This window comes from Amphiprion ocellaris, chromosome 8 (assembly GCF_022539595.1).
Source record: "Amphiprion ocellaris isolate individual 3 ecotype Okinawa chromosome 8, ASM2253959v1, whole genome shotgun sequence".
Lineage (NCBI taxonomy): Eukaryota > Metazoa > Chordata > Actinopteri > Pomacentridae > Amphiprion > Amphiprion ocellaris.
Window position 1 is genome coordinate 8,033,485 of NC_072773.1, and position 72,089 is coordinate 8,105,573.

Below are 72,089 nucleotides of genomic sequence, written 5' to 3' on the forward strand. Positions count from 1 at the left end.
CACAACAGAATCACATAACAGAACAAAATAAGAAAAAGTACTCAGAATCAGTTTTATTATTTGGTCTGATTAACCATCATGCCCAGAGTTGTTTCTGATCGTCATATTAAAATACTTTTATCCAAGTACAAATGAAATTTTGCTGCAATAGTAACCACTATATATTTGATTTAAACACAGGTCTAAACTTTTCTGTCCTGTCTAAAGCCTGACCCTAAATTTATTACCAAGCAGAAACCAGAGACCAAACAAATCGTAGTCTAGACAAGAATCAAATGGAGTAAAGCGACCTTCCTGGCTTTTGTCTCTAGTTATCAAAAGTCAAGGTATCTCATTTCTTTACCACAAAGGTAAGTCCTTGGCAACTTTCAGCTGAGTTGTAAGAAGATCGATGTCCTTCTGTTTCACTGGAAAGCTTGCGAGCTGTTCAATCTTGTGCACATTTTTTGGGATGAACTCAATCAGGTCCCTGAAGCCTTTGAGGAATGCATCACCAGCTGCAAGGAAGTCTTTCATGTCTTCTCCATTTGGGATATTATAGGAAACGTTTCCATCAATCTTGTCCTTTAGTTTGTTTGCAATATTGAAGGCTGCATCAACAGCCTAAAACATCAAAACAGAAAACATCATTGATCAGATGAGCCAAGAATCGATTACTACACTGTTTCTCTTTTCAGTAGTGGGTTAAATGCCACAAAGAGAATCCAAAGGAAAGTTTGGATTTGTTGTTGCTTTATAATTTTGTAAGATCTACACCTTAGCTCATAATATAAAGATGTGCATGAACCTTAATTTCAGTGTATCAGCCGAATTTGGAAAGCTAAGATACGAGGTCTTTTCCACTCCTGGGTGAGTCTGAACCTCCAAGTGATGGACACCACATATCAACCTCTGTACGCACTTTATGTTAGTCTGTGTCAAGCATCAACAACACTTAGGTCGAATGAAGATACAATTTCCCCCTACATATACCGCCTTTTTGTCATCTTGCAAATTTTCTCATGGACTGGCATTTAGTTTGTGACATCATTTTGCCAAGTCAAGCTTCAGTGAAATTTTCAATGTGCAAGAGATTTTAAATGAGATGAAACTTTATCACATGAGATAGAGTCTAAAGTGTGACTGTCACACAAGGAGGACAATATGAATATGTAAAACAATTCACACAACAATTTAAACTCTCGACCATGTGCATTGCATCTTTATCGTGTGAAATTACCTGACTAGGTTTTGAGGACTAAAACCTTACAAAATATTTTTGAAAATACAACTTTATCTGTCTATAATGAATGACAAGGCTAAGACCCCTACAGTATTATTAACTATAGAGATCAATCTGACTCATTTAAGTTTTGACCCAACAAAAATATGCATGAAAACCCATTGCTGAGGAGGACTTCCGGGTCACAAAGGGATGGCAGCTTAGCGCGTGGTCTCCAGACCAAAAGAAAGAAATTGCCCCCAAAAGTCAAGTAATATCGACAGAAATCTCAACTAACACAACTAACTGAAGAAAGAGGATGCCTCCTAAGAAGAAAAATATACAAACGGACTTTACAATTAAAGAAACGGACGTGCCAGCGGATGGCGATGCTATTGCTAACTTAGCCGCTGCTAACCGGAGGGAAAATGAAGAGAGTGAGCCCGAAATGGATGTGACGAACAACGAAATACTCAAAGAATTACGTGAGTACAGGCTGGAAATTAAGACGGAGTTTGCAAAGACTAATTCCAGACTGGACGAAGCTGAGAAAAGAATCGGAGGAAATGAGGAAAAGATACAAGACATTGAAGAAGTTATGGTGGAAATGCTAAAAACACAAGAGCAACTGCAGGAGAAGCTAACGGATCAAGAGTGCAGATTGAGGAGAGAAAACATCAGGATATACGGGATACCGGAACAGAATGAACAAAGCCCAAAAACAATGATTACATTTATAGAGAAAGTGCTCAGAGAAAATCTTCCCATTCCTGCTACGCTCGACCTACAGATACAGAGAGCTCATCGTGCCCTCGGCCCCCGACCCCCGCCGGGAGCCACACCAAGATCTATCGTCGTGAAATTTCAGAGTTATATAGTGAAAGAAGAAGTGATCCGCCTGGCATGGCTCAAGAAAGGCTTTACTCTTGACGGCCACAAGATAAGCTTGGACCATGATTATGCTCCTGCTATCTTGCATAAACGGAAAGCCTATGCGGAGGCGCGAAGAGTCCTGAAGGAAAACAAGTTACGTTTCCAGACACTGTATCCAGCGCGTTTAAGAGTTCACTACGAGGAAGGGCAAGTAACATACGGCACAGTGGAGGAGGCGACCGCTGACATGGCAAGCCGAGGTCTGCAGGTGAAGGTTATCGAGCAACCAGCAACGTTGTTGGAGAGGATTCAGCGAGGAGCATGGCAGCCTGTGCGGACCAAACGGAGCACCGCGGCAAGGAAGACCGAGTACTTTAGACAGAAGCTGCAAGCATTCAGGCGCACTCAAGCGGAGGATTTGGGGTAAAGTTCAATTTCAAACGAGTAATACATTGGGACAATGGCATATTGGGACAAAATGTTGAAACTTTTGGTCGGAAGATAGAGATACACAAAGATAATACTAAACTGTCTATATGACTGACATCACATTGGAGGGCCCTCTACCACACTGGGGGAGCAGAGGCTATCCCTCAAATAGGCAACTGGTCAGTAAATGGACCTTAGGGTTGGAAGTAATGATTGACATTTGTTCATTGTTCATATTGTTGTTTCTTACTGTTGGTTTTATGTTGTTTGAATGGGAGTGCTTACAGAGAACTAATACAAACTGTTTATATGCAGGGAGAGCCAGTTGAAATTGTTTCATTTAATGTAAATGGAGTTTTGAATCCTATAAAGAGGAGTAAAATTTTAACAAAATTGAAACGAGAAAAAGCACAGATAGCCTTTCTTCAAGAAACTCATTTGAGTCAATCTGAGCATGCTAAACTAAAAAGACAGGGTTTTAAATCTATATTCTCCTCCTCCTACAAAAAAGGGTCTCAGAGAGGGGTAGCAATTTTAATTTCCAATACTTTAAATTATGAACATATATCAGAAATACAAGATGAAGAAGGAAGATATGTTAAAATCACAGGAAAAATAGAAGGACGGGAAATAACACTTATAAATACATATATCCCCCCAGGTAGTGACTGGACCTTTTACAGAAGTATATTTGACCTTATGGTAAACTCGCAAGGAGTGGTCATTTGCGGAGGAGACTTTAATATTCGACTAAATCCTAAACTTGATGTATCCAGCCTTTTCAACCAAGAAAATACACTGATTAAAAGAGTAAATGCATTGATGAAGGAATTGGGCATAATTGACGTTTGGCGAGAACTACACCCTAAGGGCAGAGACTATACCCACTATTCACACCCACACAGAGTTTACTCAAGAATAGATTATTTTTTCATGTTTCACAGTGAACGTTTCAGAATAAAGGACTGTAGAATTAAAACAATTGATCTTTCAGATCATAGTCCTATATCAATGTCAATTATCTTAGAAAAGAAGGTTCGAAAAATGATGTGGAAGTTAAACTCAAATATATTGAATGATCTAAAATTGAGACAACAAATAAAGGAGGACATTAAAAGCTATCTTGATCTGAACGACAATGGTGAAGTATCCCAGATTATGTTGTGGGACGCTCTAAAAGCAGTGATGAGAGGGAAAATAATCTCAATGACATCACACTTAAAAAAAATAAAAGGGCAAAAATTAGTTGACCTTCAAGGAAAATTGAAACAACTACAACAAATAGACAGTAATAAAAGTAATTTGAAAATTAAAGAAGAAATTAAGCAAACAAAAAATGAAATTAATGACATTTATACCCAAGATATCCAGAAAAAAATAGTTTTTTTGAAACAGAAATACTACGAAATTGGGAGCAAATCGACTAAATTGTTAGCATACAAATTAAGAAAACAGAGAGTTGAAAATACAATTTATAAAATAAAACATCCTTATACTAAGAAACTCGAAAATGAACTGGAGAAAATTCAAGAGAGTTTTGAATTATTCTATAAAGAGTTGTATGCTCAATCCCAAATATCAAATGAGATAAAAATTGAAGAATTTCTGAAAACATTGAATCTACCGATATTAACATGTGCACAAAATGATAATTTACTACAACCAATAACAACCAAAGAACTGGATCTGGCGATTTCAAAACTTAAGGTTGGGAAATCCCCGGGTTCAGATGGATATACCACAGAGTGGTATAAATCATTAAAGGAAGAGTTATGCCCTGTTCTATTAAAGACCTTTAATTGGATAATGCAAAATGGTCAAATCCCCCCTTCTTGGAAAGATGCGGTGATTTCTGTCATACCTAAGGAGGGTAAGGACAAGCAGGATTGCAGTAGCTATCGTCCTATCAGCGTACTCAATTTAGACTATAAACTATTTACAGCAATTATTGCTCGCAGGTTAGAAAAGATTCTTCCTGAATTGATACATTTAGACCAATGTGGATTTATCCAGCAAAGACAGACCTCCGATAATATAAGACGCTGTTTACACGTTATAAGACAATTAAATGAGCAAAAGACCAGAGCGGTAATTGTTGGATTAGATGCAGAGAAAGCTTTCGATTCGGTCAGATGGTTATTCTTATATAAAGTACTTGCAAAATTTGGATTCAAAGAAAGCTTTATTACAGTAATACAGTCACTATATGATAATCCAAGGGCCTGCATAAAAATTAATGGGGATCATTCTGACTATTTTCTCTTGAAGAGAGGGACGAGGCAGGGATGCCCGATCTCACCTCTTCTCTTTGCCATTTATATAGAACCGCTTGGCCAGTTACTAAGACAAACGACAGATATCAAAGGGGTTAAGGTTGCCGGAACTGAACAAAAGGTTGCAATGTTTGCTGATGATGTTTTAGTCTTTTTGGAGGAACCTGAAGAATCATTTACAGTGTTGATGACTTTATTAAATAATTTTGGACAGCTGTCTGGTTACAAACTTAACATAACAAAAACTCAAGTGATGACTTTGAACTACAGTGCTTCAGAATCCCTTAGAGATAAATATGACCTTGAATGGGAGGCATCATCTTTAAAATATTTAGGAATAATACTTACAAAAGATACCTCAAAATTATACCAAGCAAATTATGACCCAATATCGCAGGCAATAAAATCAGACATTCATAGATGGAATCTTCTCCCTTTTCTAAATCTGAATTCTAGAATTATTGCAGTGAAAATGAATATACTTCCCCGATTGTTGTATTTGTTTAGAACATTGCCTATTGAAGTGAGTGACGGTCAATTTAAGGAATGGGATAAATGGGTCTCACGCTTTGTGTGGCAGGGGAAAAGACCAAGAATTCGTTACAATGTCCTACAATTGAGAAAAGATAAGGGAGGAGCAGCGCTCCCTTGTTTCAAATTCTACTATTATGCATCACAAGTTATTCCTTTATTGCACTGGTGTAACCCAGACTATCAAGGCATATGGAAGACAATAGAACTTAATATGTCTTCTAAATTCCCCCTACCAGCTGCAATTGCAGACAAAAGACTAGCTGAAGAGCTAGAAGGCATTAACCCATGGTTAGAACAAACACTTAAATCATGGCATAAAATAATTAAAATATGCGACATAGAAAAGATGTTAAAAAGTTTCAGATGGTGCGCCTATGATACAGAGTTTCAACCAAACAAAAATGATAAAAGGTTTCAAATTTGGATAGAAAAAGGATTGACAACCTATTTTTCTTTCACCCATAAAGGGACATTACGGAGTTTTCAAACCTTGAGAACCGAATTTGGTTTGGAGCACACTGACTTCTTCAGGTTTCTGCAAATGCGCGACTACTTTAATAAACAATGTAAAAGATCACAACTTTCTCAGGCTGCATCCAACTTTTTCGATATTTTAAAATCAACCTTCAATTCTTCATTAAAAAAGGGGATCAGTAAACTGTATAATGGGATATTAGATGCACAAAACGAGAATACTACTCATATTAAAGAAAAATGGGAACATGAGGCAGGAATAGAAATTTCGAACGAGACTTGGGGTAAAGTGTGTGTCTTTCAGTGGACTTCTACCAACTCGCTAATCTGGAGAGAACATTGCTGGAAAAACATTATACGCTTTTTTAGGACCCCAAAGCAGAGTAAATATAAAAATCTAAACACAAAATGTTGGAGGAAATGCGGGTCCTTGGATGCAAATCACCACCACATATTCTGGGAATGCCCTGCATTACAACAATATTGGTCTGAAATCCATAAGGCTTTGAAAGATGTCTTTGAGGTTCATATTGAAAAAGATTTTGCTAACCTGTATTTTGGTCTGATTCCCACATTGGACAGAAGAGGGGACATAAAATTATTACAGGCACTTTTAGCTGCCAGCAAAAAAGCTATCACCAAAAAATGGCTAAATCCAAATTCCCCAACACTTGATGACTGGTTTGGGACTATTAGCGAAATATATAAAATGGAAAAATTGACATATTCTTTGCAAACTCGAATAGATAAATTCTTCTCAATTTGGAATAAATGGATAAATTTTATATCTCCTCTTCGAACTGACTTTACTTGACTGAATCTACATAAATTTAAATCCTTTTTGACTGACTGTCTTAGTATTTGTATGGGTATTGGGGCTTGAAGATATATCAAAAGTATCGCGTATGCCGAGTTTCTTGTGTTGCTTGGGTATTAGACAATATCGAAAAGAAAGCAAGAAAATCGGACTAACAACTTATTAATTCATTGGAAAAATAAAGAAATATATAGTATATTGATAGCCAGCTGAATAATATCGAGATATGTCTTTTTATCCATATCGTCCAGCCCTAATACATACATGTATATAACTTCCTAAATACACGAGTGTACATACAAATACAAGTATATTCAATGTTTTATTTTAATTTAATTTACTTTTATTTTTTCTTTATACGCATTTGGTCTCATTTTGAAATCTGTATCTCCCAAAAAAAAAATTATTATTATTAATTTTTCTTTTTTAAATTTATTTATTTTTCATAGAAATATCTGCTGTTAGCTCCCAGTTCTGTTTTTTGTTTACTGTTTTCGGAAAAAAAAAAAGAGGTTCATGTTGTTAATGTCCTAAAAATGTTTGTAAAATTAACAGCAACCTTTCAAATAAAGAAATAATTACAAAAAAAAAGAAAACCCATTGCTGAGTTCAGTTTCAACTATCAAGGACTGGTTTCAAAACTTCAATTCCAAAGAAATGGTTAAGAAACTTTCATTTTGATTCTGCTTATCGATTCCTAAACAGAGTCACTTGTACTTGTTTTACATTCACTGCCAGGACAAAGCTGGACTTCAGCTCAGGGGTTCTGCAAACAAGTGATCCTGTGCTACAAACTGATAACCACTCAGTTGATACACAACTACAGCTGTTCAAGCCTGACATTTTAGAATATGCGAACAATACAAATTGCAACAATATATTGATCAGCTGTATTGGCTTGAGTTATTTATTTATTTATTTATTTTTTTTTTTTTTTTTAAAGAAAAATGTCAAAATTCAGTTAATTTAGGTTACTACATTTGAATGTGTTGTACCTTCTCTAATTTTCCATGTTAGTAAACTGAATTATCTTTGGATTGTGGACAGAATTAGATATTTAAAGATGTCATATTGGGCGTTGATTGACATTTATCACCATTTCCTGAAATTTTACAAACCAAACAACAAGTTGATTCATTGAAAAAATATATGAATGAATCGACAACAAAAATAGCCCAAGACTATAGACAATATTATAGTATTGTTTCTGATGTTTAGGCTATATTTGCTTGATGTGTCTAATGGCTGTGTTTAGACTGTAATTACCAAGATTGACAGATTTGTTTTATATATAAAATAAAGAATATAGTCTTTTGCAATTGTCCTATGGGTTACATCTCTAAAATATGACTCTTGTGGATGAAAGTAAGTCATTTTGATGCATTAATAACATTTCAGTCACGATGTAGTTCATGCAATCACTTTTTGGCAAGTAGAAAATGACATTATATGAGCTGAACTGGTCTTTCAAAGTTCTTTTAGCTGGATAAAAGGGACTCGGTTCATGTGGAACACAGAGGAGGTAAAATGACACAGAGACATGGAATAGCTGCCATCAGGTTTTGGCAGACAGTCACTTAATGGCACAATACAGTGGCACACGGCAGTAATGTGACTTCAATCTTCTCCTAAGCTACACACTGGTAGCCTTCGTGGACTTGGAGTATACTGCTACGACATGCTAGGCCAGGCTCGCTCTTTTGTCAGCAGAAAAAGGTCAGAGTGCCACAGAAAAGTTGTAGCTTGTGTGGTGAATGAATGAATGAATGAATGAATGGTTTTATTTTGGTTACAAAATTATAGTACAAAAACTTCATTTTATGTGTTCAAAAAATATATTATACATTCTTGCAAGAATTTCCTCCCCCCCCCAAAAAAAGAAAGAGGATCAAAAAGAAAGGAAAAAAGACAAAAAACAGACAAAACAAAAACACAAAATAATCAAACAAAAAATATACATATATATACAATAACATATTCACATATCTATACATGTACACATACATACATACACACACACGCACATATATGTATATATATATATATATATATATATATATATACCTATACACATACATATATATATACACATATATATACATACATACATATACACATACACATATTCTTCCCTTTCCCACCGCCTTCTACTCCCTCCCCCCCTTTTCTTTTTACGGGTTCTGTAACCGAAACAAGGAATAGGCAGAAGCCAAGGCTTATTTTGCCTATCCTGTACAATCCATAGAATCCCCCAGCATATCAGTAATACATGAAATAAAAGACAAAAAGAAAAAAACAAAACAAGACTTTACTCTAAATTGTTCTTCTTATCATTTCACATCAGTCATTTTACATTGTAATCCTGGATTATTTTGCCTTTCAGTGCTTTTTTGAAACTCACCAAAGATCTACACAGTTTCAACTCATCACTAAGTCCATTCCATAAAATAACCCCCAAATGTGAAACACATCTGTATTTAACATTAGTTCTTATATGACCTCTTTCAAAGATACCCTGTCCTCTTAAATTATAATTTTTTTCTCTTAATTTAAAAAATTGTTGAATACAGGTAGGAAGACTTTTATTCTTTACACGAAATAGTATTTCTAATGTTCTTAAATATACAATATCTAAAAATTTCAAGGTGCGAGATTCTATAAATAGTTTATTAGTAGTTTCACAGTAGGAAGCTTTATTTATTATTCTAATAACTCTTTTCTGGAGTTTAATTATAGGGTCTATATATGTTCTATATGTATTTCCCCAAACCTCAACACAATATGTCATATATGGCATTATAAGTGAGAAATACAAAATACGCAGACCTTTCTTATTCAAAAAATCCCTAGTTTTATAAATAATACCAATACTTTTAGATAATTTCTGTTTTATATATTCTATATGTGGCTTCCAACTGAGTTTATAATCTAAAATTACTCCCAAGAATTTGGTTTCATATACTCTTTCAATTTTAACTCCATTTAGGATTAATTGAGTTTCACAATTAGCCCTAACACCACCAAATACCATAAATTTGGTTTTATTTTCGTTTAATGATAACTTATTGATATTAAACCATTCCTTTAACCTAATCAACTCTTTTTCTACTGTTGTCAACAATTCCTTAATGTCTGGTCCTGAACTAACTAAATTTGTATCATCTGCAAATATAATAAATTTCAACTTATTAAGTACTGTACCTATATCATTCAAATAAAGTATAAATAACTTAGGTCCTAATACTGAACCCTGTGGAACGCCACAGGTTACTTTTCTAAAATGTGACACAGCATTGTTAAATTTTACATACTGAAACCTATTATTTAAGTAACTTCTTATCCAGTTTAGTGTAACACCTCTTATACCATAACGCTCCAATTTCTGCAGAAGTAAGGAATGATTAATTGTGTCGAACGCTTTACGCAAGTCCACAAAAACTCCTACAGCGTATTGTTTCTTGTCAATAGCTGTAGATATATTTTCTACTAATTCCATCACTGCTAAGGATGTTGATCGGTTACTCCTAAACCCATATTGATGGTCACTCAGTAACTCATATTTCTCCATGAAAGCATCCAGTCTATTTACAAACAGTTTCTCAAGTATTTTTGAAAACTGAGGCAGCAAAGACATGGGTCTGTAATTTGATAAAATGTGTTTGTCACCATTTTTATAGATTGGTACCACCTTAGCCATTTTCATCCTATCAGGAAAAATACCCGTTTGAAAGGATTTGTTGCATATACAAGTAAATGGTTTGAGTACACAGTCCATTACTTCCTTTATAAGTGACATATCAATAGAATTATCATCTGTAGATTTTTTACTCTTGAACTTCCGGACCACTTCAAATACATCACTTTCACAAACTCCACCAAGGAACATTGAATTCTTAGTGCTGAATGCAAACTCATAATTCTGGTCTACATCTTTAATTTCCCTTGCTAAATTTGGGCCTACATTAACAAAAAAAATCATTAAACTCATTAGCAATTTCCTTATTATTTTCAATCATTGAATTGTCATTATTTACAAAAATGTTGGGATATCATTTTGACTTCGATTTTTTATGATACTATTGAGCACTCCCCAGGTCCCCTTAATATTATTTTTGTGTTTTAGTAGCAGTTGATCATAATAGTCTTTTTTTGCAATCTCATAATAGATGTCAATTTGTTTTTATATTTTTTGTACATGTCCTCCTTGTCCTTTGTTCTCTGTGTAATAAATTCCCTGTAGAGCTTATTTTTCTTTTTACAAGCTTTTTCCAACCCTTCTGTTAACCATGGTTTTCCCTGCTTTTTTGGATTTGGTCTATATTCTTTCAATGGGCAATGGCGGTCATAAAAAAATAAAAATGTATCTAAAAATGCGTCATATGATTGATTGGTATCTTCCACATAAACTTCTTGCCAGTCATGATTTACAAGATCTTTCTTGAGTGCCATGATTGCCTCTGGCGATTTTGTTCTAACTAAATTACTAGTCTGTGTATTTGTTCCTACGTTTTCCTTTTTCTTCATTTTTAACACAGCAAAGACAGGCAGATGATCACTTACATCAGTCAGTATTAACCCACTAACTATTCTCACATCGATTAAATTAGTAAAAATATTATCAATCAATGTTGCAGCATCTTTGGTTATTCTGCTTGGATTTACAATTAATGGATGGAAACTCAAGGTAAACATAGTATTAACAAATTCTGCAGTTTTTATATGATCATTAGATTTTAATAAATCAATGTTGAAGTCACCACAAACCAAAATAGTCTTATCATTATGATTTTCATATAATTCATAAATCTTCTTTTTGAATTGATCAATACGTGACCCTGGTGTTCTATAGATGCAACTAATTAAGATGTTTTTGAATCTTTCAACCTCAATTTCAATGGTTATACATTCCATCAAATTATCAATAACCATGGTCATACCCCTAATAACTTTACATTTAAAAGCAGACATCATGAACAGTGCCACGCCCCCTCCCCTTTTATTGCCCCTGTTTTGCCAATACATTTCATAACCCTCTAATCCATCCTGTAAATCTTTTTCATCACTCAACCAAGTCTCTGAAATTGCTATTATAGTAAACTTGCGTTGAAGCTGTTGAAGGCAATCTTTAATTTTGGTGAGATTACTGTAGAGACTCCTACTATTAAAATGAATCACTGAGAACCCCTCCATCTTCATATTGGAATTAAACTTATCTTCTGAATAATATTCACAGTTCATGTCAATGTTCTGGTAGAAGTGGATCTCTGGATCAAAGTCGTTTTCTAACACATAAGGCCTGTGATCTTTAAAGTCAAAACACTTAAAATCAGTGTATTCACTCATTTTTCCATATTTGTCCCTCACAAGCAATATTTGGCATATACCTATATTTCACAACAAAATAAATACCTGACCTCCCTCCATTATTCCACCTTTCCACCATATGATTCATCAGTTTCATTTGTATCGGTCCAGCTCTTTAATGTCTCTGACTACTATCACTCTAGCCTGTTCTGGTGTGCCATTTAGTCGTATCATTATTTTGCAGTTCCTTGTCCAAGTGTCTTGTATCCGCTTTTCCTTTTTCAGGATTCTAGCTTGTCTTGCAATTTCACCATTTCTCTTAGTCAGATGCTCATTGACATATACCCCTGTGCCCTTCAGTTTTTTTGCCTGCTTTAACACCTCCTGTTTATGTTTTCTACTCACAAATCGCATGATGATATTGGACCTGCTGGGCCTCTTGTCTTGTCTTTGGGGTATGGTGTAGCAAGCAGCTATATTTGACTGTCTATAGGAATGTCTTTGCTCCTGAAGAAGTTAATGACTTGTAGCTCCAGTGTGCGTAATCCATCTCTTGGTGCATCCTCACCCTCCTTGTCCCCTGCAGTGGTCCATGCATAGGTACGGTGGGTTGTCTCAAGTCCAGATATCACCAGGTCATCCATCCTGGTATACTGCTCCAGGTCATCTACTCTTCTTTCAAGCTCTTCAATTTTCTTATCCTTTTCTTTGATCAAAGCCTTCAGTTGTTTCACTTCTTCAATTAAGTCCAATAGGCAAATCTGTTGCTTTGCCACCTTACTTAACTCCTCTGACATGAAGTTCAGAGATTTTTTGACCTCCTCCATGTCTTCTCCTAATTTCTTTGTGGCCATGTCTTCTATTTAATTAAGGCAATATTTATGAAGGCAAACACACACACAGACAACTTTCTTTCCAATATTCCAGGTAATCCAATGTTGCTGGTATGTCAACACACTGCGGCCGTGGAGCTTCGGTGTTATTAGCTTTCACACGCCGCAACTTGTGAAAAGGCTGCATCCTTGCTCTGGTGTTAATGCAGCAAAATTCAGGTAAACAAAGATAATAGAGCATATCTGCCTGAGAATGCAGTAAGAATTGTTTTTAAGTCAGGGAGTTTTTATACCCGTCAGCCCAAACCAGGGATTGAGTTTTATATATTTATTAATTGGTTTGGTTGAAATTGTCTAAGTGCAATGAGCACCATTCCTACATCACTTTTGTCAACACTTACATGAGCAGCAGCTGCCTAAACTGGAAGTTAACTGGTTTTAGACTGCTGACATATTTCAACAAATTTCAGTGTTACAGTGAATGAAAAAAAAAGTTTATTATTCAATCATATAATTCACCAGCAACAACTAAATTAAACTGTAAGAATTTTATTAAAAGGTTCCATAAACTGTATAAAAACAGCTGTGAATATGAATATGACATGAAATGTCTAAGAATTTTTAAGGATTTTTTTTCTGTGAAATAAAGTGGTCATTTGTTTGAATCCCACCCATCAAAAGAATCGTAATCCAGAATTGTTACGAATCGATAAGCAAAACTGTTCAATCCTTCAAATCAAAGCAATTCTCACCCTTAATCGTAACAAAATATGATCTGTTTGACTGAAAGCAGTGTGTTGTTGTGTCGCACATACCGCAGATATTGGTGTGATATATTTTGCAATGATCGATTCCAGTGGCACCTCAAACCCATCCAGGGTGATTTGGTCATCTTTGTGCTCTTTCATCCAATCCAAGGTCTTCTGACTTAGGTCATTTTCAGTTTTGATCACAGTGGTCAGTGCCTTAATGGCATCTCGTTTCTTCTTGACATCTGAACTGCCATGGGGTAATAATTTGTTGAGACTCACATTTACCCCCCACAGGATCACACCAATAGCTACATTTTTCATAACAAATCCTGCTACCTTAGGTATGCTTGTTGTGACAAACTCAAGGAAGGTTTTTAAAGTCTCAGCAACTTTGGAAAACCCTGCAACCTCAATGCGGGCTTCAGCTACTTCAGCCTCTATTTCCTCTTGTATTTCTTCTGGCAGTTCTTCGATGCCTTCTTCAGCCCCTTCAATAACTTCTTCAACGCCATCAATTATTTCCTCAATTTCTGCCATTTTTGAAATGGTAGGGCTCTATGTTGCCCTAAGAAGACACATATTTAAACAGATATCAGTTATTGGAGTAGTGCTCATGTAGTCACTCATTATGCAATAATTACAGACTATGTTTTTTTTTTTTTTAAATACCCACATATAGCACTTAAGGGTTCAAACAGAGGTAAAATTAATAATTGTTACAAGACAACAAATGGACACTCCTTTTCAAATATAAGTAGTGGAACCAATAGTTACAGGCTATGGACTGCTTGCTAAAGCGCCAGCACAAGGTGACCTGGTGAGATCTCAGCATCTAAATATTTTATCTGCATACTTTGGTGGTACACATGAGATGATTAGTTTGATAGTCAGTAATTTTGGATACATTTCTTACTGCCACTGTCAGTGCATCAAATTACAGCCAAACACTGTTTGATCCAAAACTACTTCTGTGTCCTAAATAGTTTGTTCATGGTTGAATTTTGAATCTTGTACTAATAGCATTTGTCTGTGTTCAGTTGACCCCAGCTCTAACTAAATTAAAATGTAAAAATACAGCAAATTCTAACAGTAGTGGAATGTTTTTTGAAAACAAAATTAAATGTTTAAAATGTATAAATAGACACCAGTTTGTCGTAAATGTTCCTGATCCATAAAAATGTAACCTGCCGTATCCTTTAATGACACTTCATATTTTCACTCTCTGTACAACTGTTGCTACCATACAGACGAGTGTTGCAACAGTTGGCTGAAGCAACAGTCTGGCATTTGTTTTATCAGGAAGTCTTTTGATTGCCTTACTGGAAAACATTAACAATTCTCTGAATGTTTTCTTTGTAAAGGTTGAGGGCGATAAGAACTGCCTAAACTGACAGTTTCAGTTGAGAAACTTCCTCATCTCTTAGTTCTCTGTCCCCACCCTGCCCCACTTTTTCATTGGTACATAAAGTGTCATGAACACCAAATATCAGGGAGGGGTAGTGGGTCATAGATCTGAAGAAGTCTTCACCAGTGCAGACTGTGCAAAAACATGCTGTTTTTTTCATGTCCGTGTAATACTTCAACTCAGACTAATTTGCAACATATAAATTCAACTGATCTTGGCTGCAAATGCCATAAAATACTGAAGATTGAAATGAAATCGACCGCCATAATACAGAATCTGTAGTTACATGTATTACTTATTAACTGTCAATTATTACAGAATGCTTAAACTGACAAGCTACTTTACAACAGATGAATGAAATTACGTATGGGAGGCAAGTGCAGTGAAACACTTAAGATTTACATGGAATAGACCTACATAATACAAAATGTGTTGGTTCATATTTTCACAGGCAACTACAGTTACTGTAGTTAACGGTAATTTAACCACTATATTTAACTACGCCATTAATAAAATACGGGATATATAAGTATATACAACATACAATGTATCCGCAAATTCAATAAATACAGTACATCACTGGAAAGGCTTTTTACAGTATTAAGCAATAAAATTTATATTTCATTGTAGAGTGCTGTAACCAATTTTATAGTAACTTTTTTTAAATTACCATACTAGCACTGTAAAAATACAGTAAAAATACTGCTGTCAGTATTTTATTGTAATTTCACAATAATATTTGCTACAGTATACCATTAGTATTGTATCTGAAAGCATATTTTAAATCCTTACTGTTACTTTGCTACTTTCTTAGTTTAGTACTTATTGTACAGAAACCATGTGGTTTAAAAAAAATACTAAAATTAATTCATTTTGAAATCTGTCTTCCATTTACGACAATTTTTAAATTTTAGCACAAAGCTTTGGCAAATAGACACACATTTATTGTTATTTAGTTGGGGGTCAATGAGTTTTTCTGCCACACTATGTTTGACAAGAAATTTCCTTTTGACTGTTGCACACGAGCTATCATTTGGTGAAGAAGTGTAGGGGGAGAGGAGAGAGCAGCATTTATTCATTACATAGTAAAACTGATGTGGCCGTTGCTAGATATTTGTTTTGCCTGCTAATATCCCTCCAGACTTCACCGCACAACCTGTATCTTTACTTTATCTTACTTAAGTGAGGCTATGGGCACTTTTAGGAAACCTTTACACTGAATGCAGATCATTTATTTAATTCTTGCAGAGGCTAAAATCAGTTTTCAGCAATACTGATTCAGATAACAGAAAACTAATAGAAATACTAATTCAAAGGTTTAAAATGCAGAAATCATGCAGAAAAATAGTTATTCACCAGTCAAAATTTGCACCTGCATTTCCTCATTTATTCTAAATGTTCTACTCACAGATCCTTCAGTTCTATGTGATGAGGCTTTCTGCAGTCAACTCAAGATACGTCAGGGATTCTCTGCTCAAAATGATATTCTGGCCCAGATCACTGAAGACTCTCTATCCACTTAAACCAAGGGTCTGTGGACCTCTTTTACTCTTTCTACATGGACAGCCCACTACTACCACAGAGATTGGTGGAGCAGCCCTCCTTTGACTGCCCTGCTGGTAAACATTTCCAGTTCAGTGACTCTTCCACAGTAATGCACCCAGTGTTGAGAGCACTGGGAAGAAAAACTGCCAATTCTCACAAATTGCTAAGCTGACAATTTTAATTTCGACAGTTCTCAGCCATCTATCTGCATTCTTTCAAAAAAAGTGAAAGGTTGTTGTGTTACAGAAGAATCATAATATGTTACAAAAGTGATCCATAAATCTACCGGGGTCCTAGAGGTCTCAGGTTTAGAGAGGTCAGGTTGATCATGATTGAGAAATAAAGGTGTGAAATGGTAGAATATCACTAAAAATAACACAAGAGGTGTAGACCTGCAATGAAACCCTCACAGGGGAGAGTATTTGATTAAGGCATATGAGAAGTGGATCTTCAGCTCATTCTATTGTCTGTGTTCATTAACCTTCCTTGGTTTGCTCTATCTGGTCAAAATTACAGTAAATCTAAGATTGGCGCCTGACTCAGCTTGTCTTTGAGTTCACATCACTGTCCTGAAACACATTGTGTTCACACAAGCTTTGCAAGAATGTGCAACAGTTTTTTCACCTTCGCACAGCACCAACCTTTATTACTAGACCAATTTGCAACATATAACAGGTGCAAAAGCAGTAAAGCATGAAAAATCGAATAAAATAGACCTGCATAATACAACATATAGTGACAGCGGGTACATATTTTACTGTTAAATAGATGGTGATCCCATTAAACTAATGTGTAGCAAGATTGAGCAAAAGCTAAAAAAATTTTTTAAAATTAAATAAAAGTCTACATGTGCAGGGTAGTTTTGTATGGAGTTTTAAACCTCAATAAATAAATAAATAAACTGTCAACCATGATGAGAAGAACTAACAGCAGAGAAAAATCTCTTTGTACTGCAAGGACTAATGGAAAGCAGATAATACCCTCTGGTGTCTTGGTGTCTTATCTCAGTACTGTAAAGTCTGCTATGGCAAATTTGCTTATTAACAAGATGGAATTGACTCTTTAATCCTGGAGTATTCATACTTAGAGCAGAAAAGGATGTGAGGATCAGCAAACAAAAGTAAAAACATGTAAATGAGGTATACAATAAAACTATAAAATTGTCAATTTAGACTTGGGCCCAGACACTTCAGAGACTTACAGATAATAATTAGGGCCTTAAATTCTATTCTACATTTACCTGGAAGCCTGGAAGTGCAGTAATATGGTGGTCAGTATTCTGACAGCATCATTTTGAATAAGCTGTAGATGGTCTTATTATGGGAGTGCCTTCCATGTTCAAAATTTGAAATCTTTGGTTCATAACGCAAGATTTTTGTACGCCGTCGAGTACATGAAAGGATGATTCCTCAGTGTGTGACGTCAACTGTCAAACATCGATAAGGAAGCATGATGGTCTGGGCCTGTTTTGCTGGATCCAGGGTCGGTGATTTGAACAGAGTGAGAGGAACCCTGAACCTAAATGGCTACCACAGCATTCTGCAGCACCATACAGTACCCTCTGGTATGTTCCTAGTTGGTCAGGAGTTCATCCTGCAACAAGATAATGACTCAAAACATAAGTCCAAGCTATGCCAGAACTACCTTCGGAAAAAAGAAGATGGTAAGCTTGAAAACATGGAGAGACCAGCACAGTCTCCAGACTTAAACCCCATAGAGCTGATTTGGGATGAACTGGATAGAAGAGTGAAAGCAAAGCAACAAATTAAAACTGCCACACATTTATGGGAACTTTTGCAACAGAGTTGGCAAGAACTTTCTGAAGAGTATTTGATTTCCATTATGGAAAGAATGCCACGAGTGTGTTCAACTGTTATATCTGCCAAAGGTGGCTACTTTGATGAGTCAAAACTTTAAAATACATTTTGGTTTCTAAATTGATTTTTTTTGCATTTATTTATTCTATGCTTTCATTTCAGGGTACAATGAGGCATTAACATGCATACTGTAGTTTCCAATAAAAAAAAAATGGAAAAAGTGGCATGTTCTAAAACTTTTGACCGGTAGTGTATATGTATGGTGGTGAGACAAGTTCCCTTTTTTTCAGCCTGAGCACCAGCTAGTATTGCACAAAATGTCTGTGCACAGTCCTGCTTCGAAGCAGGAAACAGGTAAAGAGGGAGTCACCAACCTTTGAAACTTTCTTTACAACTTTCAAAGAGCCTCCTTCCATCATTCTGTTGAATTCTCCACCCCTTCCTGCATTAGCTTTAAAAACACGGGACTCCAAGTTATGTTCAGCAGTTTGTTTAGAGATCATCTCTGTGCTGCCTACCAGTCTGATATCATCTGCCCAGAGTTCACCTTGTGAGTATTTGAATCGAACTATTTCTCTAACACAGAAGCTTAACAGTCTGTTTCTGTTGAAGTTATGTCTTTCTGTAGCCACTTTGCCAGGTGAGCTTAATGCTGTGATGTGCATGTTTCATCCACAGCAATTATCAGGGAGGGGTAGTGGGTTACAAACCTAAACATGTCTTCACCAGTGCAGGCTGTGCAAAAATGTGCTGTTTGTGTAACACCTTAACTATAAGTTCAACTGATCTTAACTGCAAATGCAGTAAAATACTGAAGATTGAAATTAAATAGACCTACATAATAACAGAATGTATTGTTACATATGTTACTTATTAACTTTCAATTATTATAAAATGCTTAAACTGACAAATTTTTTGCTACATATGAATGAAATTATATATACATATATATGTGTGTGCGTGTGTGTGTGTGTGAGTGCGTGTGTGTGTGTGTGTGTGAGGCAAGTGCAGTGGAACACTTGAGATTTAAATGCAATTGACCTACATAATGCAAAATACTGTAAAAATACAGGAAATTGTAACAGTAATGTACTGTTTATTGAAAACATGATTAAATACTATAAAATTGGATGCTGTTTTGGAGCCATAAATGAGAATGACTGTTAGCAGCAGTCTTCTATAAAAATTGATGGTGTGAATTAAGCAAAGATGTGCACACAACACTTTAGTAAGGACTGTTTAGAGTAGCGACTTTGTATAGGCAGGAGAATATTATTGATCATTTTACACTAATATATGACAGATTTTTTTACATTCAATTATTTTTCTTTGGTTTCAGTTTAAAATGTATAAATGGACACCAGTTTGTCATAAATGTTCCTGATCCATGAAAATGTAGCTTGCTGCATCCTTTAATGTTGAAGACATCTCTATTCTGGATCATACAAATCAACAACACTTCACATTTTCACTCTCTCTACATGAACAAGCTACTATTACCACACAGATGATTGCAGCAACAGTTGCCTGGAGCAACAGTTTGGCATTTGTTTTATTAAGAAGTCCTTTGACTGTCTTACTGGTAAACATTAGCAATTCTCTGAGTCAATGTTGAGGGCAATAAGACCACAAACTCCCAGTTCTTCAGAAATGTTTAAACTGACAGTTTGAGTTGAGAAACTTCCTCATCTCTTATCCTCACTCTGCCCCTCTGCTACTTTCTGCTTGAACTGTTACTTCCCCATACCAATGGCCCTCCACATTTTCATTGGCACATAAAGTGTTAGCGTTAGCAAATACCAGGTAATGGGTTATGTGCCTGAACAAATCTTCACCAGTGCAAGCTGTGCAAAAACATGCAACAGGTTTTTCAAGTCCATGGAGCACCAACAGTTTTACTGTTCCACATGAGAGACATGCGGGAGAGAGTTGACAACTTTAAAAGTTTGCAAAAGAAGACTTAAGGTGCACAGTTTGCATTTTTTTCATTGAGCTCAATCTCTGACAGACATCATTATTAATCATTATTGCCACCACCACCAGTATCACAACCTGCTGCTGATGGTGGCGCTGAAGCAGTTCTTCATACCAAAAGAACCGAACCAGCAATCAGTCTCACACATTCCTGCCTTAGTCCTCCTATCCAGAGGTCCATTTTATCTCTATGAACATAATACCTCCATCTACAAAAGATTCCAACAAAACCAAAGTTTCCTTATAGTTACTTTTAAGGAAGCACTTGACTACAGTGGGAATGAAAGCAATTCCCTTGGGAAGGAAAAAGTAAATAAAGCAGAACCAGGTTCAGAGAATGCGGACCGGTGTGGGTGAGAGTGGGGATGAGGGGGTTGAGAATAGCAGGATAGCAGATGGACAACAGGCAAGCAATGCATCAGAGAACAGAGGTCAGTGAGGAAAGTGAGTGCAGATCAGAGATGTGTAGCTCCAGGTCCAGAGACACCTGCAGAAATAACAAAACACAAACTAATCGGAAGCCATAAACTTAGTGACATGTAATGGTGGTGTATAACTGTATGAAAAAGAGAGACAGGAGAATAGAGGAGAGGAGAGGAGCCCAGTGCATCATGGGAGTCCCCCAGCAGTTTAAACCTATAGCACCATAACTAAGGGACAGCTCAGGTGATCCTGAGCAGCTCTAACTTTAAACTTTATGAAAGGTGAAAGTTTTAATTCTAATCTTAAAAGTGGAGAGGGTGTCTGTCTCCTGCACCCAAACCTAAACTGGGAGCTGATTCCACAACAGCTGAGAACTGAAGGCTCTGCCTCCCATTGTGCTTCTGGAAACTGAACCACAAGTAAACATGCAGTTTGAGAGGGAAGGGCTCTGTAAGGATTGTGTGGTACAATAAAGTCTTTAAGTTAAGCTGGAGCTTGGTTATTGTGAGTTTTATGTTAGAAGGAGGATTTTAAATTCTATTGTGGATTTTATAAGGAGCCAATGAAGAGAAGCTAATTCGGGGAAAATATGATCTATTTTACTGGTTTCTGTCAGAAGAGCATTTTATATCAGCTGGAGGTTTTGAATTATTGGGAATTACAATAGTCCAGCCTAGAAGGTATAAATGCATGGAATAGTTTCTCAGCATCAACCTGAGACACGAAGGTCCTCTGAATATGACGTAGGCAAAAGACAGCCATCCTAGGAACTTGCTTTATATGTGTGTTGAATGACATATCCTGGTCAAAAATTATGGCTCCTCACAGTAGAACTGGAGGCCAAGGCAATACCATCCAGAGTAACTATCTGGTTAGATAGTATGTTTCTGTGGTGTTCAGGGCCAAATACCAACTTCATACAACTCCAGTTTTGTCTGAATTTAGGAGAAGAAAACTACAGGTCATCCAGGACTTTATGTCCTTCAGATATGCCTGCAGTTTGACAAACTGACTGGTTTTGTCTGACTTCATGGATAAATATAACTGGGAATCATCTGCATAACAATATATTATGCATTATTATTTTGCCTAACGGAAGTGTGTGGATCTAACTATCTTTCTAACTAAGTGTACAGGTATATTGTTTCAGTCCTAACACAGAACCCTATGGAACTCCATAACTAAATCTAGTGTAAGTGGAGACTCACACTAGATATAGACATGAACAAACTAGAATCTATCTGATGAATATGATTCAAACCTATTTAGTGCAGTTCCTTTAATCCAAATGACATGTTCCAGTCTGTAATAAAGTGTTGTCATCAACTATATCAAACACAGAAACACCACAGTGAAATCCAGCAGGATCAGTGTAGAAATGAGCTCACAGTTTCAGACTATAAGTTGTCATATTAGGTCAATTAGGGACGAGGAAGGAGGAAGTGTGTGAGGGAGGTTCATCACCATTCATCCCTGATGTTGTGTGGAGCTGCATTGGTGTGTCTTTGCGAGATCAAGCCTGACCCCTGGTGTCGTAGCAGGACGGTGGTGTTACAGAGTCCCATGTTTGTCAGAGGAAATTCATGTGTTAGCTAATAGGAGCTGGTGGGGTCACAAGGGGATGGATGTATACAACATCCATCAAAACCAGTCCAAGATCAAATAAAATGTGAGAAACACGATTTACTACATTATGGATGCTTTTGCATTGTGTGCCCAAATATATCTCAATACTCCAAACAGAAGAAAAATGTATAATTTTTCGAGCAAATTTGGTAAACATCATAAATTGTTTTTGGGTTCAGTGGTGGAACAAGGGTACATTCTTTCACCCATAAGTAGCTTTAAATCATTTGGCACCAAAATCTGCACGCAACTGTCTGTGTACTGAAATTAATGACAAATAAAAATGTACATGTATTGATGAAACTATTCTTAAGTCACCATGTTAAGGAGAGTATTCTTTATGACTTGTATATCTCACAGCCTCCTCTGCTGCGTAGGTGCAAATTTGTTTATCTCTGTAAATCAGAAGATTACATGCAAATCAGTTTATCAAATCTAAAAGAGTATTTTATCTGATGTTTAAATGAGATCAGCAAACTGAGATAGTCAAACAGATAAGAAGTAAGTGTAAAATTGTGAGAATGAAGTCAGGTGTGATCCTAATGAAAATACCGCTGTTGTAGTAAAATGTTATAGTTATATAAAAATGTTACAGAAATTTGGTAAATGTAACATATATATAGACAATTAGACTGAGACTGCCACAGACATTACATATCTGTGTTTCTTTCAGGTCACGCTGTCAACATGGGAATAGTTCTAGGAATTGTGGCTGAAGTAGCTGCATCGGCGGTGGCGGCAGCCGCAGAAGCTGCTGCAACTGCAGCGGCGGAGGCTGTGGCCGAGGCAGCAGCTGAGGCTGCAGTTGAAGCTGCAGCGGAGGCAGCAGCAGAGGAAGCAGCAGAGGCTGCAGCAGCTGCAGCAGAGGCTGCAGCAGAGGCAGCCACTGAAGGTGGAGCTGCAACCATGGTTCAGGTTTTGCAGTGGGTCGCCAAATTTTTCAAAATAATTAAAGAGTTCTTGGCTATTGATGCTGTCTTCAAGGCTGCAAAAGAAGTCATAAAAAGCTTCATTGATGCACCTGGTGCTCGTGAAAAATGGAACAAAATGGAGAAGTCTCTTCATGTGTTCACCAAGCTAGCATCCAAGATGGAAGAATTTAGCAAATGGCTGAAGGAACATCAGAACGACACTGTGAAGCTTCAAGGAATTGATGTCCCTTTGGAATCAGGCATTCTAAACAAGTTCATGAAACCACTGTCAACAGTAAGGCAATTTTTAAGCTGTTTTTAATTAAGTATTATGTAGGACAAATACAAATGATGTGTTCCAGTTCTTGGTTATACATCCTTCTATAGATTAAGGAATGAAAAACTTTGATACATAGAAGTGAAAGGTATCACAGAACATTATTTGCCTGAAGTCAATATTTACTTGTGAAATTACTAACATGCTTTGATTAAACAGGTGTATTCAGGTCATAGATCCAAAAGCACCTTCGCCAGGTTTCTGGGGTCTCTAAATGGTCTATTTTTAGTGATGTGCTCCTGTGTGAATGACATGAGATAGAGGAATACCTGTGTTTGCTACGTCCTTACACAGTGTATGGTATAGTCATCACTACCCGGCCATCGTCTCCTCTCAGGATGGATGTACACAAGCAGGAAAAACTATTCCATCCTGACACATCTTCTCAACATCATATGAAAAAAAGTAACATTCAGATGGACACAGATGTTTGATTACCATCACTGTCAAGGTCTTACTGATTTTCCATTTTCACATGGCCATCATTTTTATTGATACAACATCGTATTTCAGGGCAAGTCAGGACACTCAAAAGCATTTTTTTTTGTGAAGTCATGTGGTACTGAACAACACAGAAAATGCACTGAGTGTAGACCTTTCTATAAGAAGTCTCACTTGTAAAATCCCTCACTTCTTTGCCGTGCTGTGTACAGAAAAAAAACAAGAAGAAATCCAGCACAATAATGAAACAGCACAAAATTTTGGTATTACACATTTTGCGAAAAATAAAGTTCAGTGTGATCAGCAGTCTGTGTTTTAAAAAAGCAGACTATAAAGTCCAAGGAAATTAAGTAAAAATTCTAAACAGTTCTACAATAATCTTTGTTTTTCAGGCAGTGGGAATTCTACAAAGACTGTCTGCAGATGTTTCCAAAATGAATGTGAAAAACCAGATGATGACAGATGCACAGATAACAACTTTACAAAGAGGCATCATCCGAATTGTAGCAACATTTGAGTCCATTGCCAAATACAAGGAGGACAACGGCGAAAAACTCCCTGTGTTGAAGTCACTTCCAATCACCATGGATGAAGTGAAGGAATGGAAGGATGACATTGGTTGTCAAGAGGGTACTGTTTTGTCACTTTTGCAGCTTCATACATACATATAAGGGAAGCTCTGTTTAGGGAAGCAACAATGCATCTCAGACTTTACATCAAACATGATTTGCCTAATGTCATCTATGTGTGGTCTACAGAACAGAAGTGATCTGTTGGTAATCATGAATAATGCATTGTGTGTCCTGTTGTTTCATCTACGGAGAACTGTTCATAATATAAACAGAAATTTACAGATTACAATTTTTTAAAAGGTACTGTTTCTAAAATATTAGTGCTGTGAATACAGATAAAATTCTCTTGGTAAGCAGGTAGAATTTGATTTTCCACTATTGCATTTTCCTACTGTTACTGATTTAATGATTTTTGCTATTGAAATCGCAGGTTTAGTTACCTTTTCGGACATGACAGAGAAGTGGAAGAGAGCATTTGTTGTGATGTGAAAAAAATGTTTAAAAAAAAAAAAAAAAAAAAGCAGATAAATACATCTTAATCCACTTCAATAATGTCAGTCCTCAATTGTTTGGCAGTGCACTATACATGGAAACTCTTTCTGCAGTATTTTACTGCACCGTGCTTGTGAAATTGATTAATTTTTTTGCACAATAAAATCATTTTTCCATTTATGTCCATTTATATTTTCTGTTCTGGCTGTTTGTTAATAAAAGCAACATGGTATTTCAGAGTGTAGTATAGGTTGCCTTTCAAATGGAGGGAAAATGAGACCATCTACTGTGACAAAGATTATAATTTATCTGCCAAGTAATAAATAACAAGCAATATAAGCAATATTATACCTATTCTGTTTGATCTCTTGTTTTCTCTCCTGAGATTCTTAGCAAGTCACCAGAACTATGCCTGCTAAGAAAACTAGTACATTGGTAGAGGGCATTCGGTGTGTCAAATGTGTCACGCAAGGCTCTTGTGAGACAAAATATTTGTCGTTCTGCTTGTGTTTCTGGCTCTTTTACAATGCACAGGGTATCCAGCAGCCATATCATTCAATGGCTAACCTATGATGACAAAATATTTAAGAAAATTAAAGTAATACCCAGAGATGCCAAAAAAAGATTCAAGCTCTTTCTGATTTTGGATGTTGGGCCATGTTCCAGGTCCTGAAAAATAACTGTTTCATACACAAGCATTTATTTGAAAATTATATCACCTATATGTTTATCCACTTAAAAAAAACTGGGTGCAGTTGGAGTTCCCTGTGACAAGTGGTTAAATCCCCCAAAACCAAAGAGACACGCAAAAGCACGTTTTTGGACACACTCTTCTGGTTCTATCGGGTTCTATTTCTAGTTCAACAAGATTCAGACAGATTTGAAATCAGTCAACACCATGAGTAAGCACCTTGTCCTTACAACTGCAGCGTACCAGCACAGATTCAGACTTATGGGTTTTATACTTAACAAACCTCAGGAAACCAGTCATGTCACTTGTACTCAAGCTGCAAAGAGTGGGGAGAAATGAGTGGAGAGTGTGGGGGGGAAAAAATGAGCTCCTGTCTCTTCCCAGCACTCCAATGCAAAGATTCACATATATAGTTGATCACTGTCATGATCCTGGAAGGCCTCCACAACTGAGTCTCCACAAAGCTTTGTTCCAATACAATGACAATGCCTTCTTTATTATGTTTTGAGTCAAACATATTTTCTGCCAGATTAAGTTTATTTGTAATATATCACAAATATGTTTCTAATCAACATTTATTTCCTGTTATTTTTTATTGTTTCTTTACTCCTTTCAGCCACCCAGTTAAACATTAGATGGGGACGGACTTGTCACCTGGTAACCGAAAAGTGGAGAAGCTTCAAACATGTTGTGAAAGGGTTGTATTTTAACCTAAATCATGATATGTTCCCCCAGCTCTAACAAAGTCATTTTGATGTGTATACTTTATGTATACCAAGCTTTGAACATGTAGTTAGGCCTAGCAAAGTGTGAAATTTCCTAAATATAACCTAATGACAGAAATAAAAACATAAGTCTAAGACCAATGGTCCCTTGTTCTTCTTCACAAATCCTTACTCCCAGAGTGGAAGCCTGGGGACATACCTATGTCCCTATCTTCTCTTTTAAACTGAATGCCTTTCATTTAACATCACTGGTTGGTAGAGGGTCATTATCGAAAATGAGAACTAGTTCTCAACTAACCAAATACGTTTATATATAAATAAAATTACTTTTACCTTCAAACATATATTAATAATGCACTATAAAGTGTGTAGGCTCTCCCAAACTGCTTTTGTCTCTTATTTTTCTGTGTGTTTGTCTCCATCTGCTGCCTGCTCACCTGAACTTCTTTCATCAATGCAGTATTCAAACCCTGATTCCACACTCCAGTCTTCACTAAATTTGTCAGTCTGCCAGCAAGGTATTGATGCCACAGCACTAATGTTCTCCTCATGCATTTGCAAAGCCTTTGCTAATGTGGTCTCTCTTTGTGACTTAGGATTCCAGTCTCCTTGTGCAACCAGTTCATCAGTCACTCTCTAGCCTGGTTATTCATCACATTCAACTGTGAACCTTCACAAATCGTTAGCCACACAGCAATCTCCATTTGGCTCAACCACACCAGTCACCACTAAACCCATCTGGTCTGGCTGCACCCATGCTACTCTCTGATCAGACCTCACCATCTCTGCCTACAGCCAGTTCCTGACCAGCCGCTGTCCCACTGTGAGCACCACACTCACCAGGAGACTACAGATACCTTTCATCAAGTTTTAACTCTGGATGCTTATAAACTCTCTTCTTGAACTGTTGCCATCTGCATTCTGTGTCTGCTTGTGGGTCCTCAAATAACCACCGTGCACAGTTCAGTTAAGTGATTTAATTTAAAAAAGCACGTCTATCAACTGTGTGATGGTTTATCTAACAAATATATAGAATGTAAAGGAGATGGGGTTCAGATGCAACAGATTAAAAATAATCAGGTTATTCTAGTTGTTTTACAAAAATAGGTAATTATATTCAGCCCAGATTATCATTTCTAAAAAAACGCAGTGAGATTATAGTCATATGTGAGGGATCGCTTGGTGTCATTCAAAACCTTTAAAAGATGGCAAATTTTGAATTTCTGAAACTTTTTTCCTGATACTGTATGTCAAAGTAAGTTACTCTTATCAGGTTGCCTGTTTTATTAATAACTTACCAAATATATGTTTGTTTGGTTTTTTTTTTAGTGATTTATGGAAAGTTGAGCTTTTATTCGTTTAAACTAAAAAAAAATAGAAGATTAACATTCTGATTACATGTTCATTGCATTACATGAGCAAAGTCCTCCATGTGGCCTTTGATTTAAAAACAGCAGCAACGACAATTTACACAAAAGAAATATATCATTTGATTTGTTTCACCACAGTCACAACACACTCGTAGTTAGCACAAGTATTGTTTTTGCTTTGGTCATTTGACTACATCCACTGACCCAGCCTTGATGGAAAAGAGGAATGTATGAGTGTTCTTTAGCTCAAGGTGAACCTGCACATGTATACAATTAGAAGATGGGTTAAGGATGCCCTGATGGAGAGCAGACATCATTTTAAAAACTGCATGGAAAAGGATATGTTCAAGGTGACAGGAGGTAACCGTTGCGAAATACTGGTATGGACAGCTGTGTAACCTGTTTGTCATTAGGGTGGTCTCCACCCAGAGCACCAGAATGTTTCAGTCAGCAGTGTATAAAGGTTGAGTGATGGAGGAATGCTTTGCTCAGTGCCTAAGACAGCTCACTGAGTATATTAAAGACACTGTGCCCACCAGCAAGTATAAGAGTAAAACTCAAATAGAGATTGTATCTTCTTGGAAAGTTCATGCTGGATCACCACAGTATCCCTGTAAAGATGCACAAACAACTCTGGTCTATGAAGCTGTGACAAAGGTTAAAAAAAAAAGGAAAAAAGAAAATTAACAGAAAGGCAGCGGGCAGGAGGAGCTATATGAGGGTGCTTTAAAAAGTTGCCAGCCTCACCAGATAATGTCAAAAAAAAGTATAATGATAAAAAATTGTTCTTGTATTATTTTTCAACATAGTCCCTTAACTTCAATGCACTTGGTCCACCAATTTTCAAGCTTCGCTATTTCATTCATTCATACAAGCTGATATGATAAAATATTTTAGCAATACCAACTACTAACATGTGGCCGCGGTGTTGCTATTCAGGATGTCAGGACTGTTTTTTCTTCAGGTTAGCTTTAGTAATCTGAGCTAATTAAACAGCGATGGGGGGGATGTTACATATTGTCCAATGACTCTGAAATGTGGATTTAAACGATTCAACTGTACTTTAACACACTAAACAAAATAGTCCTTTATTTAAGTAATTCAATAATTTAAAAAAAAAAAACTGACTGAAAATCTGTCATAATCCAGTATAAAAAGCAAAACTCCAGTTGATTAAGGAATCATTTTTAAAAGCACTTCCAAGAGGCGTCCGAAGATTCAGCCAATCAGAACGACCCTGTGCAAGTCTGTGACTGGCTGGTTTTGAGGCACATTTGTAGCGCTGTGCCAAGTTGAGCGAGCGTGAAGGCAGAGTTGAGCACGTACAGAGTATAGATGTTCAGTGAGAATGAGAAAGACGTAGCAAGTGCGTAAAGCAGAGATCTGTGTGAGCAAATGACAAAACCAAGTGAATAACACCATGATTGTATGTGTATGTGGATAGTTACAAACATACAAATAGAGTTTTTGAGCACAGAATAGATTTTTGTTTGCTCAGATTCAATTTTTCTTTGCTCATTTTTTTTTTCTGTGCTCAAAATTTCACACTGTTCACACTCAGGATTGTAAACTGGTCCGATTCCACTGTTTGCTTTGGTTCAGGATCAATGTGCTGTACCCATATCATATCCTATGTCACAATTCTACTGAGAAATTTGGCTGGATCAATCTTAAAACAAGCCAAAAGTGTCCTTGGAATTTCAATTCTCTTAAACTTCTGATCATAGGGATATATATAACGAAGCCAGTTCAACATATCCAAGCTTTCTCTGTGTAAGTCAGCTCGACGAAAACTAAAAACCCAGTCAGAGTCAACATATCATCAACTTTCTTTGTTAACTCAGACTTGCTGCTTCAGACTCTCTGCGCATTCTCATGAAGGTGGCCATTTAACGCATCATTTGACTCTTCAGTACAAAATGAACCAATCATGTGCAGCTGCTTCAGTCAACAGGTTATTTGAATGGAGAACAATAAGGAATACAAGAAAAGCACTCAGAAAGTGCAGTACTCCGAAAAGGCTGCTCAGTTATTATATAATTTCTGGCTGATAAGTCCTGATAAGTCCGCAGCGGTGGATTTGTAGTACGATTGCAATCATGTGATTGTCAGCAGGCAGCTGACGTTGTGTTCACTTGTTATCATAGTTACAGTGATGCTGTGCCGCTATCTCACAATGATACAGAAATCTTTAACAAATCCGTGGATCCAGACTATAAGCTGCATCACTGCCAAAATCTAATCAGGGGGTCATTGTGTCATTTCTGACCTTCCTTGAAAATTTCATCCAAATCCATTATTTCTTTTTTGAGTAATGCTGCGCACAGAAAGACAGATTAACAGACGGAAGGACAAACGTATGCCAATCATCACATAACTCTGCCACGCTCCTTGGCAGAGTAATAAACTGTATGACGGTAAAAAGCTGCTACAGGAAATGATGAGCTTTTTACTGTCATAAATTTTTCTATTCCTCATTGTTTTCCATTAAAACAATCTGTTGACTGAAGCAGCTAAACACAATGATTCATTTGGGGCGGAAAATGAGTCCATGATGCATTAAACAAACCTTTTTGCGAGGACAAGTTTGAAATAGAAAGTCTGACTTCACAAGGGAAAGTTGATAAACATCTTTGTGATATCTGTTATATCTGACTGAGGTTTTAGTTTTTGTGAAGACAACTCACCCAAAGAAAGCTTGATTATGTCAAACTGTCTTCGTAGTTCAGCCCTCTGATCTGCTAAACCAACACCATAAACACTAGAAATGCTGTGCCAGTTAAATTAGAAGCACCTCAGCAAATTTACAATCCCCTTATAATTTATTAATTAAAGGTCAGGCTCCATATAGGATGAAGTCTGGGTCAGGACTCGGACTCGGACCACCTGTTAATGACCTGGACTCTAAACACTGTACGCAAGCCGAAGAGCAAATATTTTGCAACGTGTTTTCAGTTCCTTCAAATAAAATGACCTGAAACAGCTTTTGCCATCATATTTATCACATGTGAAGACATTCTGAAGCAGAAACCTCTTTGTAAGTCTTAATGTTCAATCACTGCAGTATTCATGATTTTTATGCTCTAAACGCTATTCAATTGCAGAAAATCACAATTATGCAAAGTATGGTGTCCAGTCACATCCTTCACACAAAATGAACTGAAATAGTGTTTGCCTTCATATTTATCACATGGGAAAACATTCTGAAGCAGAAACCTGTTTGTAGACATTGAAGTTAACCTGCTGCAACTTTTTCATGATTGTTATGCGCTTAAAACTGTACACAAACTGAAAAGCACAATTTTGCAATGTGTGTTGTGTCGACAGTTGCTTCACACAAAATGAATGAAACAGCTTTTGCCTTAATATTTATTCACATGTGAAGACATACTGAAACAGAAATCCCAATGTAAACCTTTAAGTTAAACCTTGGCAGTATTCATGATTGTTATGCGCTTTAAACGCTGGTCACGAACTGAAAACACACAATTTTGCAAAGTGTGTTAGGTCACTTCCCTGACACAAAACTAATTGAAAGAGCTTTTGCCTTCATGTTTATCACATTTGAAGACATTCTGAAGGAGAAACCTTTTTTGTAAACCTTGAAGTCAACCCGCTGCAGTATTCATGACTTTTTATGCGCTGAAAAGCACAATTATGCAGCGTGTGTTGTCCCGTCAATTCCTTCACACAAAATGAACTGAAACAGCTTTTGCCTTCGTATTTATCACGTGATGACATTCTGAAGCATTAGCACATTAGAGATAATATACAGATTATCGGGGTTTCCGAAGGCATCGAGGACAGACAGCTGCTGGAGTTCTTCCAATCTTGGCTGGCAAAAGTGCTGGATTTCCGGACCAAAGCTGGCAGGATAAAGATCAACAGAGCATGGAAACCGTTGCAGCCTTCATGATTTTTATGCACTTATAGCGCTGTTCAAGTGCTGAAAAGCACACTGTTGCAAAGAATGTTGTTCCCGCAACTCCCTCAAAAAAGAGAATGAAAACAGCATTTGCCTTTATTTTTATCACATGTGAAATAATTCTGAAGCAGAAATCTGTGTGTAAACATTGAACTTAACCTGCTGCAGCCTTCATGAATTTTATGCACTTAAAATGCTGCTCGTCACCTGAAAAACACACCTTTGCAAAGTATGTTTCCTGCTGGGGCCTCTTGCCTTGTCATCATTGTAAATGAGAAATATTTCTCAACTGATCTGACCTGGTAAAATAAAGAATTAAAAAAAAAAAAGTTGTTTCCACAATTCCCTCACATGAAATGAACTGAAATAGCTTTTGCCTTCATATTTATCACATGTGAAGTTAATCTGAAGCAGAGTCTTGCTAGTAACCATTGTTATTCATTGATGAAATTGTGTACATGATGTAAAGTCTTTCTGATTTTATATTGCTATACTACTACTTGTGGTCCTGCAGTGTAATCTAATAAATTGAATTTAACAAGACCTTTTCACGGGCTGCACAGTGGCGTAGTGGTTAGCACTTTCGCCTTGCAGCAAGAAGGTCCCTGGTTCGCGTCCCGGCTTTCCCGGGATCTTTCTGCATGGAGTTTGCATGTTCTCCCTGTGCATGCGTGGGTTTTCTCCGGGTGCTCCGGCTTCCTCCCGCAGTCCAAAAATATGCTGAGGTTAATTGATTACTCTAAATTGCCCGTAGGTGTGAATGTGAGAGTGATTGTTTGTCTTTGTATGTAGCCCTGTGACAGACTGGCGACCTGTCTAGGGTGTTCCCTGCCTTCGCCCGAGTCAGCTGGGATAGGCTCCAGCCCCCCCGCGACCCTAGTGAGGATTAAGCGGTGTATAGATAATGGATGGATGGAAGACCTTTTCACATCTTGAAACTTGCAGTCCACCATAGCTGAGGGAACGAAATGAAAAGATAATTCAAAGGTGAAGATATCGGCAGATTTTTTGGCAAAAAAATAATGAACAAAGAGGAAGAGAATGAAAAAAATGAGGTAGAAGACAGTGTGCTGGAGAGTCCTGAAGGGTCAGAGCAGGAGAAGGCCACAGGAACAGATGAAAGTGAAGCTGTAGAAGGTGAGGTTTCAGAAAGAGAGACAGAGGCAGGGAGAGATATGGAGACTGATGGAAGAAATAATGATGACAGGGAGATAGATTCATCAGTAATTCCAGCTGGACCGCATGCTATGTTTTTATTCCTCTTCCATGTAAATTCCAGTGCAGAAACATAACATGTCGCTCAGTAAATGCCTATTTTCTGTTGTGTATGTTAAAATATGTAAATAATTCTAATTGTATCTTATTTTATCAGTAATTATGATCAAATTAAAGGTAAAACAACTAGTATGATATTGAAATACTGTAAAACTGCATTGCCATTTTTTCTCTTTTTTCTTTTTTTTAGATTTATCAAAATACAAAAGCGATGCAGCCCCATTTAAAAACAGTTGGGTAGTGTGTTGAAACATTACATTATTTAACAATAAATAGTTTTAAAGTATTTTTATGGATCTTGTTGAGTCTGTTGAATATTAGTGCTATCAAATGATTAAAATGTTTATTCAGATTAATCATGGGTTTGCTGTGGATTAATTTCGATTAACCGTGATTTACATATCATTAATTTTTAATCTATATTAATCACATTTCATTTTGCATGCACAAACAGACTCAAGAAAGAAGAGAATATATATGCACTTAATGTGTTTATTAAACACCTTGAAAGGTTCGTGTTAGAATCCCCGACTAACGCATGCTTCACGTTAATGTAGTACTTTAAACTGGAAGTGCTTCAATGAAAAGAAAACTCCTTCCTGCAGAGTGTGCATATTACTGTAAGTCAGTCTACTGTTCCGTCTTGGGGGGTTTTTGGATTCAAATTTCCCACCAAGAGCGCCAATGTGGTGTTTAGTAGGGCTCGACCGATATGGATTTTTTGATTTGATTCCAATATTTGGCAGAAAAAAATTTAGATAATTGATTTATTGGCCGATTAATTTCAAATACATATAATGTAAATAACTTCTTTTTTGGTCCCTTAATTTTACAACAACAAAGATATGAATTACAGGCTGAACATTTTACTGTTTTACAATACTTTGTCCTTTAGTATTTGTTTAATTTTACAACAGAGAGGAATTTTCAAGTACAAAAACATGCAGCAAAGCATTCAACCTCTGGGAAATTATATAATCTTAAAAAAAAAGTCAGTTTATAAGTGAGTTATGAAATACATCTCGTCTTGTACTTCTTGTTGCTGCAAATTAGAGGTAGGTTATATATATTTATATGCTGTATATAAGCAACATAATGAGTCAAGCCAAAACATTATTTATGCAGCCCTCTGATGCCCTTTAACATTAAATCATATTTTCTCTACTTCATTATTTTCTTTGCCGTGTAGTCAGGACTCATATGAACCAAAATAAAAACCAGAGACGCCTTTCTCTGATGTAAAACATGTCATCTTTGACAGAGTTGCATTTTAAATATATAATGGTCACAAATAGTCCGACACTGTTACTCCATAACAACACACACAGTGAGTTGCTGGTACAGCCTGTGTCACGTTATAGTATTTTCTGACAAAGTTAAACTAAGAGTGACATCATTGACGGTTGCTGAAGACAGACAGTAATGTTAATCATTTGAACTTTAATTTTTTTTTTCTCTTAACTCAAACAAGAGACATGTTGAGACCTTGTTAATTTCACAACGTCGTTGTAAACTTACCTGTCGGCTCAGCCCACTCCTGTCATGTTGCCTGGCTGCAGCTTACTCCTGTACGTTACTGAGAAGACAGCGGTGAGGACATTGATTGGACTCAGCGCTCCATGTATTGGACAAGTGGCGCAAGGACATCATTCTGCGCTACTCCGACACTTAACAGCATTTACTGTTTTATGAGAAATTAAGAATTTATCAACGTTTAATTGATAAAACTCCGGCCGATGATGATTATTTTGAAAAGAGCTAGAATTGGCTGATTTAATCGGCGGGCCGATAAATCAGCCGGGCCCTACTGTTTGCTGTCTTCTATGTGGAGTTTCTTGGTTCTGCCACTACTGGATCAACTGCCCATTTGCGCATGTGGGACGGCAAGTCTACTTGGACAAACTGCCCCAAATGTGTTGCAAGAGGCGTTTCAGGGATTCTGAGTCATCTGCAGATGCATTGATTGCATTAAAATTTTTAATCTGATTAATCATGATGATGAATTAATCCACGTTAACGCGTTAATTTTGACAGCCCTAGTTTATATATATGGGGCTTACCATGCCACCCTGCCAAGACCTCTGGCCACCCCTTTGCCACCCAATGTAAAATTTTGTAGATCTGCCACTGTGTTGTCCCCACAATTCCCTCAAACAAAATGAACTGAAATAGCTTTTGTCTTCATATTTATCAAATGTGAAGACATTCAGAAGCAGAAACCTGTTTGTAAACATTGAAGCCTTCAAGCTGCAGCATACATGATTTTTATGCACTTGAAACAAACTCTGTCCAAACACTGGAAAGCACAATTTTGCAAAATGTGTTGTCACGTAACTTCCCTCGCACAAAATAAAGCGAAATAGCTTTCGCCTTCATATTTATCACATGTGAAAACATTCTGAAGTAGAAATCTGTTTGTAAAAATTCAAGTCTTCAAGCTGCAGCCTTCATGTCACATACTAAACTATGACATTTTTGTGACATTTTGGAAATACATACTAAACTATGAATTTTTTCTCAATTTTTAGACAACATACTAAACTATGACATTTTATGATATTTTAGATGACATACTAAACTATGACATTTTTGTGACATTTTGGACAGCATACTGAACTATTAATTTTTTTTATTTTTGGATGACATACTAAACTACGACATTTTTGTGACATTTTGGAAATACATACTAAACTATGAATTTTTTCTCAATTTTTAGACAACATACTAAACTATGACATTTTATGATATTTTAGATGACATACTGAACTATGACTTTTGTTCCATTTTTGGACGATATACTAAACTAGAACATTTTTTTTCATTTTAGGACGACAAACTAAACTATGACGTTTTAGTGACATTTTGAATGACACTGACCGACATACTGAACTATGATGATTTTTTCAGTTTTTGGATGAATATTGAACTTATTTTTTTTTCTCAAATTGTGGGCAACATACTAAACCATGATGTTTCTATCAAATTTTGGACGACATACAACACTGATTTTTTTTTTTAAATTTTGAACGACAAAATAAACTATGCCTCTTTGTTTTTGAAATATCAGACGGCACACTAAACTATGACGTTTTAGTGACATTCTGAACGACACGCTAAACTGACATTTTTTTCAAATGTTGGACAACACACAACGCTATGACGTTTTGGAGATATTTCGAAGGACATAGTAAGTGATGAAATTTTTTCTGATTTTAGACAACATACTGAACCAAGACATTTTGGTGACATTTTGGATGACATACTATGACGTCTTTTTCAATTTTTGGATGACATACTAAAGTACAACTTCAACTTCAAATATTGGATGACGTACTAAACTGACGTTTCTTTCGAATTTCGGATGACATAGTAAACTATGATGCTTTTGTGATATTTTCAATGACATACTAACCTATGATGTGGTTTTCTAGATTTTGCACAACATACTGAACTACAGTCATGGAAAAAAAAATATTAGACCACCCTTGTTTTGCTCAATTTCTTGTTCATTTTAATGCCCAGTACCACTAAAAATACATTTGTTTGGACAAATACAATGATAACAACAAAAATAGCTCATAAGAGTTTCATTCAAGAGCTGACATCTAGCCATTTTCTATGGTTTTCTTGATAATAACCCAAATCACTGAAGTTCTTACATCAATAGCTATGGCACTGTACTGCCAAAACAGTGCTTTTAGGCATTCCATATTTTTTTTCTGTCTGTTTGGGTCACATGATACACGCAGGAGTTAGTACTTGCTTGCATAACCATTGTTTTTGATGACAGCAGCCATGCATCTTGGCATGTAAAATCCAGTCAATGGCCACGTTTACATGAGACCTTTAATTCCTCTTTAATTCTGAATTAAAGTTAATTCCACGTTAAAATCTACTTGTAAACACTTAATTCCAAATTAAAAAGTTAATTCCAAATAAACTTAATTCCGAATAAACTAGCTGGTTTATTCCGATGTTAATTCCGAATAAACTAATTCCTGTGTACGTTCTATTCGTGTATACAGTTAATTCCGCTTTAGTTAATTCCTGTCATTCTGCGCATGCTTGGCTCCTCACGTAACGATGACGTAGCGACGTACGCGTTCTCTTTCTCAAGTGACGCAACAGAAGTAGTACCCCATTGTCGAGTTGCTGTTTCAAAACGACAATAAAAAGCAAAGCGAAAAGCGTGCTTATTAGTTGTTCCTCTATGTTGTTGGGGAAAAGAATGCCGCAGCAAATGGAATTTGTTTTCCTCCGGTAAACAGGGATATGTCACGTCCACTCCCTGTCCAATCCTTTCCATCGTCTAAGCATTAAGGCGGAATTAAGGAAGGGGAATAAATGTGCGGTCCATGTAAACCTTAATTTGGAATTAATATTTCCATGTAAATGCGAAGCACAAAACTTTAATTCCGAATTCATAATTCCGAATTAAAAAACTTCATGTAAACGTGGCCATTGGAGGCTGGAAAGAGTTCCAGCTGATGGGAGAAGACAGTTTTCAAGAGTAGCCCTGCCTGGTTCATTCGCCCTTCACACAATTGCATTTGCCCTGTTCCAGCCATACTGAAATAACCCCGTCACTGATCCACCCCCATGTTTAACTGTAGGGGCAAGACAGTCTGGTTTGTAGGCTTCTCCAGGCTTCCTCCTATCCAGTAAGTTGGCTGGAGTGGGCATCAACTGAAAATTGGATTAATCCCCAGCAAAGAGTAACCGAGCTTCTCTCTGTCTTTCATTGTTGAAGTGTTTCTTCCGTGCCCTGTGTGACTTCAGACCAGCTTCAAGAAGTAGGTTTCGAACTGTCCTTTTTTCTTGGTGTAATGAACAGCTGTCTTGGAGATCTTCAGTTTTTTTGCTACCTGTCTGTCACTCATGCTAATTTCCAGCAGTGCCAAGATGGCTACCATTGTGGCTTCACATAATTCTTTTGTTTTAGGCCTTATGTGAGAGCTGACAATTTCTAACTTGAATATAAGCAGGAAACTACTCTAGGCCTTTGCATGTGCAGTGCTGCTTGTGACATGAAATGGCCTCTTATATACCCTGGAATACAATTAAGCTTAAGCATGTGAAATAGCACATAAAGTATTATGTAATTAACTGCATTTTTTGTCGTGTTCATTGTATTCTTCAGGTAATATACGTTTAGTGGTACCAGGCATTGAAATGAACAAGAAATTGAAGAAAACAAAGGTGGTCTAATAGTTTTTACCATGACTGTAGAATGTTTTTGTGAAATTTTGGACGACATGCTATGACATTTTTTTCAATTTTTGGATGACATACTGAAGTACAACTTAATTTTCGAATTTTGGACAATGTACTAAACTGATGTTTCTTTCGAATTTCAGACAACTGACCTACCTATGATGACTACCTATAACGTTTTTGTGATATCTTGAACAACATACTTAAGTCTGAAGGGTTTTTTTTACATTTTGGATATCGTTAAATACAGAAAAAGCTGAGACTGTGCTTTTATTTTGACACTGCAAAATAGAGGAAACAGGAAATTTTAAGCAGGAAACTGGAAGTAGAATGGTATGCTGCGAAGAAGGCATGATGGTACCTGTGTTTTCTGCTGTCTGATCCAATTCAATCCTGCTGGTGTGTGCTTCCTGCGAAGCAAGTGTCATGGTCCCTCCCTTCTCTTTGCTGTGCTCCTGGCCAGATGACAGCCCAGGCCAATTGGGCACAGCTGCTAAAGGAGCACAGCTGTGCCCCATCAGCAATCAGTGGCAGTTAAAGCTTGGCTCACCCCACCAGCAGCCACTGGTTCATTGTCCCTGTTGGCTCCCCGCCAGCCACTCTGCCCAGGTCTGCCCTGGCTCCAGACTCCTTCCGCCTGCTCAGTCCTGCCCGGCTACTAGCCGGGACCCTGGAACTCTCCAGAAAGAGCCGAGAATTATCCCAGAGCTTCTCCCCTCTGTCCTCGCCTCGGCTCCCAGCCGCCGATCTCCACTGCACTCCTGCAGCCCCGTCTCCGCTGCACGTTAGCAGCACCGTGCTCTCTGCTGCACATTAGCAGTCCCGTGCTCTCTGCTGCACATTAGCAGTCCCGTGCTCTCTGCTGCACGTTAGCAGCACCGGCGTGCACCGCCACAGACTGGCAGCTGCAGAACCAGTCTGCCGCCCCTCCATGGGACTTGTTTGACTGTGTGTTCGGCTGTTTTGTTTAAGTTTAACTCTTAGCCCATGTAGTGGCCAGCTTTGTTTATTATTCTTGTTTATGTTAGAGCCCTGCTTGGTTTTTGTTAAATTCATTATTTTCTGAATAGAGTTTGGTTTGCGTTGGTCTGCCCAGACAGTATCTTGTGTTTCCTTTGAATAAAATCCCTGTTCAGCATTAGTCCGTCTGCCTGTCATCTGTGGTGCCTGAGGGTTCAAACCCCCCCGGGCCTTGACAGTAAGAGTTTGATGTTCATTACACATCCAGTAATCGATGTTGGTGACGTTTGTGGATATTTTCTGAGTTTATATATGACAGTAGTAATTTAATTTGTTACGGCCTGTAAAGATAGCAGTTCTATCATACAGTACACTTACTTGCTTCTCTTTTCATTGCCCTTTAACTTACCTGTTATATGCTTAGTAGCTCACGATGCTAATAAATGTTCAAGTTGTTTATATTTACTTGTTGCTCACATAGCAAAATATTGAGTGTATTTTTATATTTTCCTTTTTTAGTTTCACTCCAATTCAATGTTGTCAAGTTGACTCACCTTCTCACTGGGAAGTCAACAGTAGTTTATTTGATATTAGACAGAGATACCCTCAAAATACAAAATGCTGTTTTTAAATTATGGTGTATTGAAGAATTATTGAAAACCTATTGACTCCTGTGAAAAAGTAATTGCGCCCCTGAATCTAATAACTGTTTGGGCCACCCTTGGCAGAAGTGATGGTGGATTTTCTCTTGAAGGTTTTCTGACAGAGAGCAGAAATCATGGCTTCATCAATTATGACAAGTCATCCAGGTTCTGTGGAAGCAAAGCAGCCCCAAACCATCACACTACCACCACCATGTTTCATTGGGGGTACCATGTTCTTCTTGTGGAATGCAGTATTAGCTTTACACCAGATGTAACGAAACCATGTATTCCAAAAAGTTCCGACTGTTTATATATGTAGCCTTGCATTCGCCCCAAGTCAGCTGGGATAGGCTCCATCCCCCCTGTGACCCTAATGAGGATTAAGCAGTGTATAGATAATGGATGGATAGATGTTTGGGTTTACTTGTCCTCTATGGGGAAAAGGTCACTGCAAATCAATACAAAGTTGTCCTGAGTGATCATCTCGGGGGGGATAGGGGTGCTCTCTTCCAGGATGACAATAATTGTATTAAGCTAAGGCAAGCTAGCTGTTACATCAGCTGGTTAACATACCACAAACCAGTAATAAACCATTCTGGCATAAACCTTCAAGACATTTTAGTTAGCAGCTCTGACTTTAAGTACGTTTCCTTGACATGAACATTAGCACCATTACTGTGCTTAGTATTTGTAATTCTGTCCATCCTTTTCAAGAAACAGACAAAACCTTAGAGAGAATTTTGTGTATTAATACAGCAAATGACATACAATTTTTTTTTAAATGCACACAAAACCAAATCTTAAAATATTCCAGGCTTTTGAAGTCCCCTTTCTTGTTGGGGTTGTTGACACAAAGTTCTACAAGAACCCTGCTTTAAAAAAAAAAAAAAAAAAAAGTACAAAAATCCTGAAACTGCAAAAAAAAAAAAAAAAACCTATCAATGAGGTGTGACACTTGTTAATTTCCATATTTTTTGATGATATTTATTTCCAGCAGGTGGAGCTATTAGCCTTATAGTAGAAATGAGTGTATTTATTCAGTGCTTCAGTACTGTAATTCATGGCTTAGTTACTTTAAACGATTAAATACAAGTATGTTCTTTTGAATATTGATTTTAGTTGCATTCTTACTTAAAGAGGTCAAAGAGTTCAATCGTCAAAAAATTGGGGAATTGCAGCTGAAGGAAATATTTGTGCAGTTTAGATTTTGATATGACAATTTGCATTTAAAAATGTCAACTGAAAACGTGCAATATAGCAGACCACTTGAACCAATTTTATCATGTGGAACTATAGCAAGGTGATGTCAATTAGTTGCTGGGTTGTAAAACTTAACTATTTTGATAGGTAGAAGAAGCTTAGCTCCCATGCTAAATGTTGGATTAAAAAAACATTTCTTGTGTGAGAGTGATGATGATCATGATAAACATACTAAAATAATAACAGCCTACACCCTGAGATGGGTTGATATACATTGGAGTACTGAGTGAAAGAAAAAACAGCCAGCAAGCATCCAGGTAAGGTGTCTGTGTTTATTGGCATTGTAATCACCAGTTGTGTTTTACCTTGATCCAAGTACAAAATATTTTTAAAGACAATACTACAATGTCAACAAAATGTCTGTTACCTGATCTGAGGTGAGTTGGACTGTCACTGATCGTGTTTCTCCTAATCATATTATGAAAGAAATATGGCCACAATGCAACAGTCATTTACTCATAAAATAGATCATTCATTTCCTGATTGAAAAGAGGTAAAGCTGTGGAAATGTCAACAAAACACTTTAATTATCATATCATCTGCTGCCATTGTTTGTAAATGTTTTCATCACCATGTCATTCAGGACACCAGTGAATATCAATTATGTGTATGCATACCAAATGGCTATTTTTCCAGATATGACATCATGCCAAAAAGCCAGATATGATTGGTCTGAAATAAACAAAATGGTGTGTGTGTGTGTGTGTGTGTGTGTGTGTGTGTGTGTGTGTGTGTGTGTGTGTGTGTGTGTGTGTGTGTGTGTGTGTGTGTCCTTTACGCACAGCTCAAATAAGTATCATTTAATGTGCAGACGCTGTGGGTCAGAAGATTTACTGCCATCTGTCAAAGATGCTGGTTTCAGCCCACTGACCGTTTCCACTCAAACTGACAGGCACAATCCCTCAGATGCAGATGGAAACATCAGTTATTTCATACTGCTGCTGTCTAAGCAGTGATGCAGTGGCAATAAAAATAGGGTTTTAGGATGCAATCCTTTCTCTTACCACAACACCCTGAACTCATGCATCTTCCCTAGTGTGGTACTGCTGATACTACTACTGATAGACTACTTATATATTATGTATGTAATGTTTGGCATTTATGCAAATCAAAAACATGACAATAAGGATAAGTAATTGCAATTTTTTCCCCCTGTAGCAATATTTCTTTTTAAACTCTGGCAGAGATGCTTGTGTCTAAAGTCAGTTCATTCTATTATCACCAACACTGCAGTTGTCCACAACCCCTTTTAGTGCCTTCAAGGTCATTTCTGGGGTTTAAATGCCAAAAGCTCTACTGTTTTGATCCAGTCACTCAGTGCTTACACCAATCTTGTTGTTTTCAGTAAAACAACTCCAATAAATCAGGTACCCAGTTCCCAAAACATTACACTGAAAGGAAAGGCACATGTACTTAAGGTGGGGGATTTAATTCCAAAACAGGCAGCACAAATCAAGTTGTTTGTATTTGATGGAATGTGACTCTTCAGTCTAAGAATAGATATCTCAGAGCCAGGACTGTTGAAAGTTTTTTTTTTATATAGTGCCAGTTCACATATGCCATTTCATAGGACTTTATATAGTAAGGTGACGACCTTATATGAATTTTGAACAATAGAGAACCCAACAATCCAAAATTGCCTTTGGAATCCCTATGAGCAAGTAGCTGGTAACGGTGGGAAGGAACCAAAAAAGAAAGAAAAAGAAAAACCTTTTAATGGGCAGATGGAGAACAGACAAACAATACAAACAGAACAATGAGCATTTTGTAGGTCGGTAAGACCAGTGACTGCAAATCAGAGATGTGTAGGTCAAGATCCAGAGACATCTGCAGAGAGAAAAAACACAACCACTGCAGTCTATTTTTTTATTTTACCAGGAAAGATTAGTTGAGAACAATTTCTCATTTACAATGATGACCTGTCTAAATCTATAGCAGCGTAACTAAGGGTTGGTTCAGGTGATCCTGAGCAGCTCCAACTCTAAACTTTATCAAAGAGGAAATTTTTAAGTCTAATCTTAAAAGTAGAGACAATGTCTGCCTCCTGAACCCAAATTGGGAACTGATTCCACAACAGAGGAGCTGATAACTGAAGGCTCTGCCTCCCATTCTGCTTCTGGAAACTCTGTGAACCACAAGTACAACTGCAGTCTGAGAGGGAAGGGCTCTGTTAGGATGATATAGTACAATAACATCTTTAAGATACGATGGATCTTGGTCATTAGGAGTTTTACATGTGAGAAACAAGAATTTAAATTTTATCCTGGATTTTACAGGGGACCAGTGAAGAGAAGCTAATACAGGAGAAATATGATCTCTCTTACTGATTCCTGTCAGAACTCTGGCTGCAGCATTTTGTATCAGCTTTTTCAGGATAATTATTGGGAGAGCCCGATAATAGGGAATTACAATAGTCCAGCCTACAAGTTACAAATGCATGGACTAGTTCTTCAGCGTCACTCTGAGACAGGATGTCCCTGGTTTTTACAATATTGCGTAGGTGAAAGAAAGCCATCCTACAGACTTGCTTTAGATGTATGTTGAAGGACATCTCCTGATCAAAAGTAACCCCAAGGCTTTTAACAGTAGAACTAGAGGCTAGGGCAATGCTATCCACAGTAACTATCTGATTAGATAGTATGTTTTAGAAGCATTTAGGGCTAAATACAATAACCTCAGTTTCGTCAGAATTAATGTAGTTTCCTAATATTACTTAACGGTGAACTTTCCACACTGTGGGATCAATAAAGTTTATCCTTATCCTTATCCTTACTTAATGGGAGTGTGTACAAAGTAAATAATACTGGTGTTACGGCCACAGCTTAGGCTGTGAGCTGTGGCAGGACTCTCTCCTCCCTTGGCCTTGCTCTCTCTCCCCTACAGGTGTGTGTGACGCTGACAAGAGGTCCAGGTGTTTCTATTCGCAATCAGCAGATCATGTGCAGGTGGATGGAGGCCGGCTAATCAGCTTCTGTGGCGTCCCTATAAAGACTGCACTCAGTCGTGGTTTGATGCTGGACCGTCTTCGTCCCTCCAGTCAGTGCCGTGAGCCGAACCATCTGAGCCACGTTATTTTTGTTCAACCAGTAATTCTGTTCTCTTGTGTTTAGTGCTGACCTCTGCCTGCTGTTGGTTCCTGATTCCTCCGGTTCACTGGTTTGCCATCTGGTCCTCCGTTCTTCTCCGTGGATTCTGTTGGACTGAGGAGATTGGCCGTCGTCAGAACCACCAGGATAACACCAACCACAACACCTGGAGTGTCCGGATCCATCTTACCTCCCTCTCCTTCTGCCTCGCTTGGGATGCCATACCTACCATCCTCGTGTCCGCTTATTGAAAGGAGGCTCCTAGGAAGAACCAAGAGGAGACGAATTCCCCCATGGACATTCCCCCTCCCTCTTCTGAGTCAGTAAGGTTCTCCAGCCCTAGAGTCACCAGACATAGATTATACCAACCTGTTTTCGTCAGCTCAGAACCTTTGGGATTTTTTTTTAGGTTAGAGCTTTTGGGGGTTTCAGTACAGTTACTGGTTGTTTTGAGTTTGTTTAGTTGGGTTTCCTTAGTTGTTTTCCTGCCTTGGTTATACCAATAGTGAGTTAATTGTAGTTTTGGGTTTTGTTTATGTTTTTAGTCCTCCCTACCTCTAGAGGCATTTACGCTCATTTTTTTCTTGGTGATCTCTGGCTCGGATTTGTAGTTCCGGTTTTTGTTTTGCGTGTATTCCTTGAGTCTGTAAATAAAGCATTTTAAAACGCAACTCTTTCTGCTCTCTCATTTTCTGCTATTGAGCCTCTGGCACCTGCCGTAACAACTGGTCCTAACATAGCCCTGTGGAACTCCATTACTTACACTAATATGGTTGAAAAAAATCCTCATTAACGTGGACAAACTAAGGTGGTATGGTTCTTTTAATCTCAATAACATGTTCCAGTTTCTGTCATAAGATACTGTGATCCATCGTATTAGATGCAGCACTGAGATACAGCAGAACAAGTACAGAAACTGGTGCACTGATGTTATTATAAGATCACTGATGACCTTCGCCAGTGCTGTTTCTGAACTATGATGTATTCCAAATCCTAAACTAAACTCTTCAAACCATTTCTGTGCAGATAATCATATAATTGGCTTGCAACAACATTTTCAAGAATTTTAGAAATAAAAGGAAAGTTGGATATGGGTCTGTAGTTGATTAAACCATCTGGATCCAGAGCAGGTTTTTTGAGTAGTAGTTTTATTACAGCAACCATTAAAGTCTGTGGTATGTAACCTGTTGGTAAAGAGAGAGGTCTAAAACTGGAATGTAAATTAAAGGAAAGATGTCTTTGAACAGTCAGGTTGGGATAGGGCCATGAAGTCATCAGTGCTGAGAGCTAAAGGAACAAAAGGCTCCATAGAGCTGTGACTCTTTGTCAGCCTGGCTACTATGCTGAAAAGAAACTTTTGTGTTCTTATTTTCCTCTATTAAAGATGAATAATAGGCAGTTCTTCTCCTCCAAATCACTATCTTTATATGTGACAAAACTTTCTTTCCAGGCTAGATGAAATTCTTCTGAATTTGTAGACTGCCATCATCTTTCCAGTCTTCTTGAATTCTACTTTAAGATGTGCAATTGTTCATTATACCATGGAGCTATTTTATTCTAATTCATTGCCTTCTTTTTCAGAGGGGCAACAGTGTCCATTAATGTAGGCTGCAGTCCTATTGAGATTGTCCACCTGTGTGAGACTCATTTTAGAGGAGCTGCTCTCCGTTGTGTTGACATATGGCATTAAAGTAAATAACGGAATCATTTCCCTGTATTTAGTGACTGCATTATCAGATAAACATCTGCTGCAATGGAACTTCCATGTATTTGACTTGTATTTGTGATTGTTGATGACTCTGGTCTAGTGATGCTCTGCAACTGTCTGCACAAGCATGACACAGATGGTCCTTGAGAACACAAACCCCCCAGCAGACCCTGAGATGGAAAATCTTTTAAAAGATTACTGAATGGGACAGTATGAATAAGGAACATACCTACACTACCGGTCAAAAGTTTTATAACGCCCCAATTTTTCCAGTTTTTCATTGGAAACTATCCATGTTAATGCCTCATTGTACCCTGAAATGAAAGCACTGAATAAACAAATGCAAAAAAAATCAATTTAGAAACCAAAATGTATTTTAAACTCTTGACTCATCAAAGTAGCCACCTTTGGCAGATATAATAGTTGAACACACTCATGGCATTCTTTCCACAATGGAAATCAAATATTCTTCAGAAAGTTCTTCAAAACTCTGTTGCAGAAGTTTCCATAAATGTGTGGCACCGCTTTGACCAGTAGTGTATATATGCACAGAAACTTTAATATAACAAGGAGGAGGCTTGGGAGGAGGAGGCTGTTGATCAGTGAAGGCTGATGTGGCAAGCACTGAGCAGTTATGAATGAACACTGCCTCAGTTATAAGGTGCGCTTATAGGCAATAGTGAACTGAATACATATGCAATTGTACAGAATAAGACCTTGTGACTGGCCAGACTTCATGCCTGTATGAACTAGTGTGAAGCTGCATAAAATGAGACAAAAGAGGGTTTTGTCGAAAGACAGTTAGATGTTCAATTTCTGTGCCGTATGTCAAAACAAGGTAAAGGTGTGATTAAAACTATAAGTTGGTTTATTTAACAATGAACTAAATGCAGAGTTGAGCATGACATTTTCAACATCCACATGAATATTAAAGTCGCCTACAAATTAAACTTATTGTATTGTAAAACAACTGTTAAGAATAGCTGAGAATTATTTTCTACACCTGCTAACCTGTATTCCACAATACTCAACCTGTTTACAAGTGGTGCTGCTTGAAACAAATATCAGGTGTGCTTAAATATGACCACACAGTCCATATGCTGGTTGTTAAAAAATTCAACTACAGTGCTGTGAGTCCACGTTAGGAGCTCTGTTAGACTACCCTCAGCTACAGCTAAATGTTAAAATCTAAATGTTGCCATCTTTATGCTACCAAATACTTTTGCTTAAGTAGGTAATGTTTACCATGCTTCATCTTTGTTTTAGCATGTGATGTGAAAGTGAAACCTGATAATGGAGCTAGATGATAAGGATCTCCAAAGTTAGCACCATTACCATCTATGTCTGTACCAAGTCAATGGCAGTCAATAGTTGTGGAGCTATTTCACTGTGAATGATAAAATGTGTTGGTAGTGCTAAATGAAAAGTCAGGAAATTAGCAGAGCCAGTGGGATTTATCCTCTGGAGACCATGAATGTTTGTGCAACATTTCATAGCAATCAATCAGATAGACATACACTGCTCAAAAAAATTAAAGGAACACTTTGAAAACATCATATTTCAATGCGAGGAAAAAACAAACTGGATATTTACATTGATATGGACTGGATAATGTGTTAGGAATGAAAAGATGCCACATTGTTTGATGGAAATGAAAATTATCAACCCATAGGAGGGCTAAATTCAAGACACCCCAAAACTTAAAGTGAAGAACTGATGAGGCAGGCTAGTCCATCTTGCTGAAATTCCTTGGCAGCAATGCAAAATGATACTCAGTAATTTTTAAGGCCTCCATGTGCTTGTATGCAGCCTGACAATGTCGGGACAAGCTCCGAATGAGACGACAGATGGTGTCCTGAGGTATCTCCTCCCAGAACTGGACCAGGGCATCACTGAGCTCCTAGACAGTCTGAGGAGCAACCTGGTGGTGTCGGATGGACCGAAACATAATGTTCCGAAGGTGTTCTATTGGATTCAGGTCAGGCGAGCGTGGGGGCCAGTTAATGGTATCAATTCCTTCATCCTCCAGGAACTGCATGAATTCTCTTACCACATAAGGCCGGGCATTGTCGTGCACCAGAAGGAATCCAGGACAACTGCACCAGCGTAGGGTCTGACAATGGGTCCAAGGATTTCATCCTGATACCTAATGGCAGTCAGAGTGCTGTTGTCTAGCCTGTAGAGGTCTGTGGGTTCCTCCATGGACATGCCTCCCCAGACAATCACTGACTCATCACCAAACCGGTCATGCTGAACAATGTTACAGGCCGCATAACTTTCTCCACGGCTTCTCCAGACCGTTTCATGTCTGTCACATGTGCTCAGGGTGAACCTGCTCTCATCTGTGAAAAGCACAGAGCACCTGTGATGGACCTGCCAATTTCTGTGTTCTATGGCAAATGCCAACCGAGCTCCATGGTGCAGCGAGCACAGGGCTAACTAGAGGATGTCAGGTCCTCAGACCACCCTCATTACATCTCTTTCTGATTGTTTGGTCAGAGACACTCACACCAGTGGTCTGCTGGAGGTCATTTTCTAGAGCTATTGCAGTGCTCATCCTGTCCCTCCTTGCACAAAGGAGCAGATACCTGTCCTGCTGATGGGTTGAGGACCTTCTACAGTCCTGTCCAGCTCTCCTAGACTAACTGCCTGTCTCCTGGAATCTCTTCCATGCTCTTGAGACTGTGCTGGGAGACACAGCAAACCTTCTTGCAATGGCATGCATTGATGTGCCATCCTAGAGGAGTTGGACTGCCTGTGCAACCTCTGTAGGGTCCAGGTATTGCCTCATGCTATCAGCAGTGACACTGACCCTAGCCAAATGCAAAACTCGTGAAAAACAGTCAGAAAACAGTAGGAGCGAAAAAATGTCAGTGGCCTTCACCTGTAAACTCATTCCTGTTTTGGGGGTTGTCTCATTGTTACCCCTCTAGTGCACCTGTTGTTAATTTCATGAACACCAAAGCAGCTGAAACTGACTAAAAACCACCTCTGTTACTTACTTGACCAGAGCAGTATCCTAGATGTTTGACTGACTTGATGCAATACTTAGATTAAAAAGTGTTCCTTTAATTTTTTTGAGCAGTGTATTTCAGTGAAGTGACAAACTTTGGACTGTTGAGTTCTCTGTTTAAAATTTGTACGGTCTTCACCTTACTATGGTAAGTACTATGAGATGAAAAGTAGAAGAGGTGTGAATTTGCATTCCTCACCTATTCTGTTAGGCGTAAGTCCAAATTAAATCTCTCCACCTGTTAACAACATCAAAAAATGATGGAGCTTTCAGCTTGTTCATATCTACAGACCTAAGTCAGACTGAAATTTACCTATGCTCAGTTTAATTAAAAGCTTCTCTTAACATATTTTATTGATTTCAGTAGTGTAAATTTTCGCTACCCAGCTTTGTGCTTTATTAGCTGGAGGTTAAATAGGGTTTGGATGAATTGTTATTGTATGGATTTCATGCTATTGTGAGGTCAGTGGTATTGTCGTCAGGTTTAAATAGGATCAAATTCTGCAAGTTGGTCAGTGTGTTGTGCTGTATACTGGATTATTGAATCATGATCACTTGCCTTTTATTTCAAATTGTTGATGCAGTTCTGTGGACAGAGATTGTGTAGTTGGTAAGACTTGCATCTTATTTGAATGGCATTGAACTGACATTGAATCCTCATGATCTGTGTGTTATATACACATATTTTTTTTTTTTTTTTTTTTTTTTTGTCTGCATTTGTTCTCATTGTTTAACTCCACAAAAGGGGAGTCAACATTATATGAGATTGATGCATATTTTAGTCTTGCAACCAAATATTTTAATATTTAGTGCATGTGTGTGACCATCACCGGCCCTCCCTGAAAGCTAAGCAGATATTCTTTATTAGAATTCCCTATTATGAGCCAGGGAGGGCAGTGCTACACCTCAGTGATGTGTGGGGGAAACAAAGACTGGACAGGACGAACAGGACGAACAGGATGAACAGGGATAGAAAATAACAGGCGTTGCTATTGCAATTAAAGATTGTAAGGTGGTGTGTTATGCCCAACTACTAACTGTCCATCAATAGAAAAAAAAAGAAAAATTTGAAAAAAGAAAAGAAAACCAAACCAACACAAAAGAAAAAGAGATTCAATAATAAATGAACAAACGGTACTGAGCACCATAATTGTGGGTGTCTTGATAGTATAGAATAGAATAGAATAGGCCAGAAGAGGATGCTAGTGCAAGAGAGAATGAGTTTAGGGTAGAGACTGGAGAGATTCTCAGCACATTCTGGCGGGACCCATCATTTGCTGAAATGGGACTCGGCAGTAGCTGGCGAGACCTGATCAAACATGCAAGTGTGAAGAACCCCGAAGCCCAGAACAGCAATCACGGCAAGGCAGGGCCAAGCCAACAGGGCACCCCTCCCCCCAGGCAGTAGGAGCCACAGGGCGGCACCCCCAGAGAGCCACCGGGGCCACCGTGAACGACGCGGACCCAGGGAACAAGAGGGAGCAGCTACCGACACCCCCCGCGCGCCCAGACCGACCCAGGCGGCCCGGGGCACGAGGACCCACCCGCCACCCAAACCCTAACCCCGCCCACCCCAGCCCCCACGAACCCCCCACCCCACCACCTGACCCGCCCACCCCCATCCCCTCTCCCTCCCCCGAGGGGGCCAACGGCCCCACCCAGCCAGGAAGCCAGACACAGGGGCCGAGCGGCCCACCGAAGGGGCGGCAACCAGCCCATCACAAGGCAGGCCACCACCGGGAGCCGGCCAGAGGAAATCGGAGCCGGGACCCGATGCGAGTCCAGAGAGTAAAAATGGACAGTGTGGTGGGGCCCGGCGATGCCGACAGGGAGGCACCCCGCATACCCCCCGCACCAGGCCCCAGGTGAGCGCAGTACACCCAGGGCCCCCACCCCCCGCAATGCGCCCTGACAACCCACCAGGACAGAGCCACCACATGCCACCAGCCCGCAGTACAGCCACAGCGCCCACCAAGACGGCCAATCCAGCCCCCGCAACCCACCAAGAGCCATCGGACCTGCCCGGACCCGTCGGGCACGCAGGAGAACCCCCCCCGACCACAGCCCCCAGGTCCCGGGGACCCCCCAGCCACAGCAACACGGATGATGGTCCACCCCCGCCACCCCATAGCCATAAGGGGGCCGGGTCCCACCAGCGAGGCCATATTGGTGAAATCTCCCCCATTACTCCCTATTAATATGTCTCCCGATCCCAGACTGGAGACATTATCCCTGCACCGTGGTAGTGTAACCCTGTGTTATATACACATATTAAAGAGTTTGCTAACAGTCACTCTATATGAAATGTGTAAGATGTTCATATGTCAGACTTCTTGTGCAGTTTTAAAGTTAAATCAACTTTAAAAACAAAATACTTAAAGAATAAAGACTATTTTCATATTACCCTGCAGACTTTGCAATGGCGTCAGTGCAATCCTCTAGTTTGATTTGGTAAACAGAGGGTATGTTTGGCAGAGTTTCTCAGTAAATCTTAAGCGTAAATCAATAGTGGTGTCTGGGCTGTAGGCCGTGAAATGAAAACGTCTGCAGTACAAATTGATACAAAGCAGCTTGAACAACTGCTCTCTGTTCATATGTTTCATGTGATAAAAGGACATTTTCCAAGAGATGATACAAGAAATGAACTGTTTAAGACATAAAAATCCACTACGCCTCAAAAGTGTTTGAACATTGAAATATGGACCATCAGTATCACATACAAAATACCCCCTTGTGGCATCAGAACATCAACTTTTATACCGTTAGCATTTGTATTATCTAAGTTTGGAATAATTTTCCAGAAAGACATAAAAAAGTCTCTTTTTTTTCTTTAGTCAAAGCATGTGTTTAAATATGATCACCAGACATACAACGCACATCTAATATGCAACTTTGGCTCATTTCCTGCATTCCACCTCTAAAATGGTTGATTAAAAAAATGATTATTCTTGTTCATATGAAGTACTATGGACACAGTTCAACAATTTTGATTCTTTTCCACCAATGAGAGATACATTAAATACAGCCAATGCTTTTTCGAAGCATATATAATTACATAATAATTTCAAAGTTTGACCAAAACTAGTTGACTGTAATTACCTTGATAGAGTGAGTCAGCCATGGCCGGTTATCTGTATTTTTAGCTACATTGTTTTATATAAATAGGGTGGACAAAATATTGAAAGCACATCTCAGTATGATGTAACACACTTCAGCAACATCACAAACTATAGTAAGGGAGTGTTTGTAATTGTGTGAAACTTAATCTCACTCTTTTATGGTTCCACTACAAATTGTGAAAGACTGTAAGAATCAGTATAGTCCAGTTTGTGAATAAGCACAGGAATATGCAGATGTGTAGAGATTTAGAGGTGTTCTGAGATTATGTAAATGTATTTTGAGATGTGTAGCTCAGAACAAATCAGAAAAAAAAAGCTAAAAGCAACAGAGGGTCATAGCTGGAACTCAGCCATAAGCGAAGTATTTACATTTTTTTAACTTGTATTAAAAGGCCTTCAACAGTAATTTGAGTGTATTGTGCAGATTTTTTTATGCTCATTCTCATTTTGTTCGCATTTAAGATTCAAGATGGCATTCAGGTCAGGTTATTGACTTGGCCATTGTAGAACATTCCACTTCTTTGCCTTAACTCCAAACTCTTTGGTTGCTTTCACAGTATGCTTCGGGTCATTGTCCATCTGCACCGTGAAGTGCCGTCCAGTGAGTTCTGAAGCATTTGACTGAATATGAGTAGATAATATTGCCCGAAACACTTCAGAATTCATCCTGCTTCTTTTGTCAGCAGTCACATCATCAATAAATTTAAGAGAACCAGTTCCATTGGCAGCCATACATGCTCACAGCTTTATACTACCACCACCATGCTTCACTGATGAGGTGGTCTGCTTTGGATCTTGAGCAGTTCCCTTCTCCAGATTCTTCTCCTCACATCATTCTGGTACAAGTTAATCGTTGTCTCATTTGTCCATAGGATGTTGCTCCAGAGCTCCACAGCACAGGCTCTTTTAGATGTTTTATGACAAGAATGTACCAAACTATATTTTTGTTCACAGTTAATGTTTTTACTAACTCTCTGATAGGTTTGTTTTGATTTTTCAGTCTAATGATGACGACAGCTCTTTGAACTTCATATTGAGAGTTGACCTCACCAGATTCCAAATGCAAACACCACCTTTGAAATGAACTCTAGATCTTTTATCTGCTTCTTGTAAATGAAAATTTTCCAATTGCTTTTGGTCCCTTAAAAAGGTGACGGGCACATATAAAATGTGTTGTAATTCCTACAGCACTCACCTGATTTGGATGTAAATACCCTCAAATTAAAGCTGAAAGTCTGCACTTGAAGCATATCTTGACTGATTCATTTCAAATCCATTGTGGTGGTGTACAGAGCCAAAATGGGGAAAATTGTGTCAACATCCAAATCTTTATGGACCTGACTGTATATACAGCGGGAAGGCAGTGCCTGAAAACTGTAGATAATGGGAAAAAAACTAATCAGTATTTTGTGAGAATCTTATTCTTTAATTTCTTGTCAACCTGAAAAATTAAGCAGTAAAGCTACACTTTGCATTAATATCTTATTAATTTACTGTGATTAGATGAACCACCTTTTCCCATTTATCTATTTATATTTATATTTCTTTAAAGAATTTGCAGTAGTTCTGAGATAGATAATTGTTCACCAGCCTCCTGTGGTGATGCAGCAAATGCGAGCTGATGCTAGCTCTTTTCAAATTCTTGCAAACAGGCAGCCTAGTGGTGCAGGAGAAAAATCAACACCCAGGGTTTACTAATGAATAGACTGTCTGCAGAAAGTGAAAACCCTGTTTATGAACATAGAATGAAGCACCTAAACAGGGTGACAGATTGCAAAAGTCTTTGGACAAGTGATTTTTTTTGTAGTTTTGGTCAGCGGCAATGAAAAAAATGTATTCACTCAAGTAACTGATAAGACCTCTGTATACAGAGCTATAGCAAAGTTTAATGAGTGAAAAAAAGCATGCATTGATTCATCAGGCTGTCATGATACACATTAGCCAGATTTTGTGTCATGGTTCCTCCCTCCTCGGTGCGACGCCCCGAGCCTGCGGACGATCCCGGCCGATTAGACACAGCTGCAGAGAGAACACAGCTGTGCCCGATCCGTCATCAGCTGTGGATAAAGTCTGGCTGTGTTTTTCCACGGCCCCCACCGCAGATCAAAGTGGCTGCAACCAGCCAGGGGAGGCGGCTCCGCCGTGGGCAGCCTCAGCCATCAGAATCCTCCTTTGACCCTGTCCTGAATAAGGAGTATAATGAGCTATCAAATAAACTTGCTCACTTTTATGGATTGTGGAGAGATGCGCCAGAACCTCAGTTAGCAGAGGTGTATGTGTTGGCACGCCGTGAGGTTGCCCAAAAGCCTCGGCTCACTCCCCTTCTGTCTGAGTTCGTCTCCGAGCTTTTGAGCTCTCTCCTGATCCATCTGACAGAACTGCCTGATAGCTCTCTGCCTGCTCCTGAGCTAGCTTGCTCACAGCCAGCTAGCCCCCCACCCAGCAATCAACCAGAGCCTGCCCCCCAGCATCGTACTGAGAGCGGCCTCTTCAGTCGCTGGGAGGTTGGTGGCCGCTATACCTATTCTTGAGGGGTCCGAGGTCTCCTCTTCAGCTCAGAAGGTGCTTAAAGCTGCTGCTTCTGGTTTTGAGGTGCTCAGAGTTGCCTATGCGATCCACGGGGAGTGTTTGGCTGTCTCTACAGATCCTGGGGTGCTCAGAGCCACCACCTCAGTCCTTGAGGCGCTTAACGCCGCCTCTTCAGCCTTGGAGGGGCCTCACACCACCTCACCCCCTGTTCCTGCCTTGGAGGGGCTCGACACCGCCTCACCCCCTGTTCCTGCCTTGGAGGGGCTCGACGCCGCCTCACCCCCTGTTCCTGCCTTGGAGGGGCTTGGTGCCACCTCATTTCCTGTCATGGAGGGGCCCGGTGCCGCCTCACTTCCTGTCATGGAGGGACCCGGTGCCGCCTCACTTCCTGTCCTGGAGGGGCCCTGTGCCACCTCACCCGTCCCTGCCTTGGAGGGGCCCTGTGCCGCCTCACCCGTTCCTGCCTTGGAGGGGCCCTCTGCCACCTCACCCGTTCTTGCCTTGGAGGGGCCCTGTGCCACTGCACCTGTTCCTGCCTTGGAGGGGCCCTGTGCCGCCGCACCCATTCCTGCCTTGGAGGGGCCCTGTGCCGCCGCCCCGTCTTCAGTCCTTAGAAGGCTCAAAGCCTCCTTTCCTATCCCTAGAAGGCTCAAAGCCTCCTTTCCTGCCCTTAGAAGGCTCAAAGCCTCCTTTCCTGTCCTTAGAAGGCACAAAGCCTCCTTTCCTGTCCTTAAGGGGTGCAACGCCACCCTCCCTGCTACCTTCAAGAGGGTACATGGAGCTCGAGACGGAGACCAGCCAGAGTCTGCTGCCCTTCCTCCCAGCCTGAGGATGGTTCCAGAGGCAGCAGCCACCTCCCCTGGCAAAGTGGCCACCCCAGCACCGGGTGGTCCCCCTGCAGTGGCCGCCCCAGCACCGAGTGGGTCCCCAGGCCAGCCTCCAGCCCGGCCTCCAGAGGGTCCCCATCGTGCCAGCCGCCGGTTTCCAGTCCGGCCTCCCGAGGGTCCCCATCGTGCCAGCCGCCGGCCTCGAGTCCGTCCTCCCGAGGTTCCCGTCGTGCCAGCCGCCGGCCTCCAGTCCGGCCCCCCGAGGGTCCTCGTCGTGCCAGCTGCCAGCCTCCCGGTGGAGGACCTGTTGGGGATCCACAGCCTGTGGTCCCTCAAGCCCGTCCAGCCCCCGGGCCGCCCTCTGGAGCGTCCCTCAAGCCTGTCCAGCCCCCGGGCCGCCCTACCGAGCGGTCCCTCAAGCCTGTCCAGCCCCCGGGCCGCCCTCCGGAGCGTCCCTCAAGCCTGTCCAGCCCCCGGGCCACCCTACGGAGCGGTCCCTCAAGCCTGTCCAGCCCCCGGGCCGCCCTACGGAGCGGTCCCTCAAGCCTGTCCAGCCCCCGGGCCGCCCTCCGGAGCGGTCCCTCAAGCCTGTCCAGCCCCCGGTACACCATCTGGAGTGGTCCCTCCTGCCTGACCTCTGCCTGCCCCAGGACCCCCCCTCATCGGGGATTCCCCACCAGCACCCTGACCAGCCCAGTTGTGCGCCAGGAGGTGCACAACTGGGGGTACTGTCATGGTTCTTCCCTCCTCGGTGCGACGCCCCGGGCCTGCGGACGATCCCCGCCGAATAGACACAGCTGCAGAGCGAACGCAGCTGTGCCCAATTCGTCATCAGCTGCGGATAAAGCCGGGCTCGTCCTTCATCTCCCTGCCAGATTGTAGCGTCCGCTACCCCGGGTAGTGAGTAACATTCTCTGTTTCATGCCCGTCTGTGTTTGCCATCGTGTTTACCCTGGTTTTCTTTTCGTTTCCTTTTAGTTCTCCACCGGATCGACTGGTCCGCTGCCAACCCGTCTGCCTGCTCTTCCTTGTCTTGCCTGCCTTGTCGTCGGTTCCTTCCCGGCTTTCACCGCGGCACGTCCAGCCTCCGTTCACCTCGGCACGTTCAGCCGCTGGTCACCGTGGCACGTCCAGCCGCTGGTCACCGCGGCACGTCCAGCCACCCCCGATCCCCGCTGCACAACCAGCAGAGCCGGTGTGCGTCCTCTGGACTGCTGGTTTTCCCCGAGCCTGCAAGCCCAGCTCCCTCAGTTATCCCCTGTAGTTTTGTGTATTGTCTGGGCTCTGTGTCTTCTTTAGTTTAGGGAGCTTGCCTGGTTTTGTTGAACTTTTATTAAATAAACGCCTCTGCGAGTGTTTGCACTGTGGGTTCAACCTCCCTGTGCTATTTTGTGATGAGAGGCCTCTCATTCTTGATTAAGTGACAAATTCTTGACTTGTTGAAATCACTGATTTTCGTTTTTAGAACCCCTTAGAATTTCCCACTGTAGTGTTTGTGACTGAGTTTAATGAGTGTGTCTAATGGGTCCTATTTAAATTGACTCAGAGAGATAAGCAGCTGTATTCAACCATAATCACTCACAACAAGGAAAGAGACCATACGACAAAGAAAATTTGCACAATACAACTTTCTACATCTCCAAAATTGGTAATTGAAGTTGCTGTATGTATACTTTTGATCCAGCAGATTTTATCGTATTTCCATAAGACATGTAACACTTTTATGAAAAACAAAACAAACTGCATGATTGTTTTTTTGTGACAAAGACACGTGCTTGAATCTTTTAATCACAGGAATTTATTGACAGGAAACACTGGAAACTCAAGATTGCCGTGATATACATGGTCTTTACAAGTGTATGTGAACTTTACAACTGTATCTGTTGTCTGACATGTTTGATAAAAGATGTTAAACCGGCATTACATGTCAGACAAATCTGGTGTTAACTGGATTTTTTTCTCTTATGTATTTTGTGTCATTTTCATTTTCAGAATTTCCCTGTGTGCTCCTAATAAATATTTTGATGTCTGTAATTTCTGAGATGTAGATATGAATTAAAATTTATGTCCTACATCTTAGTTAGCAGCTATAATAGAACATTCTTTTCTGCCTTTGTAGAGCAGCTACAAACCACATAAATAGGGATTCATTTCACCTCCTACTCCCCTATGCACACCATCTCAATAATCCCAATTATCTTTAATGATTGTGGTAAAACATTAGTGACCGGATTACGGTCTTAATCACTGCTCAAAGCACTCAAATATAATCAGTTTGCTGTCTGTCATGATATGATCTATCAGCCTTGAACATTTGTCTTCTGAGCTGCAATCATCTCGCTGCCAGCATGTATTTGTTTTGTCTGTTCTCATCAGGCTGTTTCAGTGCATCTTTCATCTCCAGAGGGGCTCAGCTGATGAGACTGTGGTCCTGCTAACAGTGTGGATGGTGACTCAATAGCTCAACACTCTGAAGCACTGACAAGGACAGAGGACATTGGCTTATGTTAATTAGTAAAGATGCCCTCGTCTCTGAGATGTGACAAACTCATTAGGCCACATGAAGAATGTGGTGTAAAGCCAGATGGGTTGGTCGTCATTTACGTTAAATGCATTGCGTCAGAGTGTGATAGACTAGTGCAACAACTGACAAGAACATGTCAAGAGGTTGTTCCTCCTTGTGGAATTGGTCCAAAAAACACTGGCTTTGCTGTGGCAAGTCTGTGGAGGGTTATGCAGCTGTGCTAATGTAGACAAAATCAAACAATCTATGCCTATGCCCAGGTAGTCTGAGACATAAGGTGTGTATGTGTCCATGGTCACAGTTTAAGACAAATGATTGAAACAAAAAATTCATTAGCGAATAAGTAGCCAAAAAAAACAGTGTGACCTCACAAATGTGCTTCTGGAAGAATGGTCAAAAATTCCCATAAACACACTCCTAAACCTTGTGGACAGCCTTCCCAGAAGAGTTGAAGCTGTTACAGCTGCAAAGGGTGGACCAACGTCATATTGAACCCTATGGATTAGGAATGGGATGTCACTTACATTCAGTTCATTCAGCCCCAGTCCTTCACTTCACAGCCCTCCCCCGTCACTTCTGGTGTGCCCCAGGGCTCCGTCCTGGGGCCTCTCCTCTTTATCATATACCTCCTCCCCCTCGGCAATATCTTCCGTAAATATGGTATCCATTTTCACTGCTTCACGGATGACACCCAGCTCTATCTCTCCAGTAAACCTAACTCCACCCTCCCTCCCTCCTCCCTCACCCACTGCCTTTCTGACATCAAAGTTTGGCTCACTGCAAACTTCCTCAAATTAAACAGTGATAAGACGGAACTTCTCCTTGTAGGGACTAAATCCACCCTATCCAAAGCTGACAGTTTCTTCCTCACCATTGACAGCTCCACAGTGTCCCCCTCCCCTCAGGTAAAGAGTCTGGGTGTCATCCTCGACAGCTCACTTTCTTTTCACTCCCACATTAATAACATTACTCGGTCTGCTTATTTCCATTTACGCAACATTAATCGTCTCCCCCCCTCCCTCACCCCTCATACCACGGCCATTCTTGTTCATAGCCTCGTCACCTCCCGTATTGATTATTGTAACTCCCTCCTCTATGGTGTCCCCCACAAATCCCTCCATAAACTCCAACTGGTTCAGAATTCTGCAGCCCGCATCATCACCCGTACTCCCTCCTTTCACCACATCACCCCCGTCCTCCAGCAGCTTCACTGGCTCCCGGTCCAATTCCGCATCATTTTCAAAATCCTCTTGTATACATTTAAATGCATAGATGCATTTCATTTTTAAGTACTTCTGACTCATTATTGTTGTAGCAGTGGAGTTTTAGGGTGGAATTTGGGGTGCATGAATGGGTTATTTAAAAAATCTTTTAATCTTGTAATTCAATATAAAAGTTAGCTTTTTGTTTGCTGTTTCAAACCAAAAGTCAGTGTTTCTGACCCATAGTCTCAAACATGTTTATCATTGTAGACATGTCAACAAATTAACAGTACATATTTTAATCCAATCCGTGATCTTCCTTTAAACACAAGAGTGATTTTTAAAAGTGTATTTGTGGCATATATCCTGCTGTGGGTATGCTGCCATAGGTCCTATCAAAGAAGTTGGAGGGCATTTTAATCACGTTCCACTTGCCAAGTTCAAACTCCCATTGTCCTCATTTTGAACAAGGTATGCTTTATGTCACAAAACACCTATAGTTTTGTTTTGTGTTGATGCTGCATTAATCAGTTTGGCCTTAATCTTGCTCAGCATGAATATGACTCAAAATTCTGCTTTTTTTCTGAATTCCACATGTTAAATAGACTGTGCCAAAGAGATGCAGCCTAATACTGACAATATAATATCACAGTATTCCGTAAGGGGGGTTATGCATGGTTGCCAGAAAAGGCTAACATCACAAACACACAGTCATGGAAAAAATTATTAGACCACCCTTGCTTTCTTCAATTTCTTGTTCATTTCAATGCCTGGTACCACTAAAAGTATATTACCTGAAGAATACAATGAACACGACAAAAAAATGCAGCTGGTTTCATAATGCTTTATGTCCTATTTCACATGCTTAAGCTTAATTGTATTCCAGGATATATAAGAGGCCATTTCATGTCATAAGCAGCGCTGCACATGCAAAGGCCTAGAGTCGTTTCCTGCTTACATTCAAGCCGTAGCACAAGTCAGAAGTTGTCAGCTCTCACATAATGCCTAAAACAAAAGAATTATGTGAAGCCACAATGGTAGCCATCTTGGCACTGCTGGAAATTAGCATGAGTGACAGACAGGTGGCAAAAAAACTGAAGATCTCCAAGACAGCTGTTCATTACACCAAGAAAAACAAGTCAAACATGGTACTACCAAACTGCTAGCTGGTCGCAGCAGGAAGCATCTTTCTACCTCAAGTGATGACCATGCACTCATCCGTTTCTCTGTCAAAAATCGTCATCAGACCTCCAGGGACCTTAAAAACGAGTGGGCACTGTTGAGAAATGTGACTTGTTTGACAAGGACAGTTCGAAACCGACTTCTTGAAGCTGGTCTGAAGTCACACAGGGCACGGAAGAAGCCCTTCATCAATGAAAGGCAGAGAGAAGCCCGGTTCTCTTTGCTGGGGATCACAAGGATTGGACTGTTGATGATTGGACTGAGATTCACTTCAGTGATGAATCCAATTTTCAGTTGATGCCCACTCTAGCCAACTTACTGAATAGGAGTAAGCCTGGAGAAGCTACAAACCAGACTGTCTGCCCCTACAGTTAAAGATGGGGGCAAATCAGAGATGATCTGGGGTTGTTTCAGTATGGATGGAACAGGGCAAATGCAATTGTGTGAAGGGCAAATGAACCAGGTCATGTACAGGGCTACTCTTGAAAACAGTCTTCTTCCATCATCTGGAAAATATTTTCCTGTCTTGAATGACTGGATTTTCCAACAAGACATGTCCCTTGCCACATGGCAAGGTCAGTTAAAGCCTGGATGGAGAACCAGAACATTCCAACCATGCCTTGGCCTGCTCAATCACCAGATCTAAATCAAATTGAAAACCTGTGGAAAATCATCAGACACAAAATGGAGAACCAAAAGCCCAAAAACAAAGCAAATTTGTTTGAATTTATGCAACAGGAATGGACTGCTGTGACAGCAGAATAATGTCAGAAACTGGTGGAGAGCATGTCAAGATGCATAGCTGTTGTCATCAAAAAGAAAAAGAAACAGACAGAAATGAAAACATGGAATGCCTAAAAGCCCTTTTTTTGGCAATACAATGCCATATCTATTGATGTAAGAACTTAAGTGATTTTGGTTATTATCAAGAAAACCGTAGAAATGGCTGGATATCAGCACTTAAATGAAACTCTTCTGAGCTATTTTTGTTGTTAGCATTCTGTTTGTCCAAACAAATGTACCTTTAGTTGCACTAGGCATTAATATGAACAAGAAATTTAAGAAAACAAGGGTGGTCTAATATTTTTTTCCATGACTGCATGTAAGATTCATTTCCTTCTGTTCCTTGGCTCAAGGATAAAGCAGACTCATCTGTGGGAGCTGTCATGCAGAGTCCTGCAGAGATTAACCATATCCTAAATCAAACAGGCTCACGGTCTTTCCAGATAAATCTAAACCATCATTTTATGTGCTCTGGAGATAAAGGCCAATGCATGTAGGATTAGAGCAGGAAAATACAGCGCCATTCAATTTATACAGACCTATAAAACACACTTTCCAATTTAACTTCCTGATCTGCACTCAATAAATAATGTCCATAAAGATCTGTTTATACAGACTTCTCAAACATTTTGTTCATGTTTGACAGAGTAAGATAATAATGGCACCACCTCTAAAACAGAAATATCATTACTGAATCCCTTCATGAGTCATGACTATTACATTTTCATGTATAAGTCATCACGTGTATTTTTTCTTTACTTTTATTTTACTGTAACAAACATTAGAGAGATTAGCCTCATATGCGGGAACCAATACAATAAGATGTTGCAGGCTCACACAGCTGTACCAAACAGTGTAGATAAAAGTGTAGGCTGCAACACACCTAATAGTAGAAACTACACTTTATGATTAAAAGTGCATTCGTTGCATTAAGTATGTTTTCAAGGCCACTTAAGAGACCTTTATCAAGAATATTTCATAGTCATTAATTAATCAAATCTACTTATATTGATCAGTCTCATTATGAAAGTCATAAACTCTGATTTCATTTAATTTCAATTTATTTTATTTATATAGCACCAATTACAGGTCAAATTGTCATTGATTTCCAATTCCTAAAAGAAAGAAATGCACGGTAGAGCCAATGATGATTATATACAAACATTTATTAATTGATACTTTAAACAAACAATAAACAACAACCGACAATGAATAAATGAATGAATAAATATCAATAAACTAACTAACAGTGATCATCACAGGAAGCAGTTGGCAGAAAGGAGATGAATTCTGAATTACTTTGAAATTGGAAAACCAATCGTAATTTGTAAATTCACCCATTTAGCAGAAAGAAAGGGATACTTGCGTAGCCTTTGTAAGAGGGAGTGAGAGGCTGTTGCAGGACGTGAAGCTGTAATGAAATGCTGGATGAGTTGGTTCAGGAACTTAGAGACAAAGAGGCACTTTGGCGGGTTTGCATTGCAAAAGTGTGCTGAAGTAAAAACATGGAGTCAAAGCTCATAGCTATAAAGAAATGATGCAATCTGTGTAGTACTAATGTTACCTTAAGAAGTCAAATTTTAAGTAAAATATAGAAAAACAAAACCTTAGTCTAAAGTTAATGTATTCATTTCTTTAAGCCATCATAAAAGAACACCATTTTAAGCTTTTAAGATTAGGTCATCATGAATTTCTCTGAGCTTGAGCCCTCTTCTCCTGTTTTTCAAGCGAGTTTTTCAAGCCCAGGTCCTATTCTTAAGCCCCCATTTTATTCCAGTGACTTTTCTCTACATAGAAAGTTTTGGAGCCATATTCATATCAGCATCTGACTAATCGTGGATGTGTTCCTCCCAAGAGGTGGTGTTGAGCTTCACTGACCAGGAAAGGTCAGAGGCCAAATACCTTTAGAATTTTTAGTTCATTTCTTAAACATACAAATCCAGTTGTTCAATAATTATGATGATCACACATCTAAAATACCACTGAATAGGGGATGGTTCCTGAGAAAATAATAATAGGTGTAAACATAAAAATAAACTCACAGATGGTAGACTGTAGGCTACATGAAAGTAATCTTATAACACAGCAAAGACACAAGCATATAAACTCAATAATAAGAAAAATAAGACCTAAGAAGTATATATGCTTAGAGTAAAAAGTCTCTCTCTGCCTTTATGGTTGTGGTCTGTGACAGAGAGAAGGTGGGTGTTTGTGTCTCGTGTGTGCTTCTCCACAAACACTTCAGATTTAATGCGTTCTACTTCCATATTGGTACTGATCGACTTGGTATCAGGGACTTAGTCCAGATCGTCACTCCGGTGATGCTGCATGTCCTTTATGTTCTGATTTAAACTGTTCAATTCATTCCTGCATAGCAAGTTCTATGTGTTAGGTAGGGAGATCAGAAGGTCACCATGAAGAATGCAAATCTTCTTCTGCAGAGGTGTGGTTTTCCTCACAGTTGACAGTTTATGACCCTGATCAAATTCTGGTGGAGGTAGGAGGCATCCTGTTGTCTCCAAGAGAGCTATGAGTGGTCCTTTATTAGTAAACATCCGATCAGCAGATGTTCCATTTGGATATGAGTTTTGGGTCAACTGTTTTCTGAAATGGTGTCTTACCAAATTAACAGCTTTGGGAAAGGGTCTGTGGATCTTTGTTTGATGCTCTGGAATGTTCACTACACTAATTAAACAGCTACAGATCAAGAAAAGGCTCCTTTGCAAGGTAGGAAACAGCCCTAGGACCCAAAAACCCCAATTTCACTCCATACCATTTGGATGTACATAATTTAATGAATTGCAAATTTGTAAGAAAGTTGCACTTCTAAAGTGGAACATCAGCTTTGCCAGCTGTTCCATCCTAATAGTCTTTAAATTAATGTTTTGTAATTATTGATTTTTTTCTCAAATTGTCTCATTTTTTCTCTGAAGTAATTAATCCACAAAATACATTGGGCAGTAGTTCCATCACAGAAGTATTGGAAGGCTAAAGCCATCAATAATTTTAAGGACAATTTTTTTTAAATAAAGTACTGAACTTCTCTCAAACTCAAGTTGAGTTGTGGCAGTTCAGAACTAATATCCTGTCATACAAAACTATTAGCACACCATAGAGGGAATAATGACACTGAAATGTACAATGAATTCAAAAGCAAATCCTTGTCTTATCAACACAGAGTACTGTTGTGATGTTTAATGATAGTTGTGCTCGCTCACCATACTGTCCCCCACTTTCCCCATGAACCACCTGACTCCCTCACAGATACGATCCCATCTTACCCTGCAGTCCATGGAATCATCTCAGCAGCAGCCAAGATGACTGCATCACTAGCTCCCCCAGCAGTTATAAATACCTGGGAATCAGGGCTTAATGTTACTTTCTCAGCTGACTGGTGGCAGAGGGCCCTGGAAAGAGTCAACACTACCTCTCCATGCATTAGTCTGACACTGATACAATTGAAGGTTTTACACAGGACACATTTTCCAAAGTTCGACTTAACAAACTATTTAACACTGGTGATATGTGTTACAGGTGCTCCCTCTCACCTGCTATTCATGTGCACATATTCTTCTCCTGTCCAAAGCTGGGTCCATTCTGGTCCACTTCTTATGACATATGGGTTATCTAGACAACTCAATAGACCCGTGGTCCCCAGCCCTTTAATCTCTGTTTTTGGTGTACCTGAGGACTTTGCTTGTTTTTTTGTCAGGGAGACAAATATTATTGCTTTTTCCTCTCTTGTGGCACACAGACAAATTTTACTTCACTGGAAAGATCAAAAACCTCCATTTTCTAATACTTGGTTGAAAGATCTAATGTCCTTCATTCATTTAGAGGAAATTAAGTTCAATATTAGAGGTTGTTCAGATAATTTTCATAAGACTTTTGGGGCCCTTTTCCTTAGTCAATACTGTCATCATTGGAAGACTAACATTATATATTTGACAGTTTCATAGAGCAGGATGTTAATAGGCTATACAGACCAACTTGGAATACACTGTAATCCTTTTTGATACAGATCATTGATATAATTTATTTATTATAATTTATTACATTTTTATTGTTTCATTTCATTTTTGTTTACTTATTTGTCTGATATATTTTTGTTATCTTTTGTTATGTTTTGCTTCTATTGTCAGTGCTGGTGGTTTTGTTATCTATAATTTTCTTCATCTATATGTATGTGTGTGTAGGGGGGGAGGTATTTTGTTTGAGATGTTTTTGTGTTGGGAAAAAACATAACTGGGCTGTATGTAGCTTGAGGAGAATGTATGTAATGCTGAAAACCCAATAAAAATACATGGGGAAAAAAGATAGTTGTGCTCAATTAAAGCTGCACTAATTACTATGTTAATGTCAACAATATATCAAGTGACAAATGTAGCATGAAAAGTGTCACTTGTAGTGAAGTGAGTGATGAGTTAATAGAGACAAACGCAGAACTAGTAAATGTTATCTTTAATCAGGTGGAGAACAAAACTTGACCTCAAATAAATGATGCCATCTGGAACACAGCCCAGCATTAATGCCCTTAGAATTCACACACAAATTCCATACAAATGTGTAAAAGAGCATTTGTGAAAATGAAGAAGCTGGAAGAAGCACTTGCTTTAACACTACTTTTCACTGATATAAAAACACTCCAGTACTGATAGAATGAAAAGATTTTGATAAATTACCTGCTTTACTTTTTCTACACCTCCATGTTGCAGAAGAGTTTGATGGAATTGTAATTCAAACTAAACACTGAAATATCTGCAGCATGTTGATTGTTTAAAAGAATGTTAATGTCAATGGTCTGTCAGTTAAGGAAATTTCAGTGAACAAATGTTTGAGACTGAAAATGATCCTGGTTAGAGGTCAAAAAGTTCCCCTTAATTACATACTAAATGTGTAGTGACGGAAAATCATTCACCACCAGGAGGCAGTCTGTATTTAGAATCTTCTTCATATCTAAGCTACAAGGTTTGAATGTTGGCTTTATCCCAAATAAATCTGAGGACAGTTCATCTGACAGCTTTAATAAACTTATAACCCTTGTTGTCACTGAAGATGTAACTGAAGATTAGCTTTGGCTTCACAATCAACATGACGCCAATGGTAATCTTTTGACATCATACAAAGGACACTGAATTGTTTGTTTTCACTGTTTAAACACCATGTTGAACAGTGCTGGACAGCGCACATGCAGTGTATGATGGCGTTTGATAAAATATTGCAAGAATACCAAGCATCTTTGTGTTTGAGAGCACAAGATGAAGTAGAAAAAAAATATACTCCAACTTCAAAACACAAGTAGTGAAAAGACATCAGTTTTACTCAACACATTTTGAGAGTTCTGCAGGAGAAAGAGACACAGCTTGGTGTGACAAGTCTCAACTCAACAGTGACACTGGAAAATATACTAGCTAAGGTTATTTATTCATCTACTGGCATGATTCCCATTTTATTGGAAATATTTACATGTTTATATACTTAAGTGCAGCAGTAAATAGTTAATAGCAGTAGCTGATCATAATGGTAGAACTAAAATCCCAGTTCAGCCCCAGCATCTGTCTCCCAACCTGTGGTAGATGTACCACAGCAGCAGTTAGCAGGCAGGGACTGTGGTTTCCTTTCCTGTGCCCACAGGTAGAGGGCAGCGACACTCCCTACATGCTGCTTCTCTGCTCCACGGGCCTTCATATAGGCAGAGCCAGTAGTTCCCAGGCCGAGGACACCCAGCTGTAAATGTGCTGGGACACGATGTACTGAACGCCATGTGCTGCTGTTCAGAATAGACACACAAACAAAAGACTGAACTGCTGTCTCAGTAAAAGGGTCCGAAATCAGCAGTGCAATATATTTACTGAACAGTAGCTTGGCATTGTTCTATATTCTTCATACTTCTTTTAAAATGTATTATTTTTTCTGTTACTGTATGTATTTCTTATTTACATCCACTGTAAAATACAGCATGTATTTGCTGTGAATTTTAGGTTGGTTGGTCCTTGAGGTACAACTATGAATTCTGATGCAATCCAAAACAAGCACTCTGCCTCAAATTACACTTTTCAAGGTTTCTCGACATTGTAGTAAATTTAATGCTTCTACCTCATGTTTATCACTGAGGTCATATTGAGTGGTGATAGTGGACAACATTATCATTAAAAATGTTTCCATTATTGATCCACTTTATCAACATACACGAGAGGACTTAGAATACCTTTCACATGTTTCCTGCCGAAACTGGCTTTAAAATGTTTTATAATGACAGTGTATCAAATTCAGTTGTGAAAACAATGCAACAATTGTTCAATATCCACCCAAATGTAGCATACATTAAGCCTATTTTCAAGAAAATGGCCAAGTCCAAACCAAAAATCTGTAAGAAATATTCTCTGCTCTTCATTAAACAGCAGACAGACATAATTTGTCTGTTGCAGGACTACACACGTATCACTGTAAATTATACAGCAATAAAACTTATTGTTGTTGTATGTCATGTATGTTTCTGGTTTATGTAAAGTGCATTGCCTTTGTCTTTGAAATGTGCTGCATATAAGTTTGTCTTCATTTGCCTTCCTCTGTGCTTTCTCCTCTTCTTAACGGTTAACATCATCATGTACATTTTTGCACTATGGAGCCTGAGCTTAAAGATAATAAATAATTAACTAAATATCTGATGTGCTGATAATCACAATGTATAAAGGATGAAACTGTTGAATGAGAATAAACACAACCTCACAATCATAATGTAGTGAAAAGGCACAGAAAGAAAATATCATGAAAAACAGGAAAACAGTAGAACTACATTTCCTGCTGGGTCATCCTCAGTGGAAAGATTGGATTGAGTACAGTCATCCAGGCCAGGCCAGGCCAGGCAGAGTCTATGTTAAGGCACAGTGCATCTACAGCTTGTTCTCACAGTAGATTAAAGACCTGTGGATTAGGATTAGTCAGATCTATATATACCTGTACACATTTCCAGGCTTGACGCTGGTAGGAAGAAGTGAGGTCAGGAAGTGAGGATTGTTGAAAAAAAAAAAAAACACTGACCTGGGTCAGAAGACAGGGAGGCTACACACTGCTGGAGGAACTCAACTGCAAAATCAAATTATACATAAAACAGAACCTTGTTTTACTTTTTGATTCTTACATGAAACCAATAGTTTAAGTTTGTGGGTTTTGTTTTCAAAGCCAGATTAATTAGGTTGCTTAATGTGTATTCTAAAATTCTCAAAAAAGGGTGCTCTGGATTTTGAAGTGATTGCTATGTCAGCCATGTTTCAACAACAGGACAGAAAAAAAAGAGATCAATAATTATTTGTCCAGAATTCAAAGAAAATTTGTTCTGCTTAAGACTGTCAAAAACTAGACAGATTTATGCAAAGCCATCTACACTGCCTGACCAATAAACAAGTCACCACCTGGATTTAACTCTGCAAATAGGTAAGAGCCTTCCATTGGATAATTACTGCAGTGATGAATACGTTTCAGCTGGCAGCAACTCATTTAACCCTAGCTGATGATATGATATGAGGAGCTTCTCATTTCTTAAACAACCAGTTAGATTCAGAAAACTTTATTTGTCCCCAGGGGGCAATTAAAATGTCAGAAGACATATCCTGTGGTCATGGAAAGGATGTTAATCTGTCTCAGAAGGGTGAAATTATTGGCCTGCATCAAGTCAAGAAAACAACAAAGGAGATTTCTGAAACTGTTAAAATCAGGTTAAGAACCATCCAATGCATTATTAGAACCTGGAGGGACAGTGGTGAACCATCATCTTGGAGGGACAAATGTGGTCGGTCATGTGGTCTGATAGCTCCAGATTTATCCTGTTCCAAAGTGGTGGGGGCATCACAGTAAGAAAAGAGGCAGATCAAGTGTGGCACTCATGCCTAGTGCCCACAGTACAACAAATCTGTGGGGTTTAGGGTTATGATCTGGGGTTGGTCAGGTTCAGCAACGTTATGTTCCCAAAGACTGAGGTCAGCTGACTTCCTGAATATGCTGAATGACCAGGTCTTTCCACCAATGGAGTTTTTCTTCCCTGGTGGCACGGGCATATTAAGAGACAATGCCAAGATTCATGGGGCTCACATTGTGAATGAGTGGTTCAGGGAGAATGAGACATCATTTTCACACAGGGATTGGCCTCTACAGAGTCCAGACTTCAGCCCCATTGAGAATCGTTAGGATGTGCCGGAAATAACTTTGCACAGCAGTCCAACTCTCCCATAATAATATAAGATCTTGGTGAAAAATTAATGCATCTCTGGACAGAAATAAATGGCGGTTAAATAAAGACAGCGATGACATAGTGCACATTGATGACTTTGCCCCCTCCTTAAGGCTTGATCTCAAAACCAAGGACATCAGAAAATAACACGGTGGTGGCATTTGTCTCTATGTTGGTGCTCAATGGTCATTGTCAGAGAGGATCTGTGCAACACTGACATCAAACTTCTGGCTGTCTCGCTCCACCTCTTCTATCTTCCCAGAGAATTCCATCATCTCTTTTTCATCCTGATTCGTCCAAGCAAACACTACAGCACCCACTGAGCACATAAAGAACACTGTAAATAGACCCAAACTCCTATCCCCAGACTCTCCCAAATTCATTCTGGGTGACTTCAACCATTGCTCAGCTGACAAATCCCTGAAAGGATTTCAACAATATTTCACCTGCACCACCTGCCAAGGGAAGACTCCAGATAAATGTTAAAGATCTGTTCCAGATGCCTATAGGTCTATTGCTCTCCCTCCTTTGGGCTCTGCTGACCACCACACCATCCTGCTGGCACCAGCCTACACCCAGTGAAGGAGGACAGAGAAGGTTGTCATGAACTTCAAACAGTGGGCAAATGACAGTATTGCAACTGTGCAGGGATACTTTGAATCCACAGAAAGAGTCAACCCCCTAGCACCCTCTAGCAATTGGACACAGTGTCCTCGTACATCTCCTTCTGTGACAAATATCATTCCCACTAAAAAGGTAACAATCTACTCTAACAACAAACTCTCAAGGAATTTCTCAACAAAAAGAGGGAGGTAAAACTTAAGTATGAGAAAAAGGTGGAGGAATTCACTCAAGGGAGTCTCCACTCAGCTTGGCAGGGGATTAAAAACATGGCTACTGTAAACACCACTCCCACCATCCACAGGACCATTGAGGTGGCAGGTAGCACCCAGCATCCCTTCCCAATGACCTCAGTTCCTTTTCCAGATTTGAGACACACAGTACCACCCAAAGAGATGCAATCATGTCCTCCCTCAGAACTCAACTTCAACATGGAGGAGGTGGTGAGACACCTCAAGAAGACCAAAGAGAACACAGCACCAGGTCCAGACAACATCAGTAGTCATGTCCTGCGGTGCTGTGCAGAGCAGCTGGGAGGTGTGTTTCAGATCCTGTTTCAAAGGTCTATTGACAGCGGCAGAATTAGCTATGGGAACACTCCACAGTGGCCCCCGTTCTGAAGAAGAACTCTGTCCAGGCTTTGAAAGACTTCAGGCCTGTAGCTCTCACCTCTTTTGTGATGTAAGCTATGGAGAGGGTCATAAAGAAGCACATCATCATGGCGACAAACCCACCCATGGACCCTCACCATTTCAAGTACTGTGCCAGCAGAGGGTTGATGATGCAAAAATATACATCATGGACACTGTACACAATCATCTGGAACAACCCAACACCACAGCCAGACTCCTGTTTGTAGACTTCTCCTCTGCATTCAGTACACTACAGCCACACATCCTAGCGGAGAAACTCTCCACCCACCTCCACCTGGAGGACCAGCTAATCCTGTGGATCTTAGACTTCCTGACTAACAGGTCACAGAGAGTGCTGGTCAATTACACCTTCTCTGACATCTCCTTCACCTTAGGGACGCGTCCTCTCACCTCTTCATCCTCTACACAATGACTGCATGTCCACCCAGACTGTCATCTGGTTTAGTATACAGGTGACACAGTTCTCTTGTCCCTACTGTCAGGCCCATCACACCACCACAGCTCAGCACTCCATGAGTTTGTAGGGTGGGGTGATAAATCTTCCCTGGAGCTCAAAACGAAAAGACCAAAGAGATAATGTTGACCTTCTCCAGCAAGCAGAGGGAGCTCGCTAGAACAGCTGTCAGCACAATCTATGGGATGACGGTAGAGATAATGAATGAAGACAAATACCTGGGCACATTTTTTGATAACACATTCAATTTACCAACAACACTGAGGAGATCCTCAGAAAATGTCAGCAGTGGCAGTATCTACTGAGGAAACTCAACACTTTTGGTGTCAGCAGAAACATCCTAAATACATTTTACATTTCCTTCATTGACAATTTCATTCCATTTTCTATAACCTGCTGGTTTCACTCCATCAGCCTGCAAAACAGGACTCACCTACAGAGCACTGTCAAGGGCTGATCTAAGACCATTGGGCTCCCACTCAGAGCACTTTGTGTGAGCAGCAGACACTGAGTTCAGTGAGCAGGATCCTCCAGGACCCCTCACACTTTGTTCCCAACATTTGAATGGCTCCCCTCAGGGCGTTGCTGCCACTGTTCTGGATGCAGGACTCAGAGGAGGAGAGCAACCTTTGTTCCCAGGACTGTAAAGTTCCTCAAATCTCAACCATCACTGACCACTCGCCTCCCCGCACTCCTCCTTGCCCATCCTGCTTGTGAGCCCCGCCTTGCATCAGGACATTGCACATTCCTTCAACACGGATATGGCACTGAACTTCAATACGCCTACATCTTAAATAATTTATTTGTTGATTCAACTGCCTTAAATGTTTTAAATTGCCCTCCGGAGACAAATCAAGTTTTTGAACTGAATTGAATTAAAATGGCCCTCTTCCATTGTACAGACATACGTGTACCAGCGAGCACCTGTAAGTATTTCATTGGTACCTAAATGAGTTAACATCTCATTGTAAATTTTATGTTGTATTACAAAGTGTTACCAAAACTAAAAATAGCAACAGAACATAGCAGAAAACCAGTGTTAATAATATTCTGTAAACTGCACC

The 72,089-nt window shown here is 39.3% G+C and overlaps 1 protein-coding gene across 1 annotated transcript; it reads left to right on the forward strand.

The window, feature by feature from the left end:
- Window positions 1-18,563: 18,563 nt before the first annotated feature.
- Window positions 18,564-25,213, forward strand: LOC111577819 (uncharacterized). Its single transcript, XM_023284276.3, has 3 exons — window positions 18,564-18,807; window positions 22,954-23,486; window positions 24,362-25,213. The coding sequence occupies exons 2-3, from the start codon at window positions 22,968-22,970 to the stop codon at window positions 24,638-24,640; spliced, it is 798 nt and encodes a 265-aa protein (XP_023140044.1). The 5' UTR covers window positions 18,564-18,807; window positions 22,954-22,967; the 3' UTR covers window positions 24,641-25,213.
- Window positions 25,214-72,089: the final 46,876 nt, after the last annotated feature.

Excerpts from the sequence above, each read along its gene's own strand:
- LOC111577819 (XM_023284276.3), top strand. The coding sequence starts at position 22,968 with ATGGGAATAGTTCTAGGAATTGTGGCTGAAGTAGCTGCATCGGCGGTG. Across the intron at positions 23,487-24,361 it reads TCATGAAACCACTGTCAACA|GCAGTGGGAATTCTACAAAG; the intron begins GTAAGGCAATTT and ends TTTGTTTTTCAG.